This window comes from Coregonus lavaretus (assembly GCF_964263955.1).
Source record: "Coregonus lavaretus genome assembly, contig: HAP1_SCAFFOLD_2031, whole genome shotgun sequence".
NCBI classification, from domain to species: Eukaryota; Metazoa; Chordata; class Actinopteri; order Salmoniformes; family Salmonidae; genus Coregonus; species Coregonus lavaretus.
In genome coordinates, this window is record NW_028156252.1 from 14,115 (window position 1) to 86,203 (window position 72,089).

At 42.8% G+C, this 72,089-nt stretch overlaps 2 protein-coding genes across 3 annotated transcripts in view; both read left to right on the forward strand.

Moving 5' to 3' along the window:
* The first annotated feature begins 18,907 nt into the window (after positions 1–18,907).
* LOC311126550 (annexin A5-like) lies at positions 18,908–38,748 on the forward strand. Of its 2 annotated transcripts, none has more exons than XM_084200540.1 (15): positions 18,908–18,994; positions 22,069–22,352; positions 23,102–23,190; positions 26,979–27,323; positions 27,595–27,682; positions 31,822–31,916; positions 33,566–33,679; positions 33,890–33,980; positions 34,112–34,191; positions 34,300–34,356; positions 34,558–34,651; positions 34,871–34,966; positions 37,186–37,244; positions 37,481–37,603; positions 37,726–38,748. In XM_084200540.1, exons 2-15 carry the CDS (start codon positions 22,079–22,081, stop codon positions 37,783–37,785), a joined length of 1,665 nt encoding a protein of 554 aa, XP_084056666.1. In that variant the 5' UTR covers positions 18,908–18,994; positions 22,069–22,078; the 3' UTR covers positions 37,786–38,748. The 2 variants fall into 2 exon arrangements, with proteins under 2 accessions (XP_084056666.1, XP_084056667.1); XM_084200541.1 differs by having other exon boundaries at positions 27,102–27,323.
* Positions 38,749–50,789: 12,041 nt separating this feature from the next.
* The window catches only part of LOC311126549 (disks large homolog 5-like), a gene marked incomplete at its 3' end in the record, with an annotated part of 24,907 nt that continues 3,607 nt past the window's right edge, over positions 50,790–72,089 (forward strand). The window contains exons 1-2 of the mRNA XM_084200539.1: positions 50,790–51,435; positions 70,832–70,900. Coding sequence (XP_084056665.1) covers positions 51,135–51,435; positions 70,832–70,900 — 370 coding nt within the window. The remainder of the gene's footprint in view (positions 51,436–70,831; positions 70,901–72,089) is intronic.

Genomic DNA, 72,089 nt, shown 5'->3' on the forward strand with positions numbered 1-72,089 from the left:
GAAGTCAAAGCATAGGGTAGGGCAGTGTGAGCAGGACCAGCGGTGTCATTTGACTTAATAAATTAGGATCGGATGTCATCAACCTTCTTTTCAAAATGGTTGACAAAGTCATCCACAGAGAGGGATGAGGGAGGGGGAGGAGGAGGAGGATTCAGCAGGGCGGAGAAGGTGGCAAAGAGCTTCCTAGGGTTAGAGACAGAGGCTTGAAATTTAGAGTGGTAGAAAGTGGCTTTAGCAGTGGAAACAGAGGAAGAGAATGTAGAGAGGAGGGAGTGAAAAGATTAAAGGTCCGCAGGGAGTCTAGTTTTCCTCCATTTCCGCTCGGCTGCCCGGAGCCCTCTTCTGTGAGCTCGCAATGAGTCGTCAAGCCACGGAACAGGAGGGGAGGACCAAGCCGGCCGGGAGGATAGGGGACGTAGAGAGTCAAAAGATGCAGAAAGGGAGGAGAGGAGGGTTGAGGAGGCAGAATCAGGAGATCGGAGGGAGAAGGATTTAGCAGAGGGAAGAGATGATAGGATGGAAGAGGAGAGAGTAGCGGGAGAGAGAGAGTGAAGGCAGAGTACGGGCAGAGTGAGTAGTGTTGGAGGAGAGCGAGAGAGAAAATGATACAAAGTAGTGGTCGGAGACTTTGAGGGGAGTTGCAGTGAGATTAGTAAAAGAACAGCATCTAGTAAAGATAAGGTCAAGCGTATTGCCTGCCTTGTGAGTAGGGGGGGACGGTGAGAGGGTGAGGTCAAAAGAGGAAAGGAGTGGAAAGAAGGAGGCAGAGAGAAATGAGTCAAAGGCAGACGTAGGGAGGTTAAAGTCACCCAGAACTGTGAGGGGTGAGCCATCCTCAGGAAAGGAACTTATCAAGGCGTCAAGCTCGTTGATGAACTCTCCAAGGGAACCTGGAGGGCGATAAATGAGTGGTGGAGGAGGTCGAAGGGAGTGAGGGAGGTAGAGGATGAGTTTTAATCGGTTGAAGATGGCGAAAAAAAGGGAGATGGTTTGTCGAAGAAGAATGTTGGAAAGTGTAAGCAGAGTGAGCCGTACGCCGGCTTGAGGTCTGGAGGCAAAATGAAAGTGAATGAGGGCGAATTATCGGAGGTGGCAGGTGTGGTAAAGTTCCTCGGAGCCCGAGGCTTGCACCGATGGTCTGGATAAAAGTGAGTCTGTGACGGTAGGAGTGTTTCTGCTGGTCAGAGGGAGCAGGCGCTCCACGCCACACGAATGGGGACAAGTGATGTGACTTGATTTTCTCTCAAGAAAAGAGCGCCATTGAAAGGAGTGATTACTGGGGTAGCTGTAAAAGTGGACCGGCTGAAGGGGAAGATTCCCGGTGTTTGTGATGCTCGTCGTTTGGTGCTACGCAGACAGGGTGGCGTGAGGGTTGAAACACAAAAGGCAATGTCTGCTCTTTTGAGTTTTGATGTTGAATCTTTGCCCGACAAAGTGATGTTAGGATATTTCAGTTATCCCATACAAGCTTTTGTGCCGAATCCATTATGTTGTTACAGGTGTCAAGCTTATGGGCATGTGGCAGCAGTGTGTGGGAGGGAGGTTCCTAGGTGTGAGAAGTGTGCAGAAGGAATGTGTAGTATTGGGGAAAGAAGTGGTATGTGTTAATTGTAGGGGTGCCCATGGGGCTGGGGATCAGAAATGTCTGGTGCAAGAGAGGCAGGTTGAGGTTGCCAGGGTTAGAGTAGTGCAGAGGGTGTCGTATGCTGAGGCAGTGAAGAAAGTAGAGAAAGATGGGTCAAGGGGGCAGTGGAGGCTGCTGAGGGGAGGACAGCTCATAATAATGTCTGGAATGGAGTAAATGGAATGGTATCAAACACATGGAAACCATGTGTTTGATGTATTTGATACCATTCCACTGATTCCACTCCAGCTATTACCACAAACCCGTCCTCCCCAATTAATGTGCCACCAACCTCCTGTGCAAGGGGGAGGGATCCTGAGAGGTAGATCTGTGCCAGTACAGAGGGATAGGCCAAGGAGTGATATACAGTGCCCTCCATAATTATTGGGACAGTGAAGCATTTTTCTTATTTTGTCTCTATACTTTAAAAGTTTGGATTTGAAATAAAACAATGACTATGAAGTTAAACTGCAGACTGACAGCTTTAATTTGAGGGTATTAGCATCCATATCGGGTGAACCGTTTAGAAATGACCGCCGTTTTTGTACATAGTCCCCCCATTTTAGGGGCGCAAAAGTATTGGGACAAATTTACTTATATGTGTATTCAAGTATTAAAAAGTGAAGTATTTGGTCCCATATTCATAGAACGCAATGACTACATCATGCTTGTGACTCTATAAATTTGTTGGATGCATTTGCTGTTTACTTTGGTTGTGATGGAGATTATTTTGTGCCGTATAGAAATTAATGGTAAATTATGTCTGACTCCATCTCAGCACATTCTGTTTCTGGGTGTCGAACTAGACTCACTCGTGTATCGCGCTTTTCTATCGCCATGGAGAGTTCCAGCTCTGCTTAGCCAAATTTCGGCTGGGTCACAGTGCCTTTTCGCCAGTGCCTACAGATGTAGGATCTTAGTTTGATCACTTTTTTCTTGCTGAGAATTTTTGCACAGCACAGCAAGACATGAAAACTTGTAGTGTATTCAAGGTTTAAAAAGACTGCTAAAGTTTGTAATTTCCACTTTAAAATGCCAGACTTGATTTGCCCTAAAGAAAAATGTATCAACCCTTACAAAAGATGGCCATTAATTATAATCCACATACTGTAATAATTCACATTTCCTGTTGCTACAGGATTATTTTCCAGCTGCAGCAAACTGGCTCAAATGTATCCTATATCTGTACACCTACTGGTGTTGATGGCTTCTGTGATGGAAGTCGTTCCCCTGGGGCTATTGTTGATGCGGCCCTTCAAGCGCTGAGTGCTAGCCACTCCCCTGTACGCATCTCACAGCCTAAGCCGGTCTCTACGGGTGTCCCTGTCAGGCCTACGGGCCATGGCCTAGTGGTGGGACCCTCTGCTATATGGGCTGAGTTGTATCCCGCAAGGTGATCCCGACAGATGCATCCCTCCGAGGGTGGGGTGTGCTGTACTAAGGCAACTTGATTCGGGGGTATGGACACTGGCGCGGAGCGCACTGCATATCAAACACCTGGAGCTCCTAACTGTGTATCTGGCGCTCAGGTGCTTCCCCCTGCTTTAGTCGGGCCGGCTTGTTCTGTTCAGAACCAACTGGGGGAAGATCCTCTCCTAAAGAACCTCCCTGCTCATGGCTTTGGCCTCGGCTAAACGGATCCAAATGCGGCCTTCGCCCCGAAAGTCAGAGCTATGGCCAGCTTTTTGTTGTTTTGCTAATTCAGCTCGGGCAGGGCGCTCTTTAAGCACCGTCTCTCCCACTTGATTGTGGAGGCTATTATGACTCATACTGTGGTACTCAGAAAGTATTCACACCCCTTTACTTTTTCCACATTTTGTTGTGTTACAACGTGGGATTCAAATGGATTTAATTGTCTTTTTTTTTTGTCAACGATCTACGCAAAATACTCTGTAATGTGGAAGTGGAAGAAAAATTCTAACATTTGTAAAAATAAATATAAAAAATAAAACATTAACATATCTTGACTACATAATTATTCAACCCCCTGAGTCAATACATGTTAGAATCACCTTTGGCAGTGATTACAGCTGTTAGTATTTTGGGGTCAGTCTCTAAGAGCTTTGCACACCTGGATTGTACAATATTTGCACATTATTCTTTTTTTAATTCTTCAAGCTCTGTCAAGTTGGTTGTTGATCATTGCTAGACAGCCATTTTCAAGTTTTGCCATAGATTTTCAAGCCGATTTAAGTCAAAACTGTAACTAGGCCACTCATTAAATGCAGTCTTGGTAAGCAACTCCAGTGTATATTTGGCCTTGTGTGTTAGATTATTGTCCTACTGAAAGGTGAATTTGTCTCCCAGTGTCTGTTGGAAAGCAGACTGAACCAGGTTTTCCTCTAGGATTTTGCCTGTGCTTAGCTCTATTCCATTTATTTTTATCATCAAAAACCCATAACATGATGCAGCCACCACCATGCTTGAAAATATGAAGAGTAGTAGTCAGTGATGTGTTGTGTTGGATTTACCCCAAACATAACACTTTATATTCACAACATAAAGTGAATTTCTTTGCCAAATATTTTGCATTTTACTTTAGTGCCTTATTGCAAAAAGGGTGCATGTTTTGGAATATATTTATTCTGTACAGGCTTCCTTCTTTTTACTCTGTAATTTAGGTTAGTATTGTGGAGTAACTACAATGTTGTTGATCCATCCTCAGTTTTCTCCTATCACAGCCATTAAACTCTGTAACTGTTTTAAAGTCACCATTGGACTCATGGTGAAATCCATGATAATTGTATGTGTGGGGTACAGAGATGAGGTAGTCACAAATCATGTTAAACACTATTATTGCACACAGAGTCCATGCAACTTATTATGTGACTTGTTAGGCACATTTTTACTCCTGAACTTATTTAGGCTTGCCATAACAAAGGGGTTGAAAACGTATTGACTCAAGAGATTTCAGCGTATCATTTTTTATTAATTAGTAAACATTTCTAAAAACATAATTCCACTTTTACATTATTGTCACGCCTACCCCCGCTCCGGCGCTCGACGTCACCGGTCTACTAACCACCGGTCCTGAAGATCATCATTACGCACACCTGCTCCCCATCGTTACTTACACCTGGACCTCATTATCACCTTGATTACTCTCCCTTTATTTAGCCCTCAGTAGCCTCAGTCATCAGGCAGTATTGGTTTTGTTCACGTTCAGTACGCTTCTCCATGATTCTCATTATTAAACTCACCTTCTGCACCTGCTTCCTGACTCCCAGTGTATACGTCACAATTATGGGGTTTTGTGTATAGACCAGTGACACAAAATCTCAATTTAATCCATTTTAAATTCAGACTGTAACACAACAAAATGTGGAAAAAGTCAAGGAGTGTGAATACTTCCTGCTAAATTGCATATTATTATTATTATTATTATTATTACTTCCTGAAGGCGCTGTAGCAGCAAGAGGCAAGGGTTAAAGGGTAGGAGATATTTGTGCTGCAGCGAGTTGGGCATCACTTTTGTGAGGTTTTATCGCTTGGATGTCACTGCTCCAAGTGTCCATACAGCTGGTACAGGGGAAAGTCACTAGGCAGTGTGCCGTGTGCGCAATACCCAGACTGCCACACGTGGCAGGGTCAGGTCTGGGTGGTCTGCCATGGGCTGTTTCATTTAGTATCCGTTGGGGTCGGCTTGGGCGTGATTATATTTCCCCTTAGTATGTTGAACCGAAGTCGACTGACTGAAAGTGAACGTAACATTATGACTATAACTACTGTTCCCTGAAGGAGGGAAGCGAGGTACAACACCTGTTTGGCCCCCCGCCGCCTGTTCCTGGGCTCGGTGAAGAGCGGTATTAAACTGAAGGAATGAATGTGAACCTCACGCTTATCACCTGTGCAAGGCGGGGCTTCCAGCGAGACGCGGATTTCATTGGCTGCCTCCACTATTCCAGCACCATTTCAACTTCAACATTTCAACATAATCTAATCACCTATGCTTAGTCTAGTACAGTGATAAATAAAAGATACCAAAAACAATCTAGTCCAATCAACCTAAGCTAAATATGAGGTGGCTGTCCATGGCACTGATTTATGTGTGTGTGTGTGTGTGCGTGTGCGTGTGTGCATGTGCGTGTGTGTGCATGTGCGTGTGTGTGTGTGTGTGTGTGCATGCACATAGAAAACACCAATGCTCTCCTCCTCTTTCATGTTGCCTAAATGGTCTATGACTCACTACGCTCCCTAGCCTAACTTCCTTTCATGGGCAACGATACGCCATGCAAGCTAGTTAACATTAGCATACTACATCTAGCTACATGTTGAACTTCCATCCTCTCATGCCAGGGGCACAACAATGTATGAATTTATGGTTGGATCAGAATTGCCGTTATAATCATTGGCCAGTACAAGAATTAAGTAAAACTAGAAGTCCAAATCCCTATCTCCATCGATGGCTAATTTAGGAAAGGGACGATTTTAGCTAGCTAGCTAGCCACCGGAGGACAACAACACAACTAGATGCAACTATTCAAGTTTTCTGTCAATAATGGCGTTTGACTTTTGATCTGATTGGGCCGAAGCCAAATCTAAACTAGCTTCCCTTGAAACTTTTTTTGGTGCACCAGGACCATTCACAGCTGAGCTCACTCTGTTTATCCCAACGCTGATTGGCTATTAATTTATTTTAAAAATTATCAAGGGAGGCCAAATGCTAGCTGGCTTCCTTTGCATTCAATGCTACGGGCGGCAACAATATCATACTCTTTCTGACCAGACAGCATCAGATAGATGGCCTACACATACAGAGACAGAGGGGCGCTGTTTCACTCGCTCTGATGATTTCTCTTGCCAATTGAAGGAAATGTATGAAACACAGAGAGACAAACGTTTTTTTCTTTTTTTCTTGGTTAATTTTTTTGAAACATTCCATCTATGTTAGCAAAAACCTTCTGATAACTTTTTTGGCATGTTTTAAAGTTTCAAGTTCTAATGTCACGTGCACAAGTACAGTGAAATGCCTTTCTTGCAAGCTCTAAACCTAACAATGCAGTAATCAATATCAAAGTAGTACTAAAAATAACAGAAGGTAGAACAAAAACACACGAGAAATAAAAATAAGAAATAAGAAGAACATGACAAAGTAATAAGTAAGCTGTATACAGGGTCAGCTCCAATACCATATTTACAATGTGCAGGTATACTGGAGTGATGGAGGGAGATATTGTATGTATAGGGGTTACTAGCCATTAGGATATAAACAGAGTAGCTGCAGCGTATATGATGATTGTATGTGAGTGTGTGTGCGTGTGTGTAGAGTCAGTATACTGTAAACGTGTGTGCATGTTATGTGTGTGTGTGAGCAAATGAAGTGTGTGTATGCGTCCGTGTGTTGGAGTGTCAGTGTGCGTGAGTGTGAAGAGTCCTGTGAGTGTGCATAGAGACAGTGCAAAAATAAAATACAAGGGTCAACTTGTTAGCTATTTAGCAGTCTTATAGCTTAGGGATAGAAGCTGTTCAGGAGCCATCAGACTTGATGCACCGGAAGGCCCAATTTTCCAGGCCTTTCTTTCACACCGCCTGACATAGAGATCCTGGATGGCAGGGAGCTCGGCCCCAGTGATGTACTGGGCTGTCCGCACCACGCTCTGTAGCGCCATGTAATCTAATGCGGTGCTGTTGCCATACCAAGCGGTGATGCAGCCAGTCAAGATGCTCTCAATGGTGCAGCTGTAGAACTTTTGGAGGACATGCCAAACCTTTTCAACCTCCTGACTGTGCGCGTGTGTGGACCATTTGAAGTTCTTAGTGATTTGGACACTGAGGAACTTGAAGCTCTCTACCTGCTCCACTGTAGCCCCATCGATGTGGATGGGGGCATGCTCGCCCCCCTGTTTCCTGTAGTCCACGATCAGCTCCTTGGTCTTACTGACGTTGAGGGAGAGGTTGTTGTTCTGGCCCCACACTGTCAGGTCACTGACCTCCTCCCTGTAGGCTGTCTCATCGTCGCCGGTGATCAGTGTCCTAAGCTTGGTGACGAGCTTGGAGGGGACAATGGTGTTGAACGCTGAGCTGTAGTCAATGAACAGCATTCTCACATTGGTATTCCTCTTATCTAGGTGGGTAGGGCAATGTGGAGTGTAATTGAGATTGCGTCATCTATGGATCTGTTGGGGTGGTATGCAAATTGGAGTGGGTCTAGGGTGTCTGGGATGATGGAGTTGATGTGTGCCATAACCACCCTTTCAAAGCACTTCCTAATTACAGATGTGAGTGCTACAGCGCGTTAGTCATTGTGGCATGAAGCCTTAAGAGTTCTCGGGAACAGGAATGATGGTGGTCAGCTTAAGACGTGGGGATTACAGACTGGGACAAGGAGAGATTGAAAATGACCGTGAATATGCCTGCCAGCTGTTCTACGCATGCTCTGAGAACGCGCACCCTGGAATACTGTGCGCCCCCGCGGCCTTGTGATTAAAAACCTTACTCACGTCGGCCTCAGAGAGCGAGATCACCCAGTCCTCTGGGTCGGTGGGGCCGCACAGTATTCCAGGGCGCGCGTTCTCAGACCATGCGTAGAACAGCTGGCAGGCATATTCACGGTCATTTTCAATCTCTCCTTGTCCCAGTCCTTGTCCCAGTCGGTGTAAAGTACTTAAGTAAAAATAGTCGTTTTTTTGGTATCTGTACTTTACTTTACTATTTAAATTTTTGACAACTTTTACTTCACTACATTCCAAAAGAAAATATTGTACTTTTTACTACATACCTTTTCCATGACACCCAAAAATGCTTGTTACATTTTGAATGATTAGCAGGACAGTAAAATGGTCCAATTCACACACTTATCAAGAGAACATCCCTGGTCATCCCTACTGCGTCTGATCTGGGGGACTCACTAAACACAAATGTTTTGTTTGTAAATGATGTCTGAGTGTTGGAGTGTGCCCCTGGCTATCCGTAAATTAAAAAAACATGAAAATGGTGCTGTCTGGTTTGCTTAATATAAGGAATTTGAAATTGTTTATACTTTTACTTTTGATACTGAAGTATATTTTAGCAATTACATTTACTTTTGATACTTAAGTATATTTCAAACCAAATACTTTTAGACTTTTACTCAAGTAGGATTTTACTGGGTGACTTTCACTTTTACTTGAGTAATTTTCTATTAAGGTACAGTATCTTTACTTTTACTCAAGTATGACAATTGGGTACTTTTTTCACCACTGCTCACGCACGGCACTGTGTTGTTGTTGTCGAAGCGTGCATAAAATGCATTGAGTTCGTCTGCTAGAGGCATTGTTGGGCAGATCACGGCTAATCAGTAATGGACTGTAGCCCCTGCCACATGCAGCGGATGTTGGAGCCTGTGTATTAGGATTCCACCTTATTCCTATATCCATTTGATGACTGTGGAGGTTGTAGCGGGACTTCCTGTACTTGTTCCTGTCCTCAGCCGTAGCCTCAGGGTTGTCTGCAATAGCCCTGTGTGCGGTAGCCCTGTCCTTTAGCTTAGCGCCAACCTCAGTGTTAATCCATGGCTTTTGATTGGGGAAGCAGCAAACCTTCACTGTGGGGCCAACTTCGCCGATGCATTTCCTAATGAAGCCAGCGACGGAGGTGGTTAGCTCGTCAATGTTATCAGCGGAGTCTCTGAACATATTCCAATTAGCGCTAGCAAAGCAGTCCTGTAGCATAATTTCTGATTCTGATTACATTTCTCAACGGAGCGAGTCACGGGTACTTCCTGTTTGAGCTTCTGGTTGTAAACAGGAAGCAGGAGTACGGAGTCATGATCTGATTTGCCGAATGGGGGACGAGAGAGGGCCCCATTTGCTTGATTGTGGGTGTAGGACTTTATCACCCCTAATGGCGAAGGAGACGTGTTGATGGGTTGGGCTTCACGTGTCTTAATGACACAGCAACAAGAAAAGCAGCCTCCGGGTGCAAGTTTTTCTGCTTGTTTAAAGCCTTGTACAGTTCGTTAAGTGCCAGCTTGTTATTTTTCTTGTCCTGAGGTGGAATGTATACAACAGCCACAATAATAGCTGAAAACTTCCTCGGGAGGTAGAAGGGTTGGCAGTTGGGTCGAGACTTCCACTGCGCTCGAGTCAGCACACCATTTGTTGTTGATGAAGAGACAAACCCCTCCCCCTCTTGATTTCCCTGAGTCCACTGTCCTGTCTGCTCGATGAATGGAGAATCGATCGAGTTGGATACCCATGGGGGTATCTTGTCCAAAAGCCATGTGTCAGAGAAGCAGAGAATATATTTTGGCGTTACAGTTAGGAAAACATTCCCTTAATGTCAAACAGAACATACCCAGAACATGGTTACCATGTTCTCAGAATATCAAATATTAATGTTCTAGACACGTTTCATGGGACGTTTCAAGAACACCTGGTCACAGCTATGATTCTGACTCAGATGAGGAGACATGATCTAAAGAGCTATGCTCTCGGAACCAACCCCTCTCATTCGAAGACATCAGAACTGCCCGCAGGGTTTTCAGTGACATAGAGACAGCCATGACCGAGGACGAAAGTCAGCCCTTGTCTCCATTGCTTCCTGCCAGAGAAGTGGTGGTCGACCTGGTCGCCAACCTTCTGATGGACATTGGACCCTGGGGTCGTGAACCTCTGAAAGATCAGCTAGGGCGACCCTGAGTGACATGGCTTTCGGGATAGTGACATCTGTACTGCAGGACCTGGCTAGCAACCAGCTGTTGAAAATAACCATAGATACTGTGGAGACCATGAAGGACCTGCTACTGCACTACTCCAGATGAAGGCCTAGGATTGTGAAGTCACTTCATAGCGATGGTAGGGCAAACAGGTTCCTACTTTACACTGAGAAGAGCCCTAAGCAACGGGAACATGAAGCTGACCACTGCCATTACTACAGCGGTCACAAGAGAGATTAATCAACTTGTGGTTTGTTCTCAACAGTCCTCAGCCTCAAGCTCTTCCTCAAGCTTAGTCTCTCAGACACACAACACCTCTACACCGTCAAGCCATACTTGTATACAACAAAAGGTATACAGAGCACCAGCAGTGTTTGTGATGTTGAAACATATAGTCCCCTGCTGTTTTGAGACTGGACCAGAATGTGCTGAGAGCAATCCCCAGAATAGGTTGAGAACTGATCTTTGCAAGGTACAGTTGAAGTCTGACGTTTACATACACCTTAGCCAAATACATTTCAACTCAGTTTTTCACAATTCCTGACATTTAATCCTAGTAAAAATTCCCTGTCTTAGGTCAGTTAGGATCACCACTTTATTTTAAGAATGTGAAATGTCAGAATAATAGTAGAGAGAATGATTTATTTCAGCTTTTATTGCTTTCATCACATTCCCAGTGGGTCAGAAGTTCACATACACTCAATTAGTATTTCGTAGCATTGCCTTTAAATTGTTTAACTTGGGTCAAACGTTTCCGGTAGCCTTCCACAAGCTTCCCACTATAAGTTGGGTGAATTCTGGCCCATTCCTCCTGACAGAGCTGGTGTAACTGAGTCAGGATTGTTGGCCTCCTTGCTCGCACACACTTTTTCAGTTCTGCCCACAAATGTTCTATAGGATTGAGGTCAGGGCTTTGTGATGGCCACTCCAATATCTTGACTTTGTTGTCCTTAAGCCATTTTGCCACAACTTTGGAAGTATGCTTGGGGTCATTGTCCATTTGGAAGACCCATTTGTGACCAAGCTTTAACTTCCTGACTGATGTCTTTAGATGTTGCTTCAATATATCCACATAATTTTCCTTCCTCATGATGCCATCTATTTTGTGAAGTGCACCAGTCCCTCCTGCAGCAAAGCACCCCCACAGCATGATGCTGCCACCCCTGTGCTTCACGATTGGGATGGTGTTCTTCGGTTTGCAAGCCTTCCTCTTTTAACTCCAAACATAACGATGGTCATTATGGCCAAACAGTTATATTTTTGTTTCTTCAGACCAGAGAACATTTCTCCAAAAAGTACGATCTTTGTCCCCATGTGCAGTTGCAAACCGTAGTTTGTCTTTTTTATGGCGGTCTTGGAGCAGTGGCTTCTTCCTTGCTGAGCGGCCTTTCAGGTTATGTCGATATAGGACTCGTTTTACTGTGGCTATAGATACTTTTGTACCCATTTCCTCCAGCATCTTCACAAGGTCCTTTGCTGTTGTTCTGGGATTGATTTGCACTTTTCGCACCAAAGTACGTTCATCTCTAGGAGACAGAACGCGTCTCCTTCCTGAGCGGTATGACAGCTGCGTGGTTCCATGGTGTTTATACTTGCGTATAAACTTGGCTGATTACTTTTGATTTTCCCATGATGTCAAGCAAAGAGGCACTGAGTTTGAAGGTAGGCCTTGAAATACATCCACAGGTACACCTCCAATGGACTCAAATGATGTCAATTAGCCTATCAGAAGCTTCTAAAGCCATGACATCATTTTCTGGAATTTTCCAAGCTGTTTAAAGGCACAGTCAACTTAGTGTATGTAAACTTCTGACCCACTGGAATTGTGATACAGTGAATTATATGTGAAATAATCTGTCTGTAAACAATTGTTGGAAAAATTACTTGTGTCATGCACAAAGTAGATGTCCTAACCGACTTGCCAAAACTATAGTTTGTTAACAAGAAATGTGTGGAGTGGTTGAAAAACTAGTTTTAATGACTCCAACCTAAGTGTATGTAAACTTCCGACTTCAACTGTAGATGCATTTGCCTGTGTGAAACCCAAACTACAGCTGAACAAAGTGCAGTCCTAGCAGACAAACTTCACCCCTGGGGATCTCTTGAATGAGACTCTTACAGTATTCTTAGACAAGATCTGTGGGAACACAGAGCTGCTTTCTACACGTGAAGCTCTGGCAGACCACCTGCGAGTCCAAAACATATTTCAAGAAGATCTCAAAGATGCATCGATATCAAAATCAAACTGAGACAACCGGACAAATCCAGACAAGACAGAGTCACTGGCAGCATATCTACCTCCACTTTGTCCACATAGTTCCTTCAAATCAGAAGCAAAGAGCTGATGTCCTTCTGGCAGACCAGGAGATGTGTATGAATGTTTCAGAGATGCTAACCCAAAAGCTGCTGGATCATTGGAGTCAGTCTGCAAGTCTCTCTGAGTCTGAGAGAACTCCTCTGGTGTTTCTGACACTTTGTGAAGAACTCTGAGCAACACCCATTATCCCTTCTCACCAGCCCTACCTCTTGTCCCCATGGAAACGCAATCAAAAGTCTGAGCCGTCTAGACAAAATCCACCTGCTCAAAAGAACGAAAAATCAAGGATATCGAAGTTATGTTTCATTGAGGTTTGTAGTTTCCACACACTATTATCGATTATCAATGCTAGATTATTTATTGTAAGCCATTTCTAATATGTGATTAAAATGTCAGTAGATGGGCACAGACGTAATTTGAACATCAAGTTTTGATTTACATTTGGTTGAGTTGTCAACTAAAATGGATTCAACGTGAAATTAACTAAAAAAATCACCATCTCATTGGATTTAGGTTAAAAGTCGGGTTAAAAAAATACAAAATTCCCTTACGTTGATTACTTTTTGCAAATGCAATCAGTTTTCCATTTTGATTCAACATCATCACATTGAATTGTTTTGTTATGATGTGGAAAATTTTTTGAATGTTGATTCAACCAATGTTTGCCCAGTGTCTTACCTTTGTTTTACAGGCCAGGAAAAGCAGCACTTCTGAGGATAAACAGGCTGCGGACATCTGCTGCTCTTTCAGTTACAACCAGACAGGTCAGATGGTTAAACATTTTTAGGGATCTTTATGGAAATGTTGAGTTCCTGTTGTCAAGCAAATGCAAAGTGACAGAGATTGGATTCAGGTCTCTCTAAGGTTGTGTCCAAAATGCCACCCTATTCCATATATAGTGCACTACTTTAGACCAGAGCCTTATGGACCATTTGGGGCACAGCCTAAGGTTAGCCTACATCTAGACGGCTCCTTCTGGAAACCCCTTAACTCTTGAACACTCCTTAGCTGGAAAAACGATTAGAAACTCTACAAATATAAAATGCAGTTGTGTAAAGTTAGTGTATAGTTAATGTAGCATTAGTGGGTCCACTCCTTAGCTAGCTAACTAACTAGAAGAACGACAAGATGGTAGGCTAACAGAGGGGCATCTGGCTCACTCTAATAACTTGGTAGAACTCAGAGGAATGGTTATCGTGGTCCATTCAATCTGACTCGCTCTGACCGCCCTCAACCCCCAAAACTAGTGGCCAATCAGAGGTAACTGAACCAGGGGCAACTCCCCCCCATACTTTCCCAATGAGCCCCCTTCCCCACATGATAGACCTAGAGAGTCGTTACGAAATCTTTCTTTGTGTAAACTATTAAAAAAATTCCTCCCCAGGTGGCGGCGTTGAGAGACGGAGAGACCAAAAACGTAGGGTGTCTGCTGGGATGTGGCAGAAGGGTGTGGCAGTCAATACTGTATACTCACTTGCAGTTCGCTACACCCGCAATAACATGTGTTTGTGACAAATAAAATTTGATTTGATGAGAATGATTAAAGTGACATCAAAACGAACTGAACCGAATGACCAGAATTTACAGACATTGAATTGAACTGATAATAAAAAATAAAGTATGTATCTGATGTGATCCCATCTAGGTATATTTTCAGATAGTTTTATTTCATTCTATGTATAGCTCAGTGTTTAACATGATGTCATGGAATGAGTTAGTTTAACAGAAACCTGCCTTGTGGTACAGCAGCTTCCTCAGCTAACTTTAACACTTTAGGTTGGAGGACATCTGTGGTTTTGAGCTGCGTCTATGACCAGCTTTCATCTCTAAGTAGAAGGCAGTCATCACTCCATCTCTGCAGCACCTGCCCTCTCAATTCTCTACATTTCTTGGAATGAGTTAGTTTACCAGAAACCTGCCTTGTGGTACAACAGCTTCCTGAGCTAACTTTAACACTTTAGGTTGGAGGACATCTGTGGTTTGAGCTGCGTCTATGACCAGGGTTTGTTCCCTGGATACAGTAGTTACCATAGTTATTTCTCTTTCTATCGTCTCTGTGTGGTTTATATTGAGGCAGAAAGAGTTCATATCTTGATGTTGGAAAACGTCTAATAAAAAAACATACTGGGTTGTGGTAGGCCTAATCGTGGGCCTGAACCTGGTTTTGGTTTGGTCTGCGCCTGTGGAGATCTTGGACTAAATCAAAATAAATCACTTTGCGTAAGTTTGTCTACAAATAATGAAAATGCCTTAAATAAAACCAATTTGTATTTGTAAATCAATTATAGTGGCTAAGAGCCTTGGGTTAAACTCATAAAATGTAGGCGTATTGCTATCTGCAACTGAGGGGGGCAGGCCCTCCCTCTTATAAAGTAAACACAACTTTGAACATTGGGTTGCTAGAGATCAAATCAAATCAAATTTTATTTGCCACATGCTCCGAATACAACAGGTGTAGGCATTACCGTGAAATGCTTACTTACAGCCCTTAACCAACAATGCATTTATTTTTTTATAAAAAAGTAAAATAAAACAACAACAACAAAAAAGTGTTGAGAAAAAAAGAGCAGAAGTAAAATAAAATAACAGTAGGGAGGCTATATACAGGGGAGTACCGGTGCAGAGTCAATGTGCGGGGGCACCGGCTAGTTGAGGTAGTTGAGGATAACGATTAATGAATGTTGTTGAGTGATCTGATTCAGAGTAGGCCTATTTACAGTATTGATTAGCATTGAATGCATCAGTATTGTATTGATTAGCATTGTGGTTGAAGACTCACTGAACACAGTAAATCTCCCTTGAATGAGTAGGTGTGTCCAAACTTTTGACTGGTACTGTATACATATGTTTTATTGTCACATACACCGGATAGGTGCAGTAAAGATGTGTTGTTTTACAGGGACAGCCATAGTACTACGGTGCCCCCGGAGCAAATTACGGTTAAGTGCCTGGCTCAAGGGCACAATCAGCGACCTTTTGGTTACTGGCCCAACGCTCTAACCCAATTTGTAAGTCGCTCTGGATAAGAGCGTCTGCTAAATGACGAAAATGTAAATGTAAAAATGTAGGCTACCTGCCGCCCAACAACTTTAACCCAACAACATTAATATTATTATATAATAAATGGAAGTAAGTATGATAAAAACATTTGTGATCATTATGGTTTCACCAGTCTGGAACCCCCACAGCAGTAAGTAAAACAGTGTGATGGTCCGCACTATAGATATATATATATATTTGTTACTTCATCAGGATAGCATACATAACAGCCCTCTTCACTGGGTAGAAAAAAATCAAATAATTCAATAACAACATTTGTAGAGAACTAAGTTGCTAATTGAAATGCTATGAATAGAGCCCATTTAATTCCTTATTCTACATGTCAGAGAGGCATGTTTGTTCTACATAGCCCATTTCTATCTGAAATTTCCAAAACGTTGCATCCTGCTTCTAATCAGGGTTGCCAGCCATCTGCCAATCAGGGATGTGGCTTCTCCATAAAGATGTATAGAGATCATTACTTGGAAATAAACTGTTTTTGCATGGACATTGCCATTGAGGGCTTCCACCATTTTAAAGTAGTCAACTGGGTGGGGATTCCTATGGGTTGGGACGTGATCAGCCAATGATCAGAGCATTGTATTCTTCTTCAAATTGGTTTGCCTAGTTTGTAAATGGCTTTAAGCTCTATCACCGCCATCTAGTGGCCACAATAAATAAATGAATGACACAAGATTTGGTTCAAGACTTCAGCACTCTAGGTGGCTGTGAATCATCAATATTAGCTTTAAACTTTTTTCAAACATACAAAGAAGAAGAAAATGTACTACTTTAAAATGAAGATAGCCACAATGGCGCTGCCCATGCTGTCACAGACACCATAATGGCACAGATACAACATCTTACATTTACATTTTTGTAATGTATCCAGAGCGACTTACAGTAGTGAGTGCATACATTTTTATATATATATATATCTATGGTTCCGACATACATGTTGCCCTAGCTGTGATTTTCGAGACTAGACCAAAGATGGTGGATAAACACAGATGTACCACTCAGGCCATTTACCATTGAAAACAATGGTCACTTTCCGGTCTGCTTAAGGGGTGGCTCTCCCATAGGCACTAATGCACCTTGGTCTGGTCTGCTTAGTTTATTATCCGCATTCATTCATCCATCTTTGTGTAATCATTACTATGTTCCAGCAGAGGGCAGCAGCTCAGCAGTCTTTGGTAAATCTAGTCCATCATTTGTTGGTCGCTGTCTGCCACTGAGAGAGGCATGTTTACATCAACAGCAGTAGGAAGACAATTAAAGACAGTCTTATATTTAGATTTGATTGGAAAGAAAGCAGATAATGGGCAGAATGTTCATCCAGAGAGAGAGAGACTAACGCTGACCTAGTCTACAGACTAACCCTGACCTAGTCTACAGACTAACCCTGACCTAGTCTACAGACTAACCCTGACCTAGTCTACAGACTAACCCTGACCTAGTCTACAGACTAACCCTGACCTAGTCTACAGACTAACGCTGACCTAGTCTACAGACTAACCCTGACCTAGTCTACAGACTAACGCTGACCTAGTCTACAGACTAACGCTGACCTAGTCTACAGACTAACCCTGACCTAGTCTACGGACTAACGCTGACCTAGTCTACAGACTAACCCTGACCTAGTCTACAGACTAACGCTGACCTAGTCTACAGACTAACGCTGACCTAGTCTACAGACTAACCCTGACCTAGTCTACGGACTAACGCTGACCTAGTCTACAGACTAACCCTGACCTAGTCTACAGACTAACGCTGACCTAGTCTACAGACTAACGCTGACCTAGTCTACAGACTAACCCTGACCTAGTCTACAGACTAACCCTGACCTAGTCTATGGACTAACCCTGACCTAGTCTACAGACTAACGCTGACCTAGTCTACAGACTAACCCTGACCTAGTCTACAGACTAACCCTGACCTAGTCTACGGACTAACCCTGACTTGTCTACAGAGACTAACCCTGACCTAGTCTACAGACTAACGCTGACCTAGTCTACAGACTAACCCTGACTTGTCTACAGAGACTAACCCTGACCTAGTCTACAGACTAACGCTGACTTGTCTACAGAGACTAACCCTGACCTAGTCTACAGACTAACCCTGACCTAGTCTACAGACTAACCCTGACCTAGTCTACAGACTAACGCTGACTTGTCTACAGAGACTAACCCTGACCTAGTCTACAGACTAACCCTGACCTAGTCTACAGACTAACCCTGACCTAGTCTACAGACTAACGCTGACCTAGTCTACAGACTAACCCTGACCTAGTCTACAGACTAACCCTGACCTAGTCTACAGGCAAACCCTGACCTAGTCTACAGACTAACCCTGACCTAGTCTACAGACTAACCCTGACTTGTCTACAGACACTAACCCTGACCTAGTCTACAGACTAACCCTGACCTAGTCTACAGACTAACCCTGACTTGTCTACAGACACTAACCCTTACCCTCCTAACAAACAGCAGCACATCTTCACACTCCCTCTTGTGGCATCACAGGGGAATAAGGTAATGGTTATAAGACATCGGCAAAGATGGTGGATAAATGAAGACAGTTAACTCAGGCCGTTTACCATTGGGAGAAAAAAAAGTAATTTCCTTTCTGCTTAACGAGGTGGCTCTCCCTTAGACACCAATGCGATAGCAGCTGGGTCTGGTCTGCTTAGTTCATTGACTTCAATTGAACCAGAAAAAAACAGCGAGTGGGGTGTCTCGCTTCCTCTTCCATCTCTGGTATAGGCCTGATCTCTTTTCACAGTTTGCCTTATTAATAACCTTTGTAATACTTTTGTAATAAACATATCTTTATATTTATGAAAGAAAAGCTGACCTGGTCTATTCTAAATAACAAGCTGAGAATAACCTCATTCCACTGTAAATGAAATATGACTATTCCAGAGTAAACAAAACAGTTCACAAAGCTGTTGACTGCTGTGATGAAAGATAGGCGGGGCATTATAGGCTAGTGTGATACCCCCTGTAAACAAAAATGAACAGCAATTGTTCAAGACAAATGAACAGTTGCCAGTTGAATAGAAAAAACCGTAGGCCTAAGAGTGTATAATTGTGCCGGCATAGAGAACCATAGGCTATTCTCAATCCATTGCACCATACTCTATGACTCGATGAGTGACTCGATGAGTCACCCAACATGTCACTGTCATACGTTTGTCCGTTCAATAGTGCTCGAGTGTTACAACCGTGTGGTGTGTGTCAATTACTGTATTGTTTGTGTTCATGGGTGTTTCTCAATGGAAAGTATGAGTCCCACCCACCTTCCTTAAATACATACAGGGTCTACAGCTTGAAAAAGAGCCCAGCGCCGCCAGGACGAGGCGTCTAGCGAACCAAAAGTAAGTAGCAAACGAAATGCACTTTTCGGTTAAATCGAATGTGACTAGCTATGTAGATCAATCATTTCCAGTAGCGATCGTGCGCAATTCAGTTTCTTGTAGACACGTCGCTTTCCTCAGAAATATTTAATTTACTAGCGAGCCTTCTTCCTCGAAGCATATGTTACGCAATAACAAAATGTCTCAGAGAACATGATAAAGTATGCTAGGCCTACGGTTATAGACCTATTTGAAATTATGTTTGAGTAATTTGCCTGAACGCGACAGGCGGTCTTCCAGAGCTTCGGTAAATTGGCTTTTCTTCTTCCGATAAGTAGGACTAGTGCAGAAAACCTTTACAACAAGGAAATACCGAATTGACTGTTACAACTAGGAAATACCGAATTGAACGTTTAGCTGGCGCCTAATAGTCGGCCAAAAGTGTACTGATATTTTTATTTTTTGCATTGTTTCGGTGTTGACTGATGAAATGCACAATATCTTCCTTCTGTATATCTTGACAGTTGCTTTGCTGTCATTTGGTGTAGACGTAGTCAGTGTAGGCTATTCCGAAAACGTTATTATAAGCGGCGGCCTATTCTCTTATTTATTAAATATTGAAAATGCCATTTAGAAAAAGGAGTTTGTATTTTACATCTGTAAAGTAGCCTAGAATGTTTAACTGCCTACAATTATTTATTTCCTCAAATATTGTGCAATAGGCCAATCATGTGGATGGAAATACGACTTATTTATCTTTGGGGTCTACTACATACAGCAAAAGAGTTGTCTGAAGTTCTGGATAGGCCTGCCTATACACATTGGAGTCACTCGGAAGTTATTTTCAAACCATCTATTTTTGTACCAGTTCAAGGCCTCAACAGCCAACAACCATCATTTGTATTGTATTGAACACTCCCATCCCCCCAGCAAACATGGGTGTTGGTGTACACAAGGAGCCCATATGGCTACTTATATTTATACACAGTTTGTACAAATGTGTAACGTTCCTCACATTTTATCAATAGAAAAGGTGCCACATGTCATTGTAATCTATCAAAGCGATTGTGTCAGTTGGTAGCCTAGTTCTTCTGTTAGCCTTTATTTGTCACTGATTTGAGGTTTGATTACTATACAGCAATAGCCTATATTTACATTTACGTAATCTAGCTCTTATCCAGAGCGACTTACAAATATATGGGCTTTCGTGAGTAGGCCGAGCATGGGTCTTGGTGAAATGCTGTGGTTTTTGCGTTGATGAGATGTCGTTAGTCACAATTTCACTCCAGTATGACACTATTGTTTCGTTGAAATATGTAGGCCTCAGGCCACTGATAGAAGGGGAAATACATTGTGTTAAAATTAGTATTTTGTACATGGGTTAGATGAGAATCATTCATACTTCTTACTTTCCGACAGCGTGGTTGATTGCTGTTTGGACATTGGCTTTCCCGTATGCTTCCCAGTCGAAACAGTTCAATATATTATTTCGAAATTTTGTGAAGTTCGAGCAGACACATTTTATTCTTGAGGCTTGTCTAATGTTGCGTTCAAGTATTGTTGGAACTAGGACACTCGGACATTTTCGACTTGCTAACTTGATGTAGTTATAAATATACACGTGCCGCGTTCAACCAGTTAGCTATAGTTATACACATCTTTGCTATAGACCCTTCGTCGGTGACTGGTAGGGATTCTTCAATTAAGTGTTTGTCCTTTAACGACAGACGACTAGTTTTCATGCACCGTTTATCACTTAAGAAATACTGCACCAAACGTCTTAGATGTAAAATTGCGCAACTAAGACCTCGTCTTCAGGCCGACTGGCTACAGCGTCTCAAGAGGGACAATCAGTAATATTGCAGTTTTTTTTCTCGTTTTTCAAGCTAAGGTATTTTAAGGGAGTATGCGAAGACAGATGTTCACTTCGCCTAGCCGAGTTCTGCAATGAGTAAACCGAATCTATGTATGAGGAAGCCTTTAGGCTGTAGTCTAATACGTATGCACAGTACATTAAATAGGAGGTGATGGTGTGATAACACTGAAGTAGTCCTTACATCCATAAATATTATACTGTATCATCTAACAGTGAACACAGTGAATATTGCTGACATGGTCCCTATTCTATCTTAGAGATAATCATATCTGTTCTACACCATACATATCTATCTGAACATTCTATAGCCTAACCTTACATAATTCTGAACAGGCCCCTGATGTAGAACTGTGTTCCTATTCAAATACAGCAGCAGTCTGTCATTCTTTCCACTGTCATTAAAATGCAAATTATGAGAAGGGAATGCCTCCATGGAACCATGGATGGAGCAAGTTGGCATATTATGAAATGGGCATATGGGGTTTTCACACACAGCAGCATAATCATTGTCAAATAACAAGCAGTTCTACTGCCAACACCAAAAGTAACAGAAGCAAAGGAGATTCATTGAAATGTAGTATTTCAGTGTAAAATATGGCTTTAAATGCGCTAACATCAATGCTTTAAATAACATCAACACTGGCTCTTATTTGTTTAAAATTATATGAATAGGTATTCTCCCATTTTAATTTAATTATTTCTCAATAACTATTCGAGAGACACACTGTATGTATGTCTTCTTCCAGATGGCATTTCTTTGCGCTAGATTTCAGGAAAATACTCAATTTCATGAACATAGTAGTTCCATTTCACACAGTATGACCCAACCCATGAATTGCCCATGTTAACAATTAAGCCATCAGCTTAGGGAACCCAGATTCCTGAAATCTTGGGTCATCATGAGGAATTCAGCCTTGTTTCTCCTCTTCAGCGTAGCTCCATTGAGGGTGGAGGGGCCCACTGTGTATATGGGCGTGTTTCTAGCTCTGTAGTTGCTATGGACACCACAACACCAACCTATGTGTTCACGCCACAATTTGAGTCATAAAACTTTGTTTTACAACAAACAGATGCGTGGCACTGATTGTGTGTCCAACTGCCATATTGTGTGTCTGTAAGGCCAGGAGATGTTCCTGTCATCATGACCTAACCAGGAACAGACAAAAATGCATTTACACATTAAACAGGCCTTATATTTTGATATTTTTCATTATTTCAGACCATAAACCATGAGCTATCCAGGATACCCACCCCAGGCCGGAGGTTACCCACCCCAGGCAGGAGGTTACCCACCCCAGGCAGGAGGTTACCCACCCCAGGCCGGAGGTTACCCACCCCAGGCTGGAGGTTACCCACCCCAGGCCGGAGGTTACCCACCTCAGGCAGGCGGCTATCCCCCTCAAGCAGGGGGTTACCCCTCTCAGGCTGGAGGTTACCCCCCTCAGGCTGGTGGCTATCCTCCACAGCCTGGAGCTGGAGGGTACCCAGCCATGCCCCCAGCAGGTAAGGCCTCAGCTCAACAGATCATGGTTGGCTTAAAACATTTTTTATAGGTACAAGGTATATGAAATGTAATGTAATCTAAGGGAGGCACAGACAGACAGACAGACAGACAGACAGACAGACAGACAGACAGACAGACAGACAGATTGAGGACAGAAACATAAAGACATGGTCAAGAAAAGAGGACAGGCTACTGACTGACAGGCTCAGAGACTGAGTCCTTCTGTCCTCCATTGTCTCAGGGCCAGAGATCATCATGAGGTTTAGATTTAATGTTGTGCGGCATGCGTGTTCTCTAAACAGCCTCTGCTGTGCTGAGAGACAACACTCACAGACCAACTAGTGTCTGACACAGTCCTCCAATTCTGTGTGCCCTGAGAATCATTCCATGTCTGCTGACTAGAAGCCGAGGTTAGTCAGATATATTGGCAAGTGTGAACCGTTCATTGCCAGTCCTGGTGTCTCATTCCAAAGTCAATGTATTTACCTCTCTAGCCTGGCACAATCACCAGACATTTATTGAAACCTCTCTATGAAATCTTAGCACTTTCTATGTTGTTTTGAAAACAGCACTTTTTTTTGGTAACAACATTGATTGATTGATTGATTAAAAGCAGAACAGCCACAACATCAAAGCAGTACATACTACATACATACTATTATTATTATAATAATCCTATATCAGTTTGTCAGTGATTTGCCATAAACAGTTTAGTGACATATACACCCATCTATGTCATCTGTTGCAGGTAGTTGGGGAGGTGGTGCTGGTTTCCCCACCATAGGTGTTGATAATCTGTCCAACCCTGGATTCAACGCAGGCAATCTTCCAGCCATGGTAAGTCTGGCATGAAAATACACCCACCCCCCCCGAATTACACAGAGAATATTCTCAACATGCTTGTACTTCATCCCCTTCAGATGATTGCGTTAAATATTTCAGTTAGCATGAATTGCATGGCCAATATTGGAAATCACATCCCAATTATTGACTGGTAAGACTTTTATAAAAAAGTATCATATTTTAATCTTCGATCTGTGTTGCAGCTTTCTTGTTAACCTTTCTTCAAAATCTCTTGCATGACGAAAATAATGTTTTTTTTATTATTTTTTTATTTCACCTTTATTTAACCAGGTAAGCCAGTTGAGAACAGGTTCTCATTTACAACTGCGACCTGGCCAAGATAAAGCAAAGTAGTGCAATAAAAACAACACAGAGTTACATATGGGGTAAAAAAAACATAAAGTCAGAAATACAACAGAAAAAATATATACAGTGTGTGCAAATGTAGCAAGTTATGGAGGTAAGGCAATAAATAGGCTATAGTGCAGAATAATTACAATAGTATTAACACTGGAATGCTAGATGTGCAAGAGATGATGTGCAAATAGAGATACTGGGGTGCAAAAGAGCAAAATAAATAACAATATAGGGATGAGGTAGTTGGGTGGGCTAATTTCAGATGGGCTGTGTACAGGTGCAGTGATCGGTAAGGTGCTCTGACAACTGATGCTTAAAGTTATTGAGGGAGATAAGAGTCTCCAGCTTCAGAGATTTTTGCAATTCGTTCCAGTCATTGGCAGCAGAGAACTGGAAGGAATGGCGGCCAAAGGAGGTGTTGGCTTTGGGAATGACCAGTGAGATATACCTGCTGGAGCGCAGACTACGGGTGGGTGCTGCTATGGTGACCAATGAGCTAAGATAAGGCGGGGATTTGCCTAGCAGTGATTTATAGATGGCCTGGAGCCAGTGGGTTTGACGACGAACATGTAGTGAGGACCAGCCAACAAGAGCGTACAGGTCACAGTGGTGGGTAGTGTATGGGGCTTTGGAGACAAAACGGATGGCACTGTGATAGACTACATCCAATTTGCTGAGTAGAGTGTTGGAGGCTATTTTGTAAATGACATCGCCGAAGTCAAGGATCGGTAGGATAGTCAGTTTTACGAGGGCATGTTTGGCAGCATGAGTGAAGGAGGCTTTGTTGCGAAATAGGAAGCCGATTCTAGATTTAACTTTGGATTGGAGATTCTTTATGTGAGTCTGGAAGTTGAGTTTACAGTCTAACCAGACACCTAGATATTTGTAGTTGTCCACATACTCTAGGTCAGACCCGTCGAGAGTGGTGATTCTAGTCGGGTGGGCGGGTGCTAGCAGCGTTCGATTGAAAAGCATGCATTTAGTTTTACTAGTGTTTAAGAGCAGTTGAAGGCTACTGAAGGATTGTTGTATGGCATTGAAGCTCGTTTGGAGGTTTGTTAACACAGTGTCCAATGAAGGGCCAGATGTATACAAAATGGTGTCGTCTGCGTAGAGGTGGATCTGAGAGTCACCAGCAGCAAGAGCGACATCATTGATATACACGGAGAAAAGTGTCGGCCCAAGAATTGAACCCTGTGGCACCCCCATAGAGACTGCCATAGGTCCAGACAACAGGCCCTCCGATTTGACACACTGAACTCTATCTGAGAAGTAGTTGGTGAACCAGGCGAGGCAGTCATTTGAGAAACCAAGGCTATTTAGTCTGCCAATAAGAATGCGGTGGTTGACAGAGTCGAAAGCCTTGGCCAGGTCGATGAAGACGGCTGCACAGTACTGTCTATTATCAATCGTGGTTATAATATCGTTTAGGACCTTGAGCGTGGCTGAAGTGCACCCGTGACCAGCTCGGAAACCGGATTGCATAGCGGAGAAGGTACGGTGGTATTCGAAATGGTCGATGATCTGTTTGTTAACTTGGCTTTCGAATACTTTCGAAAGGCAGGGCAGGATGGATATAGGTCTGTAGCAGTTTGGATCTAGAGTGTCACCCCCTTTGAAGAGGGGGATGACCGCGGCAGCTTTCCAATCTCTGGGGATCTCAGACGTTATGAAAGAGAGGTTGAACAGACTAGTAATAGGGGTTGCGACAATTTCGGCGGCTATTTTTAGAAAGAAAGGGTCCAGATTGTCTAGCCCAGCTGATTTGTAGGGGTCCAGATTTTGCAGCGCTTTCAAAACATCAGCTGTCTGAATTTGTGTGAAGGAGAAGCGGGGGGGGCATGGGCAAGTTGCAGCAGAGGGTGCAGAGTTGGTGGCCGGGTTAGTGGTAGCCAGATGGAAAGCATGGCCAGCTGTAGCAAAATGCTTGTTGAAATTCTCGATTATTGTAGATTTATCGGTGGTGATAGTGTTTCCTAGCCTCAGTGCAGTGGGCAGCTGGGAGGAAGTGCTCTTATTCTCCATGGACTTTACAGTGTCCCAAAACTTTTTGGAGTTAGTGCTACAGGATGCAAATTTCTGTTTGAAAAAGTTAGCCTTTGCTTTCCTGACTGCTTGTGTATATTGGTTCCTAACTTCCCTGAAAAGTTGCATATCGCGGGGGCTATTTGATGCTAATGCTGTACGCCACAGGATGTTTTTGTGCTGGTCAAGGGCAGTCAAGTCTGAGGAGAACCAGGGGCTATATCGGTTCTTAGTTCTGTATTTTTTGAATGGGGCATGTTTATTTAAGATTGAGAGGAAATTACTTTTAAGGAACAACCAGGCATCCTCTACTGACGGAATGAGATCTATATCCATCCAGGATACCTGGGCCAGGTCAATTAGGAAGGCCTCCTCGCTAAAGTGTTTTAGGGAGCGTTTGACAGTGATGAGGGGTGGTCGTTTGACCGCGGACCCGTTACGGACGCAGGCAATAAGGCAGTGATCGCTGAGATCCTGGTTGAAGACAGCTGAGGTGTATTTAGAGGGTATGTTAGTCAGGATGATATCTATGAGGGTACCCATGTTTAAGGATTTAGGGTTGTACCTGGTAGGTTCGTTGATAATTTGCGTGAGGTTGAGGGCATCTAGCTTGGATTGTAGGATGGCTGGGGTATTAAGCATATCCCAATTTAGGTCACCAAGCAGTACAAACTCAGAGGATAAATGGGGGGCAATCAATTCACATATGGTGTCCAGGGCACAGCTGGGGGCTGAGGGGGGTCTGTAGCAAGCGGCAACAGTGAGAGACTTATTTCTGGAAAGGTGGATTTTTAGAAGTAGAAGCTCAAACTGTTTGGGCACAGACCTGGATAGTATGATAGAGCTCTGCAGGCTATCTCTACAGTAGATTGCAACTCCACCCCCTTTGGCAGTTCTATCTAGACGGAAAATGTTATAGTTGGGGATGGAAATTTCAGAATTTTTGGTGGCCTTCCTGAGCCAGGATTCAGACACTGCTAGAACATCAGGGTTGGCAGAGTGTGCTAACGCAGTGAATAACTCAAACTTAGGAAGTAGACTTCTGATATTTATGTGCAAGAAACCAAGACTTTTGCGATTACAGAAGTCATCAAATGATAGCTCCTGAATGTGAATGTGGCTCGTAATTAGCTAAGATAGTGCTTCAAAAATGTAATAATTTTCTGCAACCTCTTATTTCACTGTTGTAATCCTTCAAAACTCCATGTTTTGTATAATTTCTTTATGTTGCATTATCTTTTATTTTCTCTGTAATCAAAACACAACAGCAGATGCTGTATTATCTATAATACATTATTGATCATCTACAAAACAGCTTTGCATGCATATTAGTTGAAACCAATCAGTGTCCTGTCTGTGCACATTTTATTGGATGCTCATTTCTCCTCCTCCAATCACAGGCCAACCAGATCTCAGCAGCCATGGGGGGCTTTAACCCCAACCCCGCCATGTTCACCCCTGGTGGGTACCCCCAACATGCCCCCCAGCCCCCTAACCAACAGCCCCAATGCCTGTACCCACAGCCAGGAGGGCAGATGCCCCAGACTCAAGGCCCAGGCATGGGCTACCCAGGCCAGCCCATGCCTGGCTACCCACAGGCACCCTCACCCAACCCCTCCATGCCAGGATACGGAGGAGGGCCAGCGCCTAACCAGCCCATGCCAGGGTACCCTCAAGCCCCGTCGCCCAACCCGTCCATGCCAGGATACGGAGGAGGAGCCATACCCGTCGCACCTGCCATCAATGTAAGAGACACTGGGAAGATTTAACCCTATTGTGACAATAGTCCTTCAAAATACCATTTAGGACAGGTATATGTCCTGTTAAGTGTCCATACTTCATTCATGGGTTTCAACCTGGACACCTGAGTGTTCTGCACTAATATTGATAGTGTTTCTATAGTTTTCTGTTTCTTCTTGAGATAATGATAAGAGATTTGACAGGAGTTTTACTGGCAAATGACACTGAAAGGGTAAAGCGATCTGGAAAATGCCCTCTTCTTCCCTGTTCTTCCAGAGAGGATTCCGGGGAAGCATCAAGGATTATCCGGGAGCGGACCCACTGAGAGATGTGGAGGTTCTGAGGAAAGCCATGAAGGGCTTTGGTGAGTTGGTTACATAGGTCCAGTCCAGAAACAGCCCTTATACAGTCTAGGGGTATAGTGAGTGAGTTAAACCCTGTTCAGAAACAGCCCCATACCCTTATATAGGGGTCGAGTGAGTGAGAGGCTGTGTCCGAATACCCATTCTAGTGTACTGCATACTTAAACTGCGTACTATGTACTGATAATAGCTCAATTCCCATTCAATTAATTTCTCTAAACTCTGAACAGAATAGAAATGGAGAATAGGTCTACTCAGGCTGGTTAGAGGCAGACTATCACGTTCACCCTATACCGTAGCCCATATAGCCCATCTATGCTATTTAAAAAGGACTGAACCAGAAACAGATCATTTGGTTCCATTTCAACATATTTATTAGTTAATAGGTAGAATATACCCAGAGCTGATTTGTGAAGGTGCTGGACACAAAAGCCAAAACTGGAGAAACAGGAAAAAGTTATCTATTAGTGAAACCAAAGTGCTGTAACATATAAATAACATAAAATAGCCTAGTACACACCAAAACTTTTCAAATGTTCAAATCTATAGGCAATTGCACAGAAAAACGTGGACAGTCGGGTGCATCGTAAATTCAGAACCGCTGGACAGCAACATAATAAACTAAAGCACTGATCATTGGGAACGAGATCAGAATGACTGCTAAGGCTTGATCCATAAATTCAATAATTAAAGGTGCAATATGCAGAAATCACCCCCCATTTCCTGGTTGCTAAAATTCTAATAAGTTTGCCTAATTTCAGTTTATGTGACAAAACAAGCACTCAGAGTGTAGAGAATCATTGAACCATCCAAACCGCTGTGAAATATATTTTCCATAACCAAATATATTGTATTTTCAGCTGTTTGAAGCTGGTGTACAAAACTGAAAGTAAAAGACATAAAAACGAAACGTAAGAACGGGAAGCATAGAAATAGCACACATAAAACAGATTTACTGCTTCTTAGACTTGCTTTCAATGCGAAAGGCAGATCTATAACTCACATTTCCATGTGAATTTGGTTGGGTCACCCTAAAAGTTACATATTGCAGCTTTAAATAGGTAGCCTAGCCTACAAAACTAAAACAATGAATATGTTCAAATCCGAAGGCCTGATTAACATGACATCAATAACGCAGCCGCATTCCGAGTCCCCGGTGCCGACACATTAAAAAATCAAAAGATGGTTTTAGTATTTAGTTTAAAAGCTCAGACGAAAACCAAGAGAACAAGAAACACTTTCCAATGAGAAAACAGAAATCCACTTTAATTTTTTTTTTCTGTTTTCAAAGATGAAGCCTACGATGCAATACTCGTGATCATTTTATGGAGAACAAAAACTACTTAGCCTACATTTGAACACCACCTCAGAAGTTTTGCTATTTGGCATCTTCCCAATTATCCTTTTACTGCAGTGGTCTAAATCAGCGTCACTCAGTGTTTCTTGATAGTCTTAAACAAGTCTACTTTGAAACAAAAGTATACACCTCACACACATGGTTATTGGCTTTAAAAAAAAAAAAACGAACACCTATACCATGTCTGATATAGAGTTGAAATGTATTCAATTTTGAGTTTGCATCCCAATATTACACTTTATATACATCACAGAAGACTGAAATATAACAAAACCGTTTGACATAGAAACACTGGATTTCTGGCAGGTTTTTTAAAATAATGTTTATTAATTATTAATTTATGAAAAATATTTTGAACATTCCACCCATGAGGCCACAAGGTCGATTTGTTCATTCCACTGCAGGAACGGGTTTTAAGTAGCCTAGTTTAGTTGTTTTGCTACTTGAAGAGAACTAGGGCCTATCACTCGCAGCCCACCTCTTCCAATGCATTGTGGAATAGTGTGCATCAAATTCTACTAGATGAAGCTCCGAAATGAGTATAACATCCTGGCATTTAAACCATACTCAATTTTCGAAAATTCACTTACTTTAAAATGTTATACACTGCTCAAAAAAATAAAGGGAACACTTAAACAACACAATGTAACTCTAAGTCAATCACACTTCTGTGAAATCAAACTGTCCACTTAGGAAGCAACACTGATTGACAATACATTTCACATGCTGTTGTGCAAATGGAATAGACAACAGGTGGAAATTATAGGCAATTAGCAAGACACCCCCAATAAAGGACTGGTTTTGCAGGTGGTGACCACAGACCACTTCTCAGTTCCTATGCTTCCTGGCTGATGTTTTGGTCACTTTTGAATGCTGGCGGTGCTTTCACTCTAGTGGTAGCATGAGACGGAGTCTACAACCCACACAAGTGGCTCAGTAGTGCAGCTCATCCAGGATGGCACATCAATGCGAACTGTGGCAAGAAGGTTTGCTGTGTCTGTCAGCGTAGTGTCCAGAGCTTGGAGGCGCTACCAGGAGACAGGCCAGTACATCTGGAGACGTGGAGGAGGCCGTAGGAGGGCAACAACCCAGCAGCAGGACTGCTACCTCCGCCTTTGTGCAAGGAGGAGCAGGAGGAGCACTGCCAGAGCCCTGCAAAATGACCTCCAGCAGGCCACAAATGTGCATGTGTCTGCTCAAACGGTCAGAAACAGACTCCATGAGGGTGGTATGAGGGCCCGACGTCCACAGGTGGGGGTTGTGCTTACAGCCCAACACCGTGCAGGACGTTTGCCATTTGCCAGAGAACACCAAGATTGGCAAATTCGCCACTGGCGCCCTGTGCTCTTCACAGATGAAAGCAGGTTCACACTGAGCACATGTGACAAAGTCTGGAGACGCCGTGGAGAACGTTCTGCTGCCTGCAACATCCTCCAGCATGACCGGTTTGGCGGTGGGTCAGTCATGGTGTGGGGTGGCATTTCTTTGGGGGGCCGCACAGCCCTCCATGTGCTCGCCAGAGGTAGACTGACTGCCATTAGGTACCGAGATGAGATCCTCAGACTCCTTGTGAGACCATATGCTGGTGCGATTGGCCCTGGGTTCCTCCTAATGCAAGACAATGCTAGACCTCATGTGGCTGGAGTGTGTCAGCAGTTCCTGCAAGAGGAAGGCATTGATGCTATGGACTGGCCCGCCCGTTCCCCAGACCTGAATCCAATTGAGCACATCTGGGACATCATGTCTTGCTCCATCCACCAACGCCACGTTGCACCACAGACTGTCCAGGAGTTGGCGGATGCTTTAGTCCAGGTCTGGGAGGAGATCCCTCAGGAGACCATCCGCCACCTCATCAGGAGCATGCCCAGGCGTTGTAGGGAGGTCATACAGGCACGTGGAGGGCACACACTACTGAGCCTCATTTTGACTTGTTTTAAGGACATTACATCAAAGTTGGATCAGCCTGTAGTGTGGTTTTCCACTTTAATTTTGAGGGTGACTCCAAATCCAGACCTCCATGGGTTGATAAATTTGATTTCCATTGATAATCTTTGTGTGATTTTGTTGTCAGCACATTCAACTATGTAAAGAAAAAAGTATTTAATAAGATTATTTCATTCATTCAGATCTAGGATGTGTTATTTTAGTGTTCCCTTTATTTTTTTGAGCAGTGTTTTTTCGCATACTGAGAATGCGCAATTGCGTTGTTTTGCATTATTGGTTGATTTCGGTAGCACATCCATATCTGATTATCAGCTGTTGTCAAAGCCAAAATGAGTATGACATCTGGGCATTTAAAGTATACTAAATTTTCGAAATACATACTATAAAAAAAAAATTTTGCATACTCAAACGGCCTACTATTTAGGATGCAAGTATGGGTATTCGGACACGGCCAGTTAGACCCCGTTCAGAAACAACCCCTAGCCCCTTATATAGGGGTCTAGTGAGTGAGTTAGACCCAATCTAATATTGGAACCAGAAACAAATATTGCATGCGTAATGGCCAGCTGTCATGAGAGAATAGACCCTGTTCTGAAACAAGCCCTTGCCAGTCCCTTATACAATACACACTGGACATCTGAATGGTTTGCAAAGGTATAATCAACACTAGCAGTTATGTTGCCTTCTATCATTGATCCTCGATCTTTGAATTACTTAATTATGTATAAAAACCTGGTGATGTTTGCTCAGCTATACTACTAAAACAATGATGTTATAAATCCAAGGGAAATGGATGGGCTGTTTTGAATAATGTGTACTGACAGTGGACTTGTCCTACAGGTACTGATGAACAGGCCATCATAGACCTGCTAGGAAGTCGCTCCAACAGACAGCGTGTTCCCATGCTCATGGCCTTCAAAACCTCCTACGGAAAGGTAGCTAATACAATCATAATTACATTATACTACGTTAGTACAATATACATTTTCTTATAGCTTATTTTTTATTATAGAAAGACAATACAGTGATTATGACCATACAGTTGAAGTCGGAGGTTTACATACACTTAGGTTGGAGTCATTAAAACTTGTTTTTCAACCACTCCACAAATGTTTTGTTAACAAACTATAGTTTTGGCAAATCGGTTAGGACATCTACTTTGTCCATGACACAAGTAATTTTTCCAACAATTGTTTAGAGACAGATTATTTCACTTATAATTCACTGTATCACAATTCCAGTGGGTCAGAAGTTTACGTACACTAAGTTGACTGTGCCTTTAAATAGCTTGGAAAATTCCAGAAAATGATGTCATGGCTTTAGAAGCTTCTGATAGGCTAATTGACATAATTTGCGTCAATTGGAGGTGTACCTGTGGATTTATTTCAAGGCCTACCTTCAAACTCAGTGCCTCTTTGCTTGACATCATGGGAAAATCTAAAGAAATCAGCCAAGACCTCAGAAAAAAAATTGTAGACCTCCACAAGTCTGGTTCATCCTTGGGAGCAATTTCCAAATGCCTGAAGGTACCACGCTCATCTGTACAAACAATAGTACACAAGTATAAACACCATGGGACCACGCAGCCGTCATACCGCTCAGGAAGGAGACGCGTTCTGTCTCCTAGAGATGAACGTACTTTGGTGCGAAAAGTGCAAATCAATCCCAGAACCACAGCAAAGGACCTTGTGAAGATGCTGGTAAAACGAGTCCTATATCGACATAACCTGAAAGGCCACTCAGCAAGGAAGAAGCCACTGCTCCAAAAAAGCCAGACTACAGTTTACAACTGCACATGTGGACAAAGATCGTACTTTTTGGAGAAAATGTCCTCTGGTCTGATGAAACAAAATTAGAACTGTTTGGAGGAAAAAGGCGGTAGTTGCAAGCCAAATAACACCATCCCAACCGTGAAGCACAGGGGTGGCAGAATCATGCTGTGGGGGTGCTTTGCTGCAGGAAGGACTGGTGCACTTCACAAAATAGATGGCATCATGAGGAAGGAAACTGATGTGGATATATAGAAGCAACATCTCAAGACATCAGTCAGGAAGTTAAAGCTTGGTCGCAAATGGGTCTTCCAAATGGACAATGACCCCAAGCATACTTCCAAAGTCAAGGTATTGGAGTGGCCATCACAAAGCCCTGACCTCAATCCTATATTTGTGGGCAGAACTGAAAAAGCGTGTGCGAGCAAGGAGGCCTACAAACCTGACTCCGTTACACCAGCTCTGTCAGGAGGAATGGGGCAAAATTCACCCAACTTATTGTGGGAAGCTTGTGGAAGGCTACCCGAAATGTTTGACCCAAGTTACACAATTTAAAGGCAATGCTACCAAATACTAATTGAGTGTATGTAAACTTCTGACCCACTGGGAATGTGATGAAATAAATAAATGCTGAAATAAATTATTCTCTCTACTATTATTCTGACATTTCACATTCTTAAAATAAAGTGGTGATCCTAACTGACATAAGACAGGGAATGTTTACTAGGATTAAATGTCAGGAATTGTAGGCCCAACTCAAGGACTGCTTGGATAGCATTGAATTATACCAAGCTTGTACCCACTTACCTTCCCAGGATCTGGTTAAGGATCTGAAGTCAGAGCTTTCAGGGAACTTTGAGAAGCTGGTGCTGGCCATGTTGAAGACTCCAGCCCAGCTTGATGCATACGAACTCAAAGAAGCCATTAAGGTTTGTGAATGGGTTTTTATAATCACTGACATATTCCCTCTTCTTAACGTGTGTGTGCATGAAAACAAGAGTAATGTTTTGTTTTGTGTGTTTTTTTTACTATCATCTAGCTAAACTAGCTTAAGGAACAGAGAAAGACAAATCATACTTGGTATATAATAATATCCATGTCATAACCTCCCAACCATTCTCTGCTGTATGTTCTGACAGGGCGCAGGGACAGACGAGGCCTGTCTGATAGAGATCCTGTCCTCTCGCTCCAACGCAGAGATCAAAGAGATCAACCAGATCTACAAGACAGGTGAGTTACATACAAACACTGTTCAGGGATGTAATGTGACCAATGCTGAGGGATTTGTATATTTCCTGTTAGAAACACACCATGCCTCGGTTGGACTTGGTTGGGTAAGGGGACTGTGTGTGTTATTTCAGAGAATAAGAAGTCTCTGGAAGATGCCATCAGTGGGGACACCTCAGGACATTTCCGTAGACTCCTCATCTCTCTGGCCCAGGTACAGCCTGTGGCCCATAGATATAGAATAATGTATACATTCTAAATACATATACATATAGGAATACATACAGTACATATTCATTATGTGTTTTGTTTGTGCTCTCAGGGTAATCGAGATGAAAGAGAGACGGTGGACATCTCTGTAGCCAAACAAGATGCCCAGGTAAATTGCCATTTCTTATCTATAACGAACCTTGTGACGTCTAATCTACATATTGTAGTATGTCTTCAGCATACTTCGGGCCAGGAGTTTTTCATGACCACGTGATTTGAGCAGGAAAAACTCAGGACCCTACACGGCATACTAGAAATCTCTACCTACTCAATGAAAGACGCCTGTGTGTATTGTGTGCCCTCTGTCCAGGCCCTGTATGCTGCTGGGGAGAGCAAGGTGGGAACAGATGAGTCCAAGTTCAACGCCATCCTGTGTTCCAGGAGCAAAGCCCACCTCAGAGCAGGTAACTACAGGGAAGAGGAACGGTACTGTGACGACAGAAGTGAAATATCAATTAAATGTATTTGAAATATCAATTAAATGTATTTGAAATATCAATTTAATGTATATGAAATATCAGTCCTATGGTGCTCTCCACTCACCTTGACTCGTAGCTAGATCTTTTGCCGCTACCTTATCCGTGTGTGTGTGTGTGTGTGTGTGTGTGTGTGTGTGTGTGTAGTGTTCCATGAGTACCAGCAGATGTGTGGCAGAGACCTAGAGAAGAGCATCGACAGAGAAATGTCTGGAGACCTGGAGAGTGGAATGGTGGCCGTGGGTAAGAGGAAACCTTTTGGTTAACACACACGTGCACTGCCACACCTATACAGGTCTATCCGGTGTCACACCTACACGTTTCTACACAAGCACAAACTAACACTATGTAACACCCATAACAACGCACACCACCCACTCACACACACACATACACAGCTATGTCTTACTATACTTGTGAGGACTTTTTGGGGGACCAAAAATTGATTCCCATTCAAAATCATAGTTTTGGCTCTACTCCAGCACTTTGGATTTGAAATGATACAATGACTATGAAGTTAAAGTACAAACTGTCAGCTTTCATTTGAAGGCATTTTCAGGGGATCAAAAGTATTGGGACAAATTCACTTATGCGTATTAAAGTAGTCCAAAATTGAGTATTTGGTCCCATATTCCTAGCACGCAAGGATTACATCAAGTTTGTGACTCTACAAACTTGTTAGATGCATTTGCTGTTTGTTTTGGTTGTGTTTCAGATTATTTTGTGCCCAATAGAAATGAATGGTAAATAATGTATTGTGTCATTTTGGAGACACTTTTATTGTAAATAAGAATATAATATGTTTCTCAACACTTCTAGATGAATGTGGATGCTACCATGATTACAGATAATCCTGAAGTAATTGTGAATAATGATGAGTGAGAAAGTTAGAGGCATAAATATCACAAATGCTAACCTCCCCTGTTATTGTAATGGTGAGAGGTTAGCATGTCTTAGGGGTATGATATAAAATGCTAACCTCCCCTGTTATTGTAATGGTGAGAGGTTAGCATGTCTTAGGGGTATGATATAAAATGCTAACCTCCCCTGTTATTGTAATGGTGAGAGGTTAGCATGTCTTAGGGGTATAATATAAAATGCTAACCTCCCCTGTTATTGTAATGGTGAGAGGTTAGCATGTCTTGGGGATATTATATTTGTGCGTTTCACTCATACAGGAAAATGATTTTTTTGGGCCTCCAAAAATTGTTTTTGGTTCAAAGACTGTAAAATCACCAGGAATTCAGCAAAAAATTGAAATCTGTTCCCAAACAAAAGAGACGTGGTTGTGTCTCAATGTAATCAAGGTATGAAATTATTGTATATGAAAATTATCTATTTTTGGGCTTAGTTGTGGTAAATTTGTAGTGTACAAATTCTAATAATTATGTTCTGGCCCCCCGACCATCCGCTCTGACAAAAATCGTCCTGCGGCTGAATCTAGTTGCCTACCCCTGCCTTAATACATACTTAAAAATTATATTATGTGAGTTAAACATAATAATATATAAAAACAGTTTTCTTAAAGTATATTTTCTACAGATTATTAACATTACTGTCCCCACTACAAGAATGAAATACTTAAACATATGCAACTTTGTCCTTGAAACATTTAACTGAAATACTGTAGAATTCCATTCATTCCTATGGAGGACTGCTCCTACTGGGGAGTGCCAATATGGCTGACCGGTGGCTTCAAAGCCTCTCTATGGTCAATACATAGCATCAGCAATCCAGGGATTATATACATCATTGGTTAACACCCATAACTTACTCATTGTTATTGTTGAAAAATGTTATAGAAGATCCTTTAACAATATGTGTTGCCACACTGTTGCTGCCTGAATTTGTAATTGTTGTTGTGTTTTCCCCCACTTGGCTATCATTGCTCAGGTTAATGGTACAGTAACATGCTTTTAGTTTCATTTGACTGGATGACATTGTTATCTGACTGTGTATCAAGAGAATATCTCACCCATACACACTTGTGATGATGTGGTGTGGTGTGTTGTTTGCTTCTTCCATTACGCATGATGTTTGTCCATACAGATGTCATGTTGATGTGATGTTTTGAAAATGTATTTCACCCCTCAAACTATAGTCATATATTCTCTGTTTTCTTCAACTCTCATGTTCAGGTTTCAGATAGGACTTTATATACAATATTTTCAGTTTAATCTCTTCCTATCGTTTTAAACAGTTTTGCTTGTGTTTGAGAGTTTCCCTCCCCTCACGATATCAGTCACCTTGTCTCGGATCTGTTTGTGCTCTTGCCAACTCCATTGCTTTCATCGTCAACCCAAACGTTAGCCATGACAATGACTGACAAGGAGTTGGCATGCTAGCACTAACTGACTGGTGTTATCAGTCCCTCCCTCCATATAGCTATTACTAGTCTAAGGTTCAGGAGGGTGAATAGTACACGCTGGGCGTTCTAACCCTCTGCTCTCTCCGTGTTCCAGTCAAGTGTATTAAGAACACACCTGCCTACTTCGCGGAGAGACTCTACAAGTCCATGAAGGTAAGACACGCCCCGTTTCGATCTGTCTGTCTGGGCTGATTACAACATACTGTACATAGAGCACAGTCCAACAGAACTGTCCATGACTGAAACGTGCACTCTGTTTAAGTTCATTACATTTTTACTTTCCCAGTCCCAATGAAATTACATAGTTATTACAGTAATTGCTTCTGATAACTGTACTCTTCAAAAAAGTGCTTCGGTCCAGCCTGACCTGTGTGTGTTCGTGTTTTCAGGGGGCCGGGACCAAGGACAAAACCCTGATTCGGATCATGGTGACGCGTTCTGAGGTGGACATGCTGGATATCCGTCAGGAATACGCCAAGAACTACGGCAAGTCGCTCTACACAGACATCTCTGTAAGTATCTCTCCTCATCACCACCCAATAATGCTACTGCTACAGAGCAGGTTAGGTATTCCAGTATGATGTTCTGGACTAGTTTGTTGATGTGTTTGTGTTGTTGTTGTTGTCTATGACAGGGAGACACCTCAGGGGACTATAAGAAACTGCTGTTAAAGCTGTGTGGAGGGAGTGACTAGACGGACCATGTCAGCTCTCTACAGGATCTCCAACACTCACAAATATACCCATTTACTGACTGGCCTATAATATAATAATTATAATAATATATGCCATTCTGCCTATCTCTGTCTATGCATGCACCACAATCAGCAATTCTGCATGCCATGCCATCCATTTTTTCAGTGCAACTGTTGTCACATGTTATGATATGAGAACCTCATATCCTAAAAGCTGTTCCTTTTCTATATTTTTATGAGCAAGAAAGTATATATTTTTCCATACGTTTTCCTATAATTGATATTATAACTTAGTCGAGCTGAAAATGCCCTTAAAGGTACAATGTGCAGCATTGATTAGATTTTTATTTTAAATCAATATATATATTTTTTAAAGGTTATATTTTATTTTAACAAGCCTGTGCCAATATTATGCGTATCTAATTGTACAAGATAATTCAGTACTAATTGGTTTAGCTGAGCAATGTTAAATGTATTACTCTGATAAGAATAATTAGCAGCTAAAATACCAAAGTGGTCAGATTATATTTAAGCAATAAGGTCAGAGGGGGTGTGAAATATGGCCAATATACCACGGCTAAGGGCTGTTCTTATGCACGACACAACGCGGAGCGCCTGGATACAGCCCTTAGCCGTGGTATATTGGCCATATATCATAAACCCCCGAGGTGCCTTATTGCTATTATAAACTGGTTACCAACGTAATTAGAGCAGTGAATATAAGTGTTTATATGGTGTGGTACACTATCATTGTTGTTTACTTTCTTGTTTCCTTTACACTCACTCATGTGTTTCTGCTGTTTGCTACAAGCGCAAGTTTCAAGTTTTGAATGGTGCACAAGTACAGTGAAATGGCTTTCTCTTTGAGAATATTTGTCAATGTAACTCCAAACGTAAACCTCATTGCATCACATTAAAGTAACGGTGCTCTGATGATTACTACATCTGAAAATAAATGTTGAGAAAAACGTCTGTTTCCCCTAGTGATTCCATCCATGCTAATGTTGTGTTGCATGATACTGTGTTTTAGTCTTGAGGCAAGAAAGAGTACTATTTCCTGTTTCTGTGACTGTCATGACCCCATCCCCCTGACATTTTCAACCAATTCTAGCAAGTAGCTAGCATGCTAACTTGATTATACACTGAGTATACAAAACATTAAGAACACCTGCTTTTTCCATGACAGACTGACCAGGTGAATCCAGGTGAAAGCTAGTATCCCTTATTGATGTCACTTGTTAAATTCACTTCAATCAGTGTAGATGAAGTGGAGGAGACAGGTTAAAGAAGGATTTTTAAGTCTTGAGACAATTGAGACATGGATTGTGTATGTGTGCCTTTCAGAGGGTGAATGGGCAAGACAAAAGATTGAAGTGTCTTTGAACAGGGTATGGTAGTAGGTGCCAGGTGCACCAGTTTGTTTCAAGAATTGAAACACTGCTGGGTTTTTCACGCTCAACAGTTTCCCGTGTATATCAAGAATGGTCCCCCACCCAAAGGACATCCAGCCGACTTGACACAACTGTAGGAAGCATTGGAGTCAACATGGGCCAGCATCCCTGTGGAACGCTTTCGACACCTATAATAATAATAACTCAATGTTAGAAAGATGTTCTTAATGTTTTGTACATTCAGTGTAAAGGCACAAGGAAGGTCGTTTGAGTGGGTGGGATTTAGCAGAAATACACACCTTTCCCCAAGGCCAGCGGCTGTGGCTGGGCCACACCCCCATGTTTTCATTCAAACTCTCACAACACAAGCAGGGGGGCGGCTTCTGTTGTGAAAAGCAACTGTGGATCCAGGCTTTAAAGGAAAATTTCGAAATTTCTCAACTTCATATTCATGATCTCCAGCAGCACCCCAACAACAACATATGTGAAAAAGGTGTGTTTCTATGTTTTGCAGTAAAAAAGATAGAGGAAGATAAGTGTTTAAGATGACATCATCTGGTGTGGGTCACGTGATTTTATTATCCAACTATGAGTAGGCAAAAATAACCAAAGGTCATAGTTGATTAAAATCATATGATACACACCAGATGTTGTCCTCGGAAACACGTGCTGTTTTCATATATGTTGGGGTGGTGCTGGAGATGATAAATATTAAGTAAAACAAATTTGAAGTTTCCCTTTGACCCTTTTCTTATTTATTTTTATTTATTACTGGTCTATAAACCCTGCTCCAATACAGAAGACACTAGGACTGGAGTTCAGACAATCATGAGGCCAATAGTCAATATAGTTAATCAATATTAAAATGGTGCATATATGATTAGATTAATGTTAATGAGATACAATATCCCGCAATAGCTCAACTGCCATACGTGTTATTTTCATTCTGTCCCCTAGAAGGCAGTAATGTCTTGTAGCTCAGGACAGTTCACAGATTGTGTTCACTGAGAGACCATGGTTGTATTGGCTGTTGATAAAAAGGCAAAATGTGTAACTACATTGTAATTACACCATCTGCATATACACTGAGTTTACAAAACATTCCCATGATAGACTGACCAGGTGAATCCAGGTGAAAGCTATGATCCCTTATTGATGTCACTTGTTAAATCCACTTCAATCAGTGTAGATGAAGGGGAGGAGACAGGTTAAAGAAGGATGTTTAAGCCTTGAGACAATTGAGACATGGATTGTGTATGTGTGCCATTCAGAGGGTGAATGGGCAAGTCAAAATATTGACGTGCCTTTAAACGGGGTATGATAGTAGGTGCCAGACACACCGGTTTGAGTGTGTCAAGAACTGCAACACTGCTGGGTTTTTCACGCTCAACAGTTTCACGTGTGTATCAAGAATGGTCCACCACCCAAAGGACATCCAGCAAACTTGACACAACTGTGGGAAGCATTGGAGTCAACATGGGCCAGCATCCCTGTGGAATGCTTTCGACACCTTGTAGAGTCCATGCCCCGATGAATTGAGCCTGTTCTGAGGGCAAAAGTGGGTCGTGCAACTCAATATTAAGAAAGATGTCCTTAATGTTTTGTACACTCAGTGTATTTAGATGGCGGTGCAATTTCCTTTTTTTCCTATTTCCCATTTCCCTTTATTTTGTGAACAAATGCGCTATGCACTTTCCAAACTGTGAAAGGCAGCAAAACCCGACATAGCGTCTAGTCTGCCGGAAAGCCACACAAAGAAGAAGAAGAAGAAGAAGTGTTCTCTGATTGCCTTATGATAGGTTGAATTCTAAAGCACTGTGTTGAGTGAGTTGTGTAGTTCTGAAAGAATTTGAGGTATAAGCAATATTGTGAAAATCCCACATAACCAATTGGAGAACAAGGTGGAATTATTATCATAATGCAGCAAATCCTCTCAAATTTCCACAAGTGTAGGTAGGGACTAGGGGTTGTTTCTAGATTTAATTGCCTCCATAGTTCCTTTAGACAGGCAGCTCAATTCTGATATTTTTTTCACTACCAATCAGATCAGCTCAGAAAAATATCTGATGTGAAATGATCTGATGTGAAATGATCTGATGTGAAATGATCTGATGTGAAATGATCTGATGTGAAATGATCTGATGTGAAATGATCTGCTGTGAAATGATCTGATGTGAAATGATCTGCTGTGAAATGATCTGCTGTGAAATGATCTGATGTGAAATGATCTGCTGTGAAATGATCTGATGTGAAATGATCTGATGTGAAATGATCTGATGTGAAATGATCTGCTGTGAAATGATCTGCTGTGAAATGATCTGATGTGAAATGATCTGATGTGAAATGATCTGATGTGAAATGATCTGATGTGAAATGATCTGCTGTGAAATGATCTGATGTGAAATGATCTGCTGTGAAATGATCTGATGTGAAATGATCTGCTGTGAAATGATCTGATGTGAAATGATCTGATGTGAAATGATCTGCTGTGAAATGATCTGCTGTGAAATGATCTGCTGTGAAATGATCTGCTGTGAAATGATCTGCTGTGAAATGATCTGCTGTGAAATGATCTGCTGTGAAATGATCTGCTGTGAAATGATCTGCTGTGAAATGATCTGATGTGAAATGATCTGCTGTGAAATGATCTGATGTGAAATGATCTGCTGTGAAATGATCTGATGTGAAATGATCTGATGTGAAATGATCTGCTGTGAAATGATCTGATGTGAAATGATCTGATGTGAAATGATCTGATGTGAAATGATCTGCTGTGAAATGATCTGATGTGAAATGATCTGATGTGAAATGATCTGCTGTGAAATGATCTGATGTGAAATGATCTGATGTGAAATGATCTGCTGTGAAATGATCTGCTGTGAAATGATCTGCTGTGAAATGATCTGATGTGAAATGATCTGCTGTGAAATGATCTGATGTGAAATGATCTGATGTGAAATGATCTGATGTGAAATGATCTGCTGTGAAATGATCTGCTGTGAAATGATCTGATGTGAAATGATCTGCTGTGAAATGATCTGATGTGAAATGATCTGCTGTGAAATGATCTGATGTGAAATGATCTGATGTGAAATGATCTGATGTGAAATGATCTGCTGTGAAATGATCTGATGTGAAATGATCTGATGTGAAATGATCTGCTGTGAAATGATCTGATGTGAAATGATCTGCTGTGAAATGATCTGCTGTGAAATGATCTGCTGTGAAATGATCTGCTGTGAAATGATCTGCTGTGAAATGATCTGATGTGAAATGATCTGATGTGAAATGATCTGCTGTGAAATGATCTGATGTGAAATGATCTGCTGTGAAATGATCTGCTGTGAAATGATCTGCTGTGAAATGATCTGCTGTGAAATGATCTGCTGTGAAATGATCTGCTGTGAAATGATCTGCTGTGAAATGATCTGCTGTGAAATGATCTGCTGTGAAATGATCTGCTGTGAAATGATCTGCTGTGAAATGATCTGATGTGAAATGATCTGCTGTGAAATGATCTGATGTGAAATGATCTGCTGTGAAATGATCTGATGTGAAATGATCTGCTGTGAAATGATCTGATGTGAAATGATCTGCTGTGAAATGATCTGATGTGAAATGATCTGCTGTGAAATGATCTGATGTGAAATGATCTGATGTGAAATGATCTGCTGTGAAATGATCTGCTGTGAAATGATCTGCTGTGAAATGATCTGATGTGAAATGATCTGCTGGTCTAAACGCTGCCTTAGTGATTTAAATTGTATTGAAGCATGAGGGCCAGTAGGGAGAACCTCTCCCTCCCTGTAAATAAATAAACCATCTTTCCACTCTGTGAGCTATTGTCAAGTAACCTATTTGTAAGTCGCTCTGTATAAGAGCGTCTGCTAAATGACGTAAATGTAAATGTAAATGTAGCAATACAGAGCTAAAAGAGAAGAATGTGAGTCAACTCACCAGTCAAGAGATGCCAAAAGTATTTTTTATTAAATAAAGAATAAATTACTATAAATAATACACGAATATATAAATAATGAATGTAATGCCCCGATAACGTACTAGTCAGAACTAGGAAGCTCAGAAATGTCGGACTTGCTAACTGGTTGAACGCGACACGTGTATAACGACAACCAGTTAGCAAGTCGGAAATGTCTGAGTTTCCTAATTACGTCTAGCACGTGAACGCGGCATAATACTGAAATGACATCGCAGTGTATCACAATAACTTTTTTTTAAAAGTGGGTATTAGATAAAAGGAAATTCAGTTTAGAAAGTTTCACTACTGTTTTTAAGTGACGTGGACTGATATGAGTGTGTTATGGGAGTTTTAGTACTGCATTGTTATTAGTGATGGGTTGATGAGCTGGGGATGATATCCTTACATGAAAATGACTGAAGGACTATGAGTCACTTCTCACTCACACACATACACGATGATTGTATAGGGAAACTCCTTTAGGATACAGTTTAGATCAAAAGTGAATTGTTTGATAAATATATTGAAACGGAATTGTTTGTACTTCGGGAATACCTGTGCTCTATCGTAAACAGTGCATAGCAGAACGCTATCGAAAGGTGATTTTCATAAGAAACCTTGGTAAACATTAACATGTCATAACTGATGGGTTTTATTTGGAATGATTACTCTGGAATTTTCTATAAAGTAATGGAGGACTTCTTGTAAACTTGCAATGGGCATGGGTCACCAGATGATGTGGAGCACGAGGGAGTGAAGTGAACCATACCCAGGAGACCTTTCCTGTCACTGAGAGAGAACGCAAACGGGAGCACTGCCCTCGTGTGGCAGAGAGAAGGAATGAAGACATGAAAGAGGTCTCTGTTTAGGGCCAAATAGCATTCTAGTTTTCTCTGTTTTTTTGATAATTCTTTCCAATGTGTCAAGTAATTATCTTTTTGTCATGTAATTATCTTTAATTGTCTAATTGTGTTGCTGTCCTGGGGCTCTGTGGGGTCTGTTTGTGTTTGTGAACAGAGCCCCAGGACCAGCTTACTTAGGGAACTCTTCTCCAAGTTCATCTCTCTGTAGGTGATGGCTTTGTTATGGAAGATTTAGGTGGATGTAGAATTTAACAGCTCTTTTCTGGATTTTGACAATTAGCGGATATCGGCCAAATTCTGCTCTGCATGCATTATTTGGTGTTTTACATTGTACACTGAAAATATTTTTGCAGAATTCTGCATGCAGAGTTTCAATTTGGTGTTTATCCCATTTTGTGAATTCTTGGTTGGTGAGCGGACCCCAGACATCACAACCATAAAGGGCAATGGGTTCTATAACTGATTCAAGTATTTTTAGCCAAATCCTAATTGGTATATCAAATTTTATGTTCCTTTTGATGGCATAGAAGGCCCTTCTTGTCTTGTCTCTCAGATCGTTCACAGCTTTGTGGAAGTTACCTGTGGCGCTGATGTTTAGGCAGAGGTAGGTATAGTTTTATGTTTCATCTAGGGCAACGGTGTCTAGATGGAATTTGTATTTGTGGTCCTGGCAACTGGACCTTTTTTGGAACACCATTATTTTTGCCTTACTGAGATTTACTGTCAGGGCCCAGGTCTGACAGAATCTGTGCAGAAAATCTAGGTGCTGCTGTAGGCCCTCCTGTGTTGGGGACACCAGATCATCAGCAAACAGTAGACATTTGACTTCAGATTCTAGTAGGGTGAGGCCGGGTGCTGCAGACTGTTCTCTCTCTCTCTCTCTCTCTCTCTCTCTCTCTCTCTCTCTCTCTCTCTCTCTCTCTCTCTCTCTCTCTCTCTCTCTCTCTCTCTCTCTCTCTCTCTCTCTCTCTCTCTCCTGTCAGGGTCGTTTAATAAACAATTCATGGTATTTCAGGAGCATTTCCCAGACACATTACGACATCATACTGATGTGCCTGCTGCCATCACTGTCGTTGAATTATACACCCGTAACAAAATCACTAAGCACTCTTCAAATGGCCTGTCCTCATAACCAGGGCATCGTAGGCAGCAGCACTCCCCATGCATCATCCCTGTGTGTGCACGTTCGTGTTTGTGTGTGTGACTAAAGTACTGTCAGCAGCCATAGAAGCCCCTGCCTCTCTTTTCCCCTTTGACATGAATGTGTGGTATGAATGAAAGTGGTGCGTTGTTGCGTAAGCTGTGGAGAAGCATGCATGATACTGAGCAGCACTCTGGCTGACTGACTGTCGCCATGGAAATGTGGCGTATGCATGATGATTGAGGTCAAACTCATGTTTTAAGATGCTACTGCCTCTCTCTCTCTCTCCCTCTCTCTTTCGCCCTCTCTCTTTCGCTCTCTCTCTTTCGCTCTCTCTCTTTTGCTCTCTCTCTTTCGCTCTCTCTCCCTCTCTTTCTCTCTCCCTCTCCCTCCCTCTCTCTCTCTCCCAGTATGAAAATGTATGCACTCACTAACTGTAAGTCACTCTGGATAAGAGCGTCTGCTAAATGACTAAAATGTAAAATGTCTCTCTCTCCCTCTCTTTCTCTCCCTCTCTCTCCCTCTGTCTCTCTCTTTCTATGTGCTGACACTGCTGATTTAGCAGGGGGCCTAGGACACTCATTGTGGTTGTAAAAACTGGTAGGCTGAAAGAACTGTATATTAGTTTGGATTTCTGGTGTTGTTATGGGTTGTGTATCGGTAAGAACACAGAGAGAGATGGAGTACAGTTTTATGGGCTATTGCCCGGTTTATTCGTAGAATGTAATAGAAGGGATGATGGGATGGTTTGTTTCCACAGAAGTAAAGGTAGGAACATAATAAACTCTACAAACACTGAAATGTATGTCTGTTCGTGCGGTAAGGCTAACGCAGCCGACTAAACGAAAGTTGACGAGTGAAGTCGGGGTAGGTGCATCGTCGACAGCCGAAAGTCGGACAACCTACAACAAGGCTCCGTGCAACAGTGATTACATGATTGAACGTTCGCTATGCTGTGTAACAGCTTGTACTGAATGACACCTTTCCCCCAAACGTTTTTCAACGTTCTTGATCAGACTTTGAGGTACGTTTGGTAGCTGTGGTGGGGTGTGGCTTGAAGAAATGAGTGAAGTTTTTTCGTAATGAACACAGCCCTGGGTTCAAATACATGTGTATTTGAGTATTTGTTATTTCAGTACTTTTTTCTGTCTTTAAGTATTTTAATGGTTATTTGTAAAAACCAACTACTCGACCAAATTGGTTTTGAAAGTATTTTCAAATACTTATTTGAAATACTATTTTCTAACACTTTCCAATATTCTGTTCAAATATTTTTTATTGAACACACACAAGAATGGTGTATAGTTATGAAAGACACGTGTACAGTTCTGATCTAAACATAAGAGAACAGACATGAACAACAAGACCCAGAGTTCTGGACACAAAACAAATATTACAAAACACGACATACAGAACAGGGACAGGTAGAAAGAAAAAGGGTAGATGTAAATCCCCTATGGTACTTATCCCCAACTCTCCCCATCGCTCTAAGGTGTTATCAAGGTTAGAGGGGGCAAAGGAGGGATTCCTGGCAACAGGGAGCATGAATGATATTGGTCTAAGCTCAAAGTGGACTTTAATTTGCTTCCAGATTCGGACTGTGCTATGTATAATAGGATTGTTACGGTAAAGTGACAGGTGACAAATTGACAGGTGACAAAATTTGTCACCTGTCCAGATTGACAGGTGACAAAATCACAGCACCAATAGAGAAGGGGTGACACTCCTCACGCTCCATACTAAGCCAGCTGGATGGCGGGGGTGCGTCATCCAGCAAAAATGTAACAGCGCGGAGGTTAGCGGCCCAATAGTAAAATATACAATTTGGGAGAGACAATCCTCCTTCCATCTTGGATTTACATAGGTGTTTTTTTACCTATCCTGTGTGTTTTATAATCCCAGATGAAAGGATTGATAATAGAGTCCAGTTGTTTATGAAAGGATTTCGGTATGAATACTGGGATGTTCTGGTATAGGTAGAGCAGTTGTGGGAGGAAGACCATTTTAATGGCATTAATTCTTCCGAGCAGAGAAATTGGGAGAGTTCTCCAAAATTGTATGTTTGCCTTGAGATTTTGCATCAGAGAGGGGAAACTATCTTTAAATAGTAAGGAGTATTGTTTGGTAACTACAATTCCAAGGTAGATACATTTTTCTGAAGATAACTTAACTGGAAGATGTTCTAGCCAGGAGGTGTTTTGCAACCGTATGGGCATTAATTCACTCTTGTTCCAATTTATTCTGTATCCCGAGAAGGTACCAAACAAATTAATCACCTCAAGAATAGATGGAATACTAGCTTGGGGTTCTGTTACATAGAGGAGAATATCATCTGCGTATAGGGAAATCTTATTTAGAGTATCTTTAGTATTATAGCCGTGTATTGCTGAATGAGATCTGATCGCTTGAGCGAGAGGTTCAATAATTAGGGCGAAGAGCATAGGCGACAGCGCACAACCCTGCCTCGTCCCTCTGTGAAGGTTAAATCGGGGCGACAGTGATTGGTTAGTGAGTATTCTCGCACAGGGGTTCCTATGTAAAAGCTGGATCCAATTTATGAACCCATCTCCAATATGTGGTCCTCTGTAGCTCAGCTGGTAGAGCACGGCGCTTGTAACGCCAAGGTAGTGGGTTCGATCCCCGGGACCACCCATACACAAAAATGTATGCATGCACGACTGTAAGTCGCTTTGGATAAAAGCGTCTGCTAAATGGCATATTATTATTATTATTATTACATTTCTGTAGGACCTTGAATAGATAGGGCCACTCAACTTGGTCAAAGGCCTTTTCGGCGTCAAGAGATATAACGGCAAGGTCCACGTTAGGTAACCTCTGAGAATACATAATGTTGAAGAGGCGCCTGAGATTGAAGAATGAGTTTCTGTTAGGGATAAAGCCGGTCTGGTACGAATGGACCAATTTGCCAATTAAAGTGCTAAGCCTGTTAGCCAGAGTTTTTGCTAAAATCCTTTGGTCTGTATTAAGGAGGGATATTGGTCTGTATGACCCTACCTCTTCCGGATCTTTACCCTTCTTATGTATAATAACACTTTCCAATATTCAAGTACTTGTTTTTTCAAATAAAGGTTATCTGAATACTTATTTTGAATTGTATTGAAAAGTAATTGCAATACCTGAAATAGTATTTGAACCCAGGGGTGTATTCATTCCTCTGATTCTGTTGGGGCGGCAGGTAGCCTAGTGGTTAGGAGCGTTGGGCCAGTAACCGAAAACATTGTTGGTTCAAGTCCCTGAGCTGACTTGGAGAAAAATCTGTCGATGTGCTCTTGAGCAAGGCACTTAACCCCAATTGGTCCAGGGTTGCTGTCAATAATTGCTGATCTCTGGCCATGAACCCACACTCTCAGGGGGAGTTGGGATATGCAAAAAAAAATACATTTTAATCTCCCACTTGTACATGCATTGAAACAGGACAAATATAAGCACCCAAAAATGTTTCTTAAACGGAAGCAAATTAAATGGCAAGGGACTTTCAGTGCTATGAAAAAGTATTTGCCCCCTTTCTAATTTTCTCTACTTTTGCATATTTGTGATACTGAATGTTATCAGATCTTCAACCAAAACCTAATATTAGATAAAGGGAACATAAGTGAACAAATAACACAACAATTACATATTTATTTCATTTATTTCATAAACAAAGTTATGCAACACCCAATTCCCCTGTGTGAAAAAGTAATTGCCCCCTTACACTCAATAACTGGTTGTGCCACCTTTAGCTGCAATGACTCCAACCAAATGCTTCCTGTAGTTGTTGATCAGTCTCTCACGTCGCTGTGGAGGAATTTTGACCCACTCTTCCATGCAGAACTGCTTTAACTCAGTGACGTGTGGGTTTTCAAGCATGAACTGCTCGTTTCAAGTCCTGCCACAACATCTCAATTGGGATTAGGTCTGGACTTTGACTAGGCCATTCCAAAACTTCCAATTTGTTGCTTTTTAGCAATTTTCATGTAGACTTAATTGTGTGTTTTGGATCATTGTCTTGCTGCATGACCCAGCTGCGCTTCAGCTTCAGCTCACAGACGGATGGTCTGACATTCTCCTGTAGAATTCTCTGATACAGAGCAGAATTCATGGTTCCTTCTATTAAGGCAAGTCGTCCAGGTCCTGAGGCAGCAAAGCGTCCCCAAACCATCACACCACCACCACCATGCTTGACCTTTGGTATGATGTTCTTACTGTTTTCGCCAGGCATTATTGGAACCATGTCTGCAATTACTTTTTCACACAGGGGAATTGGGTGTTGCATAACTTTGTTTATGAAATAAATGAAATAAATATGTAATTGTTGTGTTATTTGTCCACTTATGTTCCCTTTATCTAATATTAGGTTTTGGTTGAAGATCTGATAACATTCAGTATCACAAATATGCAAAAGTAGAGAAAATTAGAAAGGGGACAAATACTTTTTCATAGCACTGTACCTGAATTTGTCCAATAGAAACTCTCGTTTAACTGTTTGGACTAATGATTACACTCCAGGTCTGCTACTCAGTGACTAGGAAAGGAAAGGGGGATACCTAGTCAGTTGTACAACTGAAAGTGTTCAACTGAAATGTGTCTTCCGCATTTAACCCAACCACTCTGAATCAGAGAGGTGCGGAGGGCTGCCTTAATCGACATCCACTATTTGATCTTATTCACAACCAATGGTTCATACAGTATCATATGTATACATCTTTTTGGTTGCTGCCTCCCTTCATTTTGGCTGCACAGAGATTGAGAAATCTTGTCAGTACAGTTGGCACACTGGTACACTGGTAAGAATGGTTCATACAGTATCATATATATACATATGTGGACAAAACATTAGGAACACCTTTTGCCCTAAGAATAGCCTCAATTCGTCAGGGCATGGATTATACAAGGTGTGGAAAGCATTCCACAGGGATACTGGCCAATGTAGACTCCAATGCTTCCAACAGTTGTGTCAAGTTGGCTGGATGTCCTTTGGGTGGTGGACCATTCTTGGATACACACATGAAACTGTTGAGCGTGAAAAACCCAGCAGTGTTGCAGTTCTTGACACACTCAAACCGGTGTGCCTGGCACCTACTATCATACCCCGTTCAAAATCATCTAAATTAATATATTCCAAAATAATTAAATATTTATTGATATTTATATAAATAAAATAAAACATCTCTTCAGTTTCAAGTTTTAAGTTTTATTGTCACATGCAAGTACAGTGAAAATCTCCTCTTCATCTCGCCATAATGGATATATGTTGGATACCAAAGAAAATGTTTAATTGGCTCCAACAATGTTTGCTGAGTTGGTTGTCACTACTGCCTCTTCTAAAATGTATCTCTGCTTCAATGTATGTATCACAGCAACATTTTTATGCAATTATTTTAATCCATTCTCATCTTTTCCGCCGGGTTTTTCAGAACGTACGCCCATTGAAAAATCAGGTGTGTCTTGGGGTAAGGCCCGCCCCGTTTTACCTTACATGGCATTGTATGGGAATTTGATTGACAGCAGGCAGCAGCTGCTGAACAGCCCAGATATGGCGCAGGATACAGTATAACTGGAGAAGAGCGAGAGAGTTACGGTAGTTTTCCTAGCAGTTGAGTTGGTATAGTGCATTATATAAATGACTGGAAATAGCTCATATTTTAGGGCAGGGTTTCGTCGGAATAACGCAAAAATGGACGAAGTTGCCAAACGTAAGTAAGCTGGGAAAATGTATCGCTGTTTAGTGCAGTCAACAGCCAAAGGTAACAATTATGGCTTCTTGTGCCTTTTCCTATTTGTGATAAAAAACTGCTCGCCCATGCCATTAGATGTCATGGCTGTTCTGCTGAATTCATACAAGTGACAATTAGGAAGTTAGTTCCTTGTTCGCTTATCGGGCAGGGGGGTCATTTTGGAGAAATTAAGCCGAGGATACGTTAACTAACCAGTCTGCTAACGTTAGCTAGTTAGCTACCGAACTAAAGCGAACTGCAATGGAGCCAAAGCACAAAGAGTTGTTAGACCAATGGCACCAAAACTTGCTGGACTCAATAACAGACGCAGACCGGTTGATTGAGTTGCTGATACTCTCCGGTACTCTGAGCCAGCTCGACCGCTTCGAACTGGACCAAAACTGCTCTTCCTGCGCGGAGAAAGTGGACCACCTATTGAAGATGCTTGTGAACAAGGAAAGCGACCATTTCCTCGAACTGTGTGTGGCCTTGGAGAAGACGTACCCTGAGCTGTATTCTGCACTCTTTAGTAACGGCGGTGGACCGGTTGACCATTCGTCTGGTAAGCTACCATGCACGCATGCAACACTTTTGCACATCAAAACGTAGGACGCATTCTTGCTTCATTCCTCCACACAACATTAGAGATGTTGAAGTGCTACTATACCCAAAGTCTCGTAGTGCACTTACAGGGTGGTCCCCCGTGCAATACTTCTAAAAGCTAGTCTACATAGCAAGATAAGGCTGTTTCTTTCCAACCCTCTGCACATGATCCCTATGGATCATTGACTAGCTAAGTCATTCTCATATGTTTATTAGTAGAGCATGTTGACATTAGGGGTGTTGATATGCAGCATTCAAAGCCATAATACCAGAACTCCAGGTCCTTGTGTGGCCCTAGTGGTTTATTTCAGGATGGAACTTTTTTTAAGGTGAAAATTGCTGTGGAATGAACAATGTGATGCTGAAACAGAATCGAACTTTGGTAACATTTTAGGTTGTTACCAAAGTTCCATTCTGTTTCAGCATCACATTGTTCATTCCACAGCAATATTTTGCCTTCAAAAAAACCAAATGATCACCAGCAGAGGCATAGAGACCACGGGCTCTATAACCAGACTCTTATCACTATTTATTATAGTGCGTGTGGACTCTGCTACTGTGTGGCTAGGCAGTAGATGCTAAATGAACACACTTGCCATTCCTCCTTTTGAATGAGAAGCATGCGCTATGCACTTTCCAAACATATCCAGGTCACAACATATTTTCATTACAGTTGCAATGCACATATCCTGTAGTAAAATCATGGAGTAGCCTGCATAGTGGGTCAATTCTACAATGTATAGGATACAGATTATACCATGTATATGATACAGATGGGGCTATTTCACTGTATGTAGGTAAATTTTTTTCCATCAAACTATAATGAACAGAAATATATACGCAACAATTTCTGAGTTACAGTTCATATAAGGAAATCCGTCAATTGAAATAAATAAATTAGTCCCTAATCTATGGATTTCACATGACTGGGAATACAGATATGCATCTGTTGGTCACAGATACCTTAAAAAAAAAAAGGCAGGGGCATGGATCAGAAAACCAGTCAGTATCTGGTGTGACCACCATTTGCCTCCTGCAGCGCGACACATCTCCTTCGCATAGAGTTGATCAGGCTGTTGATTGTTGCCTGTGGAATGTTGTCCAACTCCTCTGCAATGACTGTACGAAGTTTCTGGATATTGGTGGGAACAGGAACACGTTGTCGTTCACTTCGATCCAGAGCATCCAAAACATGCTCAATGGGTGACATGTCTGGTGAGTATGCAGGCCATGAAAAACTAGGAAATTTTTAGCATCCAGGAATTGTGTACAGATCCTTACGACATGGGGCCGTGCATTATTATGTTGAAACATGAGGTGATGGCGGTGGATGAATGGCAAGACAATGGGCCTCAGGACCTCGTCACGGTATCTAAATGCATTCAAATTGCCATGGATAAAATGCAGTTGTGTTCGTTGTCTGTAGCTTATGCCTGCCCATACTATAACCCCACCGCCACCATGGGGCACTTGTTCACAACGTTGACATCAGCAAACCGCTCGCCCACACGATGCCATACACGTGGTCTGCGGTTGTGAGGCCAGTTGGATTTACTGGGAAATTCTCTAAAATTACATTGGAGGCGGCTTATGGTAAAGATATGAACATTAAATTATCTTGCAACAGCTCTGGTGGACATTCTTGATGTCAGCATGCCGATTGCACGCTCCCTCAACTTGATACATCTGTGGCATTGTATTGTGTGACAACTGCACATTTTAGTGTCCTTTTATTGTCCCCAGCACACGGTGCACCTGTGTAATGAGCATGCTGTTTAATCAGCTTCTTGATATGCCACACCTGTCAGGTGGATGGATTATCTTGGCAAAGGAGAAATGCTCACTAACAGGGATGTAAACACATTTGTGGCCAAAATCTGAGAGAAATAAGCTTTTTGTGAGTATGGAACGTTTCTGGGATCTTTTATTTCAGCTCATGAAACATAGGATGAACACTTTACATGTTGCGTTTATATTTTTGTTCAGTGTAATTCAATTGTCCTTTTTACTTGAAGTTTATTAGGGGAAATGAAATGCAGTAGCCTATTCTGTGTAGGGTTAGATGACAATTTCCCAAGTTGTCATCAATGGTTTGCAATACTAATATCATCTAATTTACGTTCGAAGACAAGTTCTTCCTGGCTCTTATATTATACGCTCACAGATAGCCTGACTTGTTTCCATGGAAACGCTCTCGCGGCTGATGTGCCCTTTCATATCGACCCTAGCGTGGCATGCATGCGTATAACCATGCTTATAAATCAGTAACAGGGCGCCAGTCATATTCTCTATTTTCCATTGTACAGTAGTATGCATATAAGCTAGTACTATACCCCCAGTTATTGTCCTACAAGACCAGGGGTCCCCAATTACATTCAGCCGTGGGCTGTTTTTTAATTTTGTATTGGTGAACCCTTTACTAGACCATTTTAAAATGTTGCATCTGAATGACACATTCATTCAGCCTGTATGTACTTTCTCAAAATAAAGGCTGAAACCAACCGTTCCCAGGCAGTTTAAAGGTGGACTACAGTTGACTCCTGATAAGTGCACATCATATGTATGCATTAGGGATGATCTTTCCCTTTCAAGACGATGCATATCTAGATACGTACAGGAACGATACGATTTGGTTTGATTAGAGATTGAATCGATTCGATGCACTAACATTTGTTGCATTAACGCATACATTTTCCATTCTAAATTATAATCTGCTTCTGATGGAGCTCATGAATGAGCTGGTTCTCTAAATGATGTATGTCTATGGTATATACTATGTAGGCATCTGATCTGAGGTATAATGGAGACTAGGCATCTACCACCCCACTATCAGATTTTTTTTTTTTTTTGGGGGGGGGGGCAAAGCAGTTTATGTTTTTTGGCCCCCCACTTTGGTATTGAATTTGCCATCACACACGAATTAACTTGTTTATCGTTTGCAAATTAGCTATGACATAGCCAATGAATATATACAGTGCCTTCGGAAAGTATTCAGACCCCTTTGACTTTGTCCACATTTTGTTAGGTTGCAGCCTTATTCTAAAATTGATTAAATTGTTTTCAATCTACACACAATACCCCATAATGACAAAGCAAAAACACGATTTTAGAAATGTTTGCTAATTTATAAAAAATAGGAAAATGAAATATAATAATTACATAAGTATTCAGACCTTTTACTCAGTACTTTGTTGAAACACCTTTGCCAGCGATTACAGCCTTGAGTCTTCTTGGGTATGACGCTACAAGCATGGCACACCTGTATTTGGGGAGTTTCTCCCATTCTTCTCTGCAGATCCTCTCAAGCTCTGTCAGGTTGGATAGGGAGCGTCGCTGCACAGCTATTTTCAGGTCTCTCCAGAGATGTTAGATCGGGTTCAATTCCGGGCTGTGGCTGGGACACTCAAGGACATTCAGAGACTTGTCCCGAAGCCACTCCTGCGTTGTCTTGTCTGTGTGCTTAGGGTGGTTGTCCTGTTCGAAGGTAAACCTTCTACCCAGTCTGAGGTCCTGAGTGCTCTGGAGCAGCTTTTCATTAAGGATCTCTGTACTTTGCTCCGTTCATCTTTCCCTCGATCCTGACTAGTCTCCCAGTCCCTGCTGCTGAAAAACATCCCCACAGCATGATGCTGCCACCACCATGCTTCACTGTAGGGATGGTGCCAGGTTTCCTCCAGACGTGACGCTTGGCATTCAGGCCAAAGAGTTCAATCTTGGTTTCATTATACCAGAGAATCTTGTTTCTCATGGTCAGAGTCCTTTAGGTGCCTTTTGGCAAACTCCAAGCGGGCTGTCATGTGCCTTTTACTGAGGAGTGGCTTCCGTCTGGCCACTCTACCATAAAGGCCTGATTAGTGGAGTGCTGCAGAGATGGATGTCCTTCTGGAAGGTTCTCCCATCTCCACAAAGGAACTCTAGAGCTCTGTCAGTGTTCTTGGTCACTTCCCTGACCAAGGCCATTCACCCTCGATTGCTCAGTTTGGCCGGGCGGCCAGCTCCAGGAAGAGTCTTGGTGGTTCCAACCTTCTTCCATTCAAGAATGATGGAGGCCACTGTGTTCTTGGGGACCTTCAATGCTGCTGAATGTTTTTGGTACCCTTCTCCAGATCTGTGCCTAGACACAATCCTGTCTCGGAGCTCTACGGACAATTCCTTCGACCTCATGGCTTGGTTTTTGCTCTGACATGCACTGTCAACTGTGGGACCTTTATATAGACAGATGTGTGCCTTTCCAAATCATGTCCAATCAAGTTGTAGAAACATCTCAACGATGATCAATGGAAACAGGATGCACCTGAGCTCAATTTCGAGTATCATAGCGACGGGCCTGATATATATTTCTATTTTTTGTTTTTAATAAATGTGCAACAATGTCTAAACCTGTTTTTGCTTTGTCATTATGGTGTATTGTGTGTAGATTGTTGAGGTAATTGTTTTATTTAATCCATTTTAGAATAAGGCTGTAACGTAACAAAATGTGGAAAAAGTCAAGTTGTCTGAATACTTTCCAAAGGCGCTGTAGCACAACTTTGGAGAGAGAAAGACTTTCATTATGTTGAGGCGCTAACACAAGTCTTCAGGTCCCACGCAAGTTCAAATAAAATGCAATTTTATTTGTCACATGCTTTGTAAACAACAGATGTAAACTAACAGTGAAATGCTTACTTATGGGCAGAGAAAAATAAACCATCTTTTAAACTTGCAACCTTGGTGTTTTAATGCTGTAGATGAGAGGCGCTGCAGCAGGGCTGTATGTATGTAACCTTGACTGTGTCCCACAATGCCCCCTATTCCCTTATGGAGTGCACTACTTTTGACCAGAGCCCTATGGGCCCTAGTCAGTAGTTCACGAAATTGAGGATATGGTGTAGGCCGTCATTGTAAATAAGAATTTGTTCTTAACTGACTTGCCTAGTTAAAAAAGGTTCAATATTATTTATTTTTAAATGGTCCCATGTAGTACGCAGCCCTAGTGAGTCCATGGTGGTTATTCACCAGAGCATTAGCTCTACTCTGCCTGCCTGTTGTAATGTGTCTCTGTGAGACGTGTATCATCATGCCTCCACTGCCCTCTCCTCTGTATTAACTCCTCTGCTGCCTCAGCACAGAGAGAGGGAGGCAGCTGTAGTCAAGGTAATCAGAGGGATTTTTGAATGCTTTTCAAGTGCAGCGATTCAGGCTGATGCGATTACAGCGTTTAACCAGGCTGCCTGGCTGCTGAGAGAGCGGAGTCGAGCCTCCTAGTTGCTCCAGGCAGAGAAAGAGAGGGAGCGTAGAGATGAAAGACTTAGCTCCTGTGTGTGTGTGATCTGCGCTGATAGCAACCTGCTCTCAAGCCGTCCTCTCATACTGATATACTCTCCTTTCCTCGCTGGCAGACTCCTCCCTTCACTGAGACACACAGTGCATGCATCATACACTGTACAAACACACACAAGACACACCCCTCTAACTTAAAGGCGGACCCACGCTTGCACGCACGTAGACAGTGACGGTAGTGGAGGAGGAGCGGGTCTTTGGTTCTCCTTCTCCAACCCTCCTAATATGGCTGCTGTAGGAAACATGGAGAAATGTACCTTCATTTCATGCACCATTAGCATAATTGAATCTCAGATTATGAAAAGCTTTATTAAAGGTTCAAATCCAGGCATATGCCACATCATTGCGCAAAACGCAGGGCCCTAATGCCACGTTTGTTTTATGTGAATTCTTTCAATGGGATATTAAATCTATCAATCCGTCAAACTACCAATATGAGAATTGTGTTTTATATTTAGTCAATGTGAGATTATATAGCCTAAGTAGATCACCAGTATCTTTGCCTTGTATAACAAACCATGCTATAGCATTTCAAGCTGCTTTCATTCATACACATTTAGTGCAATAGGCCTAATCAAAACCAATTTCATGCCTCCTAGTCCTCTGCAGTGCTTTTAGACTTCTCCTAGTCCTCTGCAGTGCTTTTAGACTCCTCCTAGTCCTCTGCAGTGCTTTTAGACTTCTCCTAGTCCTCTGCAGTGCTTTTAGACTTCTCCTAGTCCTCTGCAGTGCTTTAAGAGACTTCTCCTAGTCCTCTGCAGTGCTTTTAGACTTATCCTAGTCCTATGCAGTGCTTTTAGACTTATCCTAGTCCTCTGCAGTGCTTTGTAAGAGACTTCTCCTAGTCCTCTGCAGTGCTTTGTAAGAGACTTCTCCTAGTCCTCTGCAATGCTTTGTTAAGAGACTTCTCCTAGTCCTCTGCAGTGCTTTGTTAAGAGACTTCTCCTAGTCCTCTGCAGTGCTTTGTAAGAGACTTCTCCTAGTCCTCTGCAGTGCTTTGTTAAGAGACTTCTCCTAGTCCTCTGCAGTGCTTTGTAAGAGACTTCTCCTAGTCCTCTGCAGTGCTTTGGTGTTTCACCTATAGAGTAGTTATACCTGTATAGGCCTCTTGCTCTCTCCACTGACTGACTGACTGACTGTGACGTTGATTTAAACACACACAAAGAGGAGGGCGTGATGCAATGCTCCCTGACAGGATGCTGTGTCTGTGTCCACACATCTCCTGCTCTCTCTGTGTGTGTATATAGAAGATGGACCATTGCCTCTGGGCGACTGTGCTACACCTCAACTCGCCTCAGGTGTGTGCTGTGTACTCTGAAAACACCTGTTTTTACAACTGCTGATCTGTGGTGAGGTGAGAGCCCGTCATTAAGAGAAGACCTCTCTTTCTCTCCCCGTTTCTCTCTTTCTATGCCCTTATCTCTCTTTTTTTTTGTCTCTTCCTCAGACTTAGCTTCTGTTTTTTAAGTGTAGCAGGCCCAAAGTGCCCAATCAGCAGCTTGCTGTTCTCTGTGTGTGTGTGTACGGACTAGGACAGGACCAGTGGGTCTGTCTGTCTGTCTGCCTGCCTGTCGACCCGTGTCTCACTCCCGGCAGCACATAAACCATGGGGACGCAATGAGTTATGTCCTGACACTGTGCCACTACTACCAACCAATGCTCTTATCTCTCTCCTGGGATCTGACTACTGTAGCGCCTAGCTACAATCGCTCTGTTTCTCTATCTTTCCTCTCCCCCTTTCTCTCCCTGCATGTCTCTAGATTAGGCCATCAATCCATCCATCGTACACCCAGCCTGTCTGCTGGATATGAAGTCATTTCCTAGGCCTTCCGTTATACTACATGTCACTGGGCAGTTTGTCTATTGTACTACCATGGTGTATCCACTCTAGCATAACGGGTTACAACTAGGGGTTGGAAGTTGGGATCCTTAACGTTAAGAAAAATCCAGAACCGAAAAACGATTTTTCATAATTAAAATCACAGTGCATTATCACAAAACCATATTTTCCGTGTTATAGCCTAACTAGATTATATGGCTATAAAGGCCTGGGGAATCTAAATAAAGCCAGAGGCAAACTTTAGACTACTTTGGTGAATTTGCGAGGCATGAAAGATAATTAAGACATTGCGAGATGCAGATTACCAAGACGTATGCGCACGGTTCTGCCTGCCTCCTCTCTTTCTCCCTCGCCCTGGCCTGCCTGCCCCTCATCTCTCTCCCTCCCTCGCCCTGGCCTGCCTGCCCCTCATCTCTCTCCCTCCCTCGCCCTGGCCTGCCTGCCCCTCATCTCTCTCCCTCCCTCGCCCTGGCCTGCCTGCCCCTCATCTCTCTCCCTCCCTCGCCCTGGCCTGCCTGCCCCTCATCTCTCTCCCTCCCTCGCCCTGGCCTGCCTGCCCCTCCTCTCAATTCAATTTAAGGGCTTTATTGGCATGGGAAACGTATGTTAACATTGCCAAAGCAAGTGAAGTAGATAGTAAACAGTAAATATTAACAGTAACATTCCACTCAGAAAAGTTCCAAAAGAATAAAGACATTTCAAATGTCATATTATGTGCAAATATTTAAAGTACAAAAGGGAAAATAAATAGCTCAGTTGGTAGAGCATGGCGCTTGCAATGCCAGGGTTGTGGGTTCGATTCCCACGGGGGGCAGTATGAAAAATGTATGCACTCACTAACTGTTAAGTCGCTCTGGATAAGAGTGTCTAAATGACTAAAATGTAAAATATTTACAGTGGTGTTTGTTGTAATCAAATTTTATTTGCCACATGCGCCGAATACAACAGGTGTAGACATTAAAGTGAAATGCTTACTTACAAGCCCATAACCAACAATGCAGTTCTTCACTGGTTGCCCTTTACTTGTGGAAACAGGTCACTAATCTTGCTGCTGTGATTGCACACTGTGGTATCTCACTCAATAGATAATGGAGTTTACCAAAATTGGATTTGTTTTTGAATTCTTTGTGGGTCTTTGTAATCTGAGGGAAATATGTCTAATATGGTCATACATTTGGCAGGAGGTTAGGAAGTGCAGCTCAGTTTCCACCTTGGCGGCCTTTCTCAATAGTAAGCAATGGCCTCTCTCTCCCTCGCGCTGGCCTGCCTGCCCCTCTCTCTCTTCCTTGCGCTGGCCTGCCTGCCCCTCTCTCTCTCTCCCACGCGCTGGCCTGCCTGCCCCTCTCTCTCTCTCCCTCGCGCTGGCCTGCCTGCCCCTCTCTCTCTCTCCCTTGCGCTGGCCTGCCTGCCCCTCTCTCTCTCTCCCTTGCGCTGGCCTGCCTGCCCCTCTCTCTCTCTCCCTCGCGCTGGCCTGCCTGCCCCTCTCTCTCTCCCTCGCGCTGGCCTGCCTGCCCCTCTCTCTCTCTCTCCCTCGCGCTGGCCTGCCTGCCCCTCTCTCTCTCTCCCTCGCGCTGGCCTGCCTGCCACTCTCTCTCTCTCCCTCGCGCTGGCCTGCCTGCCCCTCTCTCTCTCTCCCTTGCGCTGGCCTGCCTGCCCCTCTCTCTCTCTCTCTCCCTTGCGCTGGCCTGCCTGCCCCTCTCTCTCTCTCTCGCTCCCTCGCGCTGGCCTGCCTGCCCCTCTCTCTCTCTCGCTCCCTCGCGCTGGCCTGCCTGCCCCTCTCTCTCTCTCGCTCCCTCGCGCTGGCCTGCCTGCCCTCTCTCTCTCTCGCTCCCTCGCGCTGGCCTGCCTGCCCCTCTCTCTCTCTCCCTTGCGCTGGCCTGCCTGCCCCTCTCTCTCTCTCCCTCGCGCTGGCCTGCCTACTCTTTCTTTTTATCAATGAAGGGGCCAGTCTTAAGAGCACGGGGTAGGCTACTCTTAGTTGCAGAATGGGTAGGGGTGTTTTTGTCTCATGAAATGAAATTACAGTAGGCTACCGGTATAGCCTGTATCGATTACCCTTTTCAGATATAATGGTATGTGCCCCCTTGAAAGCACCTCGGCTACGGCATGTTTGTTTTTCTGTTAGGGTAGGCTACACTACAGCTTTTTAAACACCGATGCAAAACCTTCTCTGTAGACATGAACGGCATTTTACTTGTCTGTAAAATAATGCCACTTCTGAAGCGGAACGAACTTCCATCACTAAGTGACCAGAACTGTCAATCCTAGCCTGCCTGCTGCCTGCGTGCAGACCACTCTTTCCTTTGTTAAATATCATGACTTACTAAGACATTTAGTAGAAAGAAAGCACATCTAGCTACCCTACTATTAGAAATCTGCATAAACAAAACAGCAGGACATCAATCAGCAACTTTAATTGTTGTCAGGGAAACAATAGAACATTGTATGCCGGAGCAAAATTATACTGTCAGAAAAGGTACAGACACTTCTGAAAAGCGTCTGTACCTTATCCACATGTTGGGCCTCCCATGTGGCGCAGCGGTCTAAGGCACTGCAGTGCTTGAGGCGTTACTACAGATCGGGGTTCGATCGCGACCGGGAGACCCATGAGGCGACGCACAATTTGCCCAGCGTCGTCTGGGTTAGTGGAGGGTTTGGCCGGCCGGGATGTCCTTGTCCCATCGCGCTCTAACGACTCCTTGTGGGGGCCGGGCGCATGCACGCTGACTTCGGTCGCCTACGGTGTTTCCTCCGACACATTGGTGCGGCTTGCTTCCGGGTAAAGCGAGCAGAGTGTCAAGAAGCAGTGTGGCTAGTCAGGGTCGTGTTTTGGAGGACGCATGGCTCTCGACCTTCTCCTCTCCCGAGTCCGTACGGGAGTTGCAGCGATGGGACAAGACTGTAACTACCCATTGGATACCACGAAATCGGTACATGTTACTATACTTTGTTCTGTCTGTAAAGTGTAGATATAACTTAATTGCCCGGCCCTAGCGGTCATATGTAATTGGATTATTGTTCTGCATTGTGAATTATGATTTTTTTCCCTTATCGTTTTCATAGAAAACAATTTCTTTTTTTTGGTATATATTTCTTAATGGCTCTTTTAAAAGCTAATATTTTTTCCCCATTTGTCACATCCCAAGTTACAACTAAAATTGGTAAAGATTGCTCTATTTTGTCAGAAAAATGTTTTATATAGATTATAGGAAATTACTAGACTTGTAGCAGGAACGATCATTGCTGGAGGTGTTGTGACTGCCTGTCAAGGCGTCAGTGTAATGCGGTAGGATGAAGTCAGGCGCAGGACACAGAGCTAATTGAAAAACGTACTTTACTCGTAGGTATCTTAAAGAACAAACCTCCACGCAGGGAGGAACACACCCGCTCACATACGACAACCAAAACATGGACAAACACGCACAAGACACAGTGTGAGCCAGAGGGTTAAATAGGGAAGACATAACTACATGATGGGAAACAGGTGAGACCAATACAGACAAAACAAGTAGAACATAGAAACATGGATCGGTAGCAGCTAGTACTCCGGTGACGACGAACGCCGAAGCCTGCCCGAGCAAGGAGGAGGGGCAGCCTCGGCTGAATTCGTGACACAGCCCACTTATGTTGGCCATCTGATTAAGGCCACAAGATTGACCTGTGTTTTAACCGGGTCAGTGGTGCCATCGTCCCAATTGAACTAAATTGATCTCTGTTAGATCATTTAAAGGTGTGAACTGAATGCCTTGCCCCTTTGTTTTCAATGCAGTGGGCTGATGTAAATGTTGACTTGGAAGTGGTGAGAGAGGTGGTCTCTCCTCTCCTTGATCTGAATGCTGTGTGTGTGTGTGTGTGTGTGTGTGTGTGTGTGTGCAGGGTTTGTGTTGTGACTGTGCCAGAAGGCAGAACAGCAGTAAGAACAGGGCTTCATGACCGTTTACACATGTTGTTGCTGTGCTTCCTAATCACCCTGTGAGGCAGAGGAAATGCCACGGTCTAAATGCTCTGTGTGGTGAGGTCATGGTAATAAACAGACAGAGCTACTCTCCTCTACCCCTTTCTCTCTCTCCCCCTCTCTCTCTCTCCCCCTCTCTCTCTCCTCTCATCTCATGGGCTTTATTGGCATGGGAAACGTGTGTTAACATTGCCAAAGCAAGTGAAGTAAACAAAAGTGAAATTAACAATAAATATTAGCAGTAAACATTACACTCAGAAGTTTCAAAAGAATAAATACATTTCAAATGTCATATTATGACTATATACAGTGTTGTAATGATGTGCAAATAGTTAAAGTACAAAAGGGAAAATAAAGATAAATATTACAAACATGTAATGGTGTTTGTTCTTCACTGGTTGCCCTTTTCTTGTGGCAACAGGTCACAAATCTTGCAGCTGTCTGTACATAGTCAAAGCTTTCCTTCATTTTGGGTCAGTCACAGGGGTCAGATATTCTGCCACTGTGTACTCTCTGTTTAGGGCCAAATAGCATTCTAGTTAGCGCTGTTTTTTTGTTTTGTTAATTCTTTCCAATGTGTCAAGTAAATCTCTTTTTTTGTTTACTCATGATTTGGTTGGGTCTAATTGTGTTGTTGTTGTTGTTGTCCTGGGGCTCTGTGGGGTCTGTTTGTGTTTGTGAACAGAGCCCCAGGACCAGCTTACTTAGGGGACTCTTCTCCAAGTTCATCTCTCTGTAGGTGATGGCTTTGTTATGGAAGGTTTGGGAATCGCTTCCTTTTAGGTGGTTGTAGAATTTAACGGCTCTTTTCTGGATTTTGATAATTAGCGGGTATTGGCCTAATTCTGCTCTGCATGCATTATTTGGTGTTTTTCATTGTACACAAAGGATATTTTTGCAGATTGGAGAAATGAGTCCCTTGTCAAAAGCCAAGGGTGACGTAATCAGCAGGACTGCGGCCCCAGAGGACCCGAGCAATGCACTTCTGCTATAGAGATTTTATGAGCTGCTAGCATAGTTTTTTTTTCTCAACATTAACAGTGGACGTCAACCCATGGCACCAGCTTGCTGCTCAGAAAGTACTTTTCTCACTTACACTGACTTCTAGTATTCTTCAGGGTTAAAGCACCACTAGCTCGACTGATAATAGGCTGTGTGTTCGCTGTAATGCAAGTAGGGGCATTACTGGACAAGCTAGACTGTTGCTGTTCAGCATTTCTGATGGAGCTTATTGTCTGGGGTGAAGGCCAAGTGCCTATCTTTCTGCTAGAGAATCAGAGCGCAGCTCATCTCATTGCGTCTCAATATTCAGACTCTTTACCCCAGCCAAGTCCCAGATCTAGAAATGTAAATCTATACTTGGTCATTTTTATGCTAAATGCCAGCGACCATAAGAGTTGGCAATACAGCACTTGAGAGATCTAGAACCAGGCTAACTTTAGCCAACCTCGACTCCTTCAGTGCTCAAAAGATCTGAAATGACTGGATAGGTATAAGCTAGATATTGATCATGGCACTGTGTTGTTGTAAACCTCTGGTAAGTTACAGTGCCTTCGGAAAGTATTCAGACCCCTTGACTTTTTCCATATTTTGTTACGTAACAGCCTTATTCTAAAATGGATTATATAAATAAAAATGTGCAATCGACACACAATACCCCATAATGACAAAGCGAAAACAGGTTTTTAGAAATGTTTGCACATTTATTTAAAATAAACTACGTTATTTACGTAAGTATTCAGACCCTTTGCTATGATACTCGGAATTGAGCTCAGGTCATTGATCATCCTTGAGATGTTTCTACTAATTGATTGGAGTCCACCTGTGGTAACTTCAATTGATTAGACATTATTTGGAAAGGCAAACACCTGTCTATATAAGGTCCCACAGTTGATAGTGCATGTCAGAGCAAAAACCTAGCCATGTCTAAGGAATTGTCCATAGAGCTCCGAGACAGGATTGTGTCGAGGCACAGATCAGGGGAAGGGTACCAAAAAATTTCTGCAGCATTGAAGATCCCCAAGAACACAGTAGGCCTCCATCATTCTTACATAGAATAAGTTTGGAACCACCAAGACTCTTCCTGGAGCTGGCCGCCCGGCCAAACTGAGCAATCGGGGGAGAGGGGCCTTGGTCAGGGAGGTGACCAAGAACCCGATGGTCACTCTGATAGAGCTCCAGAGTTCCTCTGTGGAGATGGGAGAACCTTCCAGAAGGACAACCATCTCTGCAGCACTCCACCAATCAAGCCTTTATGGTAGAGTGGCCAGATGGAAGCCACTCCTCAGTAAAAGGCACATGACAGCCCGCTTGGAGTTTGCCAAAAGGCACCTAAAGACTCTCAGACCATGAGAAACAAGATTCTCTGGTCTGATGAAACCAAGATTGAACTCTTTGGCCTGAATGCCAAGCGTCACGTCTGGAGGAAACCTGGAACCATCCTTACGGTGAAGCATGGTGGTGGCAGCATCATGCTGTGGGGATGTTTTTCAGCGGCAGGGACTGGGAGACTAGTCATGATCGAGGCAAAGATGAACGGAGCAAAGTACAGAGAGATCCTTGACGAAAACCTGCTCCAAAGCATTCAGGACCGCAGACTGGGTTAAGGTTCACCTTCCAACAACCCTGAGCACACAGCCAAGACAACGCAGTAGTGGCTTTGGGACAAGTCTCTGAATGTCCTTGAGTGGCCCAGCCGGAGCCCAGACTTGAACCCTATCGAACATCTCTGGAGAGACCTGAAAATAGCTGTGCAGCGACGCTCCCCATCCAACCTGATAGATCTTGAGAGAATCTGCAGAGAAGAATGGGAGAAACTCCCCAAATACAGGTGTGCCAAGATTGTAGCGTCATACCCAAGAAGACTCAATGCTGTGATCGCTGCCAAAGGTGCTTCAACACAGTACTGAGTAAAGGGTCAGAATACTTATGTACATTTTTATAAATTAGCAAAAATGTCTAAACCTGTTTTTGCTTTGTCATTATGCGGTGTTGTGTGTAGATTGATGAGGGGGAAAAAACTATTTAATCAATTTTAGAATAAGGCTGTAACGTAACAAAGTGGAAAAAGTCAAGGGGTCTGAATACTTTCCGACAGCACTGTATATAGAGGTTCCTCCACGTTAGTCTTTTCAGATATTTGAATAATGAACGAAGTGGGACTAGGCGAACAACCACACCACTTCAGTTTGTCATTTAGGATGATGTTTTATTCTAAAGCTGTTAGGCTACATTCCACTGATATTCAGTACACGACTGCTCTGTGATGATCAGCTGTTTTATTTACAAAAATGTGTTTAGTTTGAATTTCAGTCCTTCTGAGGTCTCAGATTTGTTTGAAACTCTGTTGGTATTGGCCAAGTTCAGGATGTACCATCCCGTTTTCCTTGTACTGACCACGACCCTGCAGACTCTTCTGGTCATGTGACCCATTGCCATGCATGGCCTTCTTGTGAGAGACAGGCCCCCTGAAATAGTCCTTCCAGGCCCAGCCAAACAGCAGTGGCTTTCTCTATCTCACAGACCCACACTCACACAGACAGTCTGTTCCTGAATTCAGACACAAAGTGAGTGGAGCTGATGGTGGTTAATTAAGCAATAAGGCCCGAGGGGGTGCAGCAGTAAGGGCTCGAACCACCCAGTTTATAATACAGAATATCAGATGGAGTATTGTTTTGGTAATGTAACAATAATAACCTTCCTTCCCTTGAACTTTTGTTCTTCTTCTCTCGTCCTCAGGAAGAGAATGCCTTGCATCAGATCATTAGTTTCTGGGTTGTCGAGATCTTAAGATAGAAAGTGTTCGAAATAGTAGAATCCAATTCCTCAGGTAATCACATATACACATACTAAGATTTTGGGGTAGTTGGTGCATTTCTAAATGAGAATTATCTGGATGGCTTCATACATTATTTAGTCACAGTTGACAGCGGCACCGGACTCTGATAAGGATGAGGGGAACACGCTCTGTCGTTCCTCGCCAATCTTCCTATTCTACCCTTTTCTTATTTTTGCCACATTGCAGAATTTAGTATTCCTCCACTTCATGGAAAGATAATCTGGTCGTATGGAGCAAAAACTCTTGGCCCTGGGGGGAGAGGAGTGATGAGTGGGAGACATGGAGGGAGTCGGGGAGAGGAGATGGGCCTTTGTTCTAGTATCCCTGTCTAGCTCAGGTCTCACAGTACTGTATCCTACTGGATGTTTAAATACGCTGGATTTTCCATGGCTGTGTTCACGATCACAACACGTCTTCCTAAAGTGTGCTTTGCTCACTCACCTTCAGTGAAAAAGCATTGGATGTTGTTGAGAGAAAGTGAACGAGTGCACACTTTGGGTTGCGTTCTGATTCCCCACACTTCTTCCTAAAGTGTCCACTTACTCACTGCCCCCTCACGGCAAGTGCACACTTCAGGATAGAAGGGTAGAGAATTGGACTGTCTGCAGCCTAAGTGCCGACCACTAGATATTTTACATCTCTAATACATGCACTATTTATTGATGCGGTCAGCTTGTTCACAAATGATCAGCCCAGCTGAATGAGGCTAAGGTCTAATTGCTATTGATGATAAAGGGCCTGTTTTAAGAGGTCTATCGCTGCTGACTCTTCCAACACTGGATGGCCTGCTACCATTCAATATTCTACTGCATTCATTGGCCTGCTTCGAGAGGCTTACAGTGTAGACTATGTCGCCACTATTCAGTCTTCTCAATTTCCTAAATTTCTAGCCTATAGGCTAGGCCTACTTTTTCTCAATTTCCATACTGTGTCTTCTAACTTACTGTGTCTTTATCTTTGAATTAAAGTCAGGATCTAACAGGCAAGCCGCCAGTATATAAAATCTGTAGTGAGCAGTGATGATGATTATTACATTATTACAAGTGATTTGGTCTACGCAATGTGGCATGACATGCTGGTCCGAGAGGGGACTGATTACTTAGAATCAATTAATTTTTGTGTTCTGGGGCTGTTCTGTTCAAATCACACATCTCCCAGACCTGTTCTTGTATTAGTAAAAACGTTTGTCTAGCAAAAAAGCCTTAGACTTCCATGTAAGAAGATGACTTATCCCCTAGCTGAGCAGCAAGAGTTCCAGTGTAACATAAAAAAGTAGTAGCTTTAGTCTTCCAGATCTGACACAATAAACATTTTTAAAAGTGTAGCCTACTACCTTTTAAATGTATCTGGGAAAATGAGTTAAAAGTGTGTAAGAACCACCTGGCTTCAGTGTGCAGCAGACTGGTAGAAGTGTACTAGGCTCTGCGCGGTTCTCATGTCAGCTGTAACAATGTGAAATCCTCTGAATATGTTCCCCAGTGGAGAGCAGTGAGCACAGGGCTTCAGGGAGTGTCAGAACAGACTCTTCTACCTTCATTTCATTTCTAATCTCTCGCTCCACCCCCAGCTAATGAGGTTAGGCCTTGTCTGTTCTGCAGGCTTGGTGTTGTAAGGGCTTATGCCGACACAGCAGATTTGGGATAATGGGATTTGATCGATGCCCTCTTGATGTTATTACTCCCTTTCTGAGGTTTTTCTGCCATTGAAATCCTTAGTTTTTTTTTCGGGTCACCTAAATCCAAATTGTAGAAAAACGCTTTTGTTAACTTAAACAACTTAAACCAGATATAAAGAATGTAGAGAAGATAATGGACCTATATATTTTTAGATGTCGTGCAAAAGAGAATATAACATTGCGGATAAAGTTCTGAATGACACAATTTCATGTGTACAACATCTAAAGACGTGCGTCACTATACTAAGAGCTTTGCCGTTTCTTAAAGGATGTTGGGGGTGTTTTTGGCCCTTTTGTAAATGTTTTTTTGAGGGTCCCATACTACACAATGAGGATGAGGAAGTGATTTGCTGTTTGGGGTAAGTTTCTTTAAAACGTGAAATCACAAAGGTGTCTGGACCCTTCTATTACATGCCGTTTACATAGAGATTTGGTTGTAAAAAAAAAGATGACTTCTCCTTTAATTGCAGTCTTATGCCTGCTTGAAGTTCGACAGAGACACATCTCAGTTGATCACAATATACCCATTAGGCTATATATATAACCAGCTATTGTATATCAGTTTGGCTTCTTAACACTCAGAGGAGCACTAAACGTTATGTGGATATTTTGTCCTATGTCAAACCTAACTGATTCTTAAAGATGACAACACCAAGGGCTGCTAATTCATTTTGTACTGAAGTAAAAATCCTGAAGTGGAACACTGAGAATGACGACGTTCTGAGAACTCACTCTACACTCAGCAAAGGGTTAAACCCATGACATGTTTACGTGGCCCCTTAGAAAAGACGGTCAGTCTGTTGCGTTGCTGCAGCTAGAGCCGTGATGTTCATCAGCATGACCTTCTATAGCCCCCCCCCCCCCTATGGATTCCTCTACATGAAAATGTAGCCTAGTGGTTAAGAGCGTTAGGCCAGTAACCGAAAGGTCTCTGGTTCGAATCCCTGAGCCGACTAGGTGAAAAATCTGTCTGTGCCCTTGAGCAAGGCACTTAACCCTAATTGCTCCTGTAAATCACTCTGGATAAGAGCGTCTGCTAAATGACTAAAATATCAAAGAATCTCCCTGGGCTTAAAGGCGTCAACATGCTTCAGTTCAGCTAGGCGAACCAAGCGAGTGTGCTCACATACACAAAAGACCTTTGCTTGAAAAACAAGAACAAAGCGGTAATAGTACTGTTTGTCCATTTTGAGATGCCGTAGCCAGTATACACTTCCTCAAAATAGTCAAAATGAATCTAAGATAACTCAAGAAATCGGTCATTAGTTTTGACTTTTTGCCAAGGAGCTCTTACGCTTTGAACACGCCAACTGTGCCATTGCGCAAAATAGTATGCAGCATTACATTTACATCATTTAGCAGACGCTCTTATCCAGAGCGACTTACAAATTGGTGCATTCAACTTATGATAGCCAGTGGGACAACCACCTTTTTCTTTTTATGGGGGGTGGGGGAAGAAGGATTACTTTTATACTATTCCAGGTATTCCTTAAAGAGGTAGGGTATCAAGTGTCTCCGGAAGGTGGTCAGTGACTCCACTGTCCTGGCGTCGTGGGGGAGCTTGTTCCACCATTGGGGTGCCAGAGCAGCGAATAGCTTTGACTGGGCTTAGCGGGAACTGTGCTTCCGTAGAGGTAGGGGAGCTAGCAGGCCAGAGGTGGATGAACGTAGTGCCCTCGATTGGGTGTAGGGTCTAATCAGAGCCTGAAGGTAAGGAGGTGCCGTTCCCCTCACAGCTCCGTAGGCAAGCACCATGGTCTTGTAGTAGATGCAGCATCATCTAGATATGTGTGCAACAAAAGTTCAAAATTCACCTTCTGCTACCATTTCTGTCAACCTGTTGATGCATACAGTTTGACGCATACGTTCGATAAATCCAACGTATGCACCACACAGAACGCACTGCAACTGCCTCTGCAACGCAATGATGCAAGGCAAACTCAGCGTTCCATTGGAAATGAATGTACTTCTGGTGTACCAAAATGCAATGACGCAGTCGGTGTGTTCGAAGCGTTAGTCGCTCAATTTTAAATCTAACAAAGATGTTTGGTGCAGTATTTTTCAATGAAACAATGTGCATGAAAACGAGTCGTCTCTCGTTGAATGACAACAGACTTTTATTGAAGGATCCCTACTGTTAACCAATCACAGACGAAGGGGCGTAGACTTCGGCTACCAACTTCGGCTTGCATCGAGAAAATGTTGTGTGCCTGAACTTCCGAAAAAACGCTTACCGAAGTCCGAAACGAACAAAAACATCACAATGTCGTCTCAATATATGCATGAACTCTCCCGAACTGTTTCGGCTGGGAAGCATGCAGACACCTTTAGCAGTGTGCAGCACTATGCAAGTAGGGCATCATTGTCCTGAGTGCCGTCTCCATGTGCTGCTTGACTTCACATTCTAACCGTGACACTCTGCTTGACTAGCAGGGACATACAGGAAATATACATAAAAGCATTATACTAGGTGCATGGAGAGGGGACATGAATGAAGATTAGTTCAAATCATAAATGTACAGGAGGAAAGATTTATTTGTCCATTTATTTCATGCCTATTTGTATTGGGTTATGTAGCTAACATTTACAGTATTAATTCATTGATTGACGAACCTAACCTATCGTTTCAAGAATGACTTCAAGGGAAAACACTTATTATTTCGGGATGGTGTCCTTTTTGACTGATTACTAACGTTGTCTCTTCTCCCCCTCATCACGGTCTCTGCAGGCTCTACGTACAGTGTTCTCTCCACCATGCCCTCAGACTCTGAGAGTAGCAGCTCCCTAAGCAGTGTTGGTAAGTATGGGGCCTAGGACACTTTCTCTCTGTGTGTGTGTTTTTAGTTTACCATGCTACCTCCTTAACATGCACACTCACTTACTCACTTTTGCAGCCAGAGCTTGACAGGGGTTCAAATGACTCAGCGCATCACTGGGTGTTACGTAAACCCTTAAGGGCCCAACCTGGTTCCAAGGATGACACATAATCCTCTGAGTTCCAGCCTGCTTGGCTCTGCCTGCCTGCCTGTCGGTCTGTCTCTTGGCCTGGCCCGCTCCTTCTGTTTCTGTTCTGGGAAGAGATGGAGGGAGGGAGGTAGAGAGAGATGGGTCTGTCTGTCTGTCGGCCTCCCTGCCAGGCCTGCTTCTGTTCTGGGAAGAGATGGATGGAGGGAGGGAGGTAGAGAGAGATGGGTCTGTCTGTCTGTAGGCCTCCCTGCCAGGCCTGCTTCTTTTCTGGGATGAGTGGGAAAGAGAACAAAAAAAAGAGCGAAAGAGAGGGTGAAAGGAGGTAGAGAAAGAGGGGTCTGCTGTGAAAGGCGGGGAGTAGGCTTAGGGCTGTGGCGGTCTTGAAATTTTGTCAGCCGGTGATTGTCAAGCAAATAACTGCCCGTCTCATTGTAATTGACCGGTAATGAACATAAACACGTTTAGGATCTCCTGGCTTCCAAGCATAGCCTAAAAGCCACTGATGCAGACCTTTGGAACATCTACATTTTAAAAAGTCGAATAAATCTGTTTAATATAGCCTACACCATAACAATAAATCCATTATTTATTTTAGACTGGTCTAAAGAAACATGATATGAAGAAAATGTGGTCTGTTTCAGAAGAACCGAATAGCATACTCTGAGTTGTCCATATGTTAGGCTCTGATCTGGCTATGCCAAATGGCTGTGGGCTACACTAGTTCATTTAGCAGACAAGATTTGCTTAGAATTTCATGCCATTATTTCATATTATTTTGTAGTATGAAGAATACAATTGAACAAAGCTGAATAAAATAGAAAGGATATTTTCTCCAAATGATTTCCGAGGGAGTGCTCACATGCGGCTATTCTGTGTTGAGCGGTTAACAAAGAGACATGTCCTCTTATATGCTTAATTTAGGGTTATTTATGCAACTTTAGATGTGATGCAAACGTTGGGCTATGTGTTTTGATTTTTAATACATTCTAAGGCTGCATGATGCAACTAATGATTTGAAA

Bases quoted from the DNA above. Each gene is read 5' to 3' on its own strand.
- LOC311126550 (XM_084200540.1), top strand. From the start codon at position 22,079: ATGAGCTATCCAGGATACCCACCCCAGGCCGGAGGTTACCCACCCCAG. The intron at 34,192-34,299 runs GTACAGCCTGTG...TTGTGCTCTCAG, and splicing joins TCCTCATCTCTCTGGCCCAG to GGTAATCGAGATGAAAGAGA. The intron at 34,652-34,870 runs GTAACTACAGGG...GTGTGTGTGTAG, and splicing joins CAAAGCCCACCTCAGAGCAG to TGTTCCATGAGTACCAGCAG.